At 42.1% G+C, this 71,807-nt stretch overlaps 4 protein-coding genes across 4 annotated transcripts; 1 reads left to right on the top strand and 3 right to left on the bottom strand.

Annotated features, from left to right (window-relative positions):
* Positions 1–4,198: 4,198 nt before the first annotated feature.
* Positions 4,199–12,411, bottom strand: LOC115109447 (ADP-ribosylation factor 4-like). The gene is made up of 6 exons (XM_029634344.2): positions 12,182–12,411; positions 11,527–11,607; positions 10,689–10,798; positions 10,487–10,558; positions 5,785–5,910; positions 4,199–5,697 (listed from the first exon to the last, which is right to left on the bottom strand). The coding sequence occupies exons 1-6, from the start codon at positions 12,246–12,248 to the stop codon at positions 5,611–5,613; spliced, it is 543 nt and encodes a 180-aa protein (XP_029490204.1). The 5' UTR covers positions 12,249–12,411; the 3' UTR covers positions 4,199–5,610.
* A 2,478-nt stretch (positions 12,412–14,889) lies between these two features.
* On the top strand, positions 14,890–21,995 carry si:dkey-30c15.2 (uncharacterized protein LOC558938 homolog). The gene is made up of 12 exons (XM_029634339.2): positions 14,890–15,066; positions 15,277–15,320; positions 16,495–16,558; positions 17,321–17,455; positions 18,068–18,163; positions 18,254–18,303; positions 18,422–18,541; positions 18,673–18,718; positions 18,813–18,884; positions 19,043–19,193; positions 19,464–19,537; positions 19,899–21,995. The coding sequence occupies exons 1-12, from the start codon at positions 15,031–15,033 to the stop codon at positions 20,055–20,057; spliced, it is 1,047 nt and encodes a 348-aa protein (XP_029490199.1). The 5' UTR covers positions 14,890–15,030; the 3' UTR covers positions 20,058–21,995.
* Positions 21,996–28,653: 6,658 nt separating this feature from the next.
* Positions 28,654–38,626, bottom strand: neto2b (neuropilin (NRP) and tolloid (TLL)-like 2b). The gene is made up of 12 exons (XM_029634330.2): positions 38,159–38,626; positions 37,658–37,714; positions 35,816–35,956; positions 35,409–35,657; positions 35,074–35,121; positions 34,787–34,914; positions 34,535–34,636; positions 34,141–34,267; positions 31,018–31,131; positions 30,673–30,803; positions 30,403–30,495; positions 28,654–29,798 (listed from the first exon to the last, which is right to left on the bottom strand). Exons 1-12 carry the CDS (start codon positions 38,166–38,168, stop codon positions 29,346–29,348), a joined length of 1,653 nt encoding a protein of 550 aa, XP_029490190.1. The 5' UTR covers positions 38,169–38,626; the 3' UTR covers positions 28,654–29,345.
* Positions 38,627–60,485: 21,859 nt separating this feature from the next.
* LOC115109438 (tripartite motif-containing protein 16-like) lies at positions 60,486–69,454 on the bottom strand. The gene is made up of 6 exons (XM_029634328.2): positions 68,806–69,454; positions 68,468–68,554; positions 66,424–66,657; positions 65,738–65,897; positions 62,158–62,217; positions 60,486–62,052 (listed from the first exon to the last, which is right to left on the bottom strand). Exons 1-6 carry the CDS (start codon positions 69,421–69,423, stop codon positions 61,475–61,477), a joined length of 1,737 nt encoding a protein of 578 aa, XP_029490188.2. The 5' UTR covers positions 69,424–69,454; the 3' UTR covers positions 60,486–61,474.
* Between the last annotated feature and the right edge of the window lie 2,353 nt (positions 69,455–71,807).

The raw sequence follows: 71,807 nt of genomic DNA on the forward strand, positions 1-71,807 counted from the left end.
AATTACTCAAATAATGTCAGCAATGATTTGAGGGTGGTTAAACTGGAAATTAATGATTTATTCACAGGATGTACTTTGAACAACCGACAAGGCCAACATCCCCGTCATTGGCAAGAGAAAGATCTCTGCCTCATAAGGATCCGTAGTCGGCGAGTGGGAAAGCTGCCGTTACCGTCAATATTACCTGCCAACGTGCAATCATTGGACAATAAATTAGACAAGGTACGATCACAAATATCCTACATTTACATTTAAGTCATTTAGCAGACGCTCTTATCCAGAGCGACTAACAGGACATCAGAAACTGTAACATCTTATGTTTCATGGAATCGTGGCTGAATGATGACATCGATATTCAGCTAGCGGGATACTGCACCAGCTAGATAGAACAGCACACTCCGGTAAGATGGGGGGTCTGTGGGGGGGGTTAAACAACAGCTGGTGCACGAAATCTAAGGAAGTCTAGATTTTGCTCGCCTGAAGTAGAGTAGAGATCTTATGATAAGCTGTAGACCACAATATTTGAGTTTTCATCCATACTTTCATGGCTGTTTATTTACCACCACAGACAGATGCTGGCACTAAGACCACACTCAGTCAGCTGTATAAGGAAATAAGCAAACAGGAAACCGCTCACCCAGAGGCGGCGCTCCTAGTGGCCCGGGACTTTAATGCAGGGAAACTTAAATCAGTCTTACCTCATTTCTATCAACATGTTAAATGTGCAACCAGAGGGGGAAAATCTTGATCACCTGTACTCCACACACAGAGATGCATAAAAAGCTTTCCCTCGCCCTCCATTTGGTAAATCTGACCACAATTCTATCCTCCTGATTCCTGTTTACAAGGAAAAATTAAAGCAGGAAGCACTAGTGACTTGGTCTATAAAAAAGTGGTCAGATGAAGCAGATGCTAAACTACAGGACTGTTTTGTTAGCACAGACTGGAACATGTTCCTGGATTCTTCCGATGGCATTGAGGAGTACACCACATCAGTCACTGGCTTTACTAATAAGTACATTGAGGACATCGTCCCCACAGTGACCGTACGTACCCCAACCATCAATTACAGGCAACATTCGCACTGAGCTAAAGGGTAGAGCTGCCGGGTAGAGCTTTCAAGGTGCAGGACTCTAACCTGGAAGCTTATAAGAAATCCTGCTATGCCTTCCGACGAACCATCAAACAGGTAAAGTGTCAATACAGGGCTAAGATTGAATCGTACTACACCGGCTCTGACGCTCGTCTTATGTGGCAGGGCTTGCAAACTATTACAGACTACAAAGGGAAGCACAGCCGCGAGCTGCCAGTGACACTAGCCTACCAGACGAGCTAAATCACTTCTATGCTCGCTTCGAAGCAAGCTGTTCCGGACGACTGTGTGATCACGCTCTCCGTAGCCGACGTGAGTAAGACCTTTAAACAGGTCAACATTCAACATTCACAGACCGATTACCAGGACGTGTGCTCTGGGCATGTGCTGACCAACTGGCAGGTGTCTTCACTGACATTTTTAACATGTCCCTGATTGAATCTGTAATACCAACATGTTTCAAGCAGACCACCATAGTGCCTGTGCATAGAACACTAAGGTAACCTGCCTAAATGACTACACACCCATAGCACTCACGTGGCTCACATTAACACCATTATCCCAGAAACTCTAGACCCACTCCAATTTGCCCAAACAGATCCACAGATGACAGAATCTCTATTGCACTCCACACTCCCCTCACCCACCTGGACAAAAGGAATAGCTATGTAAGAATGCTGTTCATTGACTATAGCTCAGCATTCAACACCATAGTCCCCTCAAAGCTCATCCCCAATCTCAGGACCTTGGGACTGAAAAACTCCCTCGGCAACTGGATTCATGACTGGCCACCTCCAGGCGGTGAGGGTAGGCAACAACACATCAGAAAATATCATCACCACAGGGGCCTCTCAGGGGTGTGTGCTTGTCCTTTCCTGTACTCCCTGTTCACCCATGCGCAGCTGTGCACAACCCAAACACCATCATCAAGTATGCTGACAACACGACGGTGGTAGGACTGATCACCGACGACGATGAGGCAGACTACCTACAGGGAGGTCAGAGACCTGGCAGTGTGCTGGCAGGACAGCCTCTCCCTCAAAGTCAGCAAGACAACGGATCTGATCGTGGACTACAGGAAACAGAGGCGCGAGCACACCTCCATCCAGATCGATGGGGCTGTAGTGGAGTGGGTTGAGAGTTTCAAGTTCCTCAGTGTCCACATCACTAAGGAATTAACATGGTCCACGTACACCCACACAGTTGTGAAGAAGGCACGACAGCGCCTAGTCCCCCTCAAGAGGCTGAAAAGATTTGGCATGGGCCCTCAGCTCCACAATTGAGAGCATCTTGATTAGCTGCATCACAGCAAGACACTACAGAGGGTGGTGAGTATGGTGGTGAGTACGGACCAGTACATCACTCGAGCCAAGCTCCCTGCCATCCAAGACCTCTATAACAGGCAGTGTCAAAGGAAGGCCCAAAAAAATTGTCAGACTCCGGTCACCCAAGCCACTGTTCTCTTCACTAATGCACCAAGTATGGAACCAACAGAACCCTGAACAGCTTCTACCCCCAAGCCTTTAGACTCCTAAATAACTACCTGGACTATCTGCATTGACTCTTTTTTGCACCAACTCTTGCACTGACTACATAATTACACTGACACCCCAACACATGCATACTGACATCACACACACGCTGCTGCCACTGCCTACTATCTATCCTGTTGCCTAGACAATTTACCCCTTCCTACAGTATCTCTACCTCGTACCCATGCATAGCGACTCAGTACTGGTATTCCCTGTACATACACTGTAGCCATGTTATTTGTACTCAATTGTTATTCACTGTGTATTCCGCTTGTCACTATTTCATTTCATTTATTTGAATGTCTATATTGTTGCAAAAGCATTTCACTGTTAGCCTACACCTGTCGTTTACAAAGCATGTGACAAATAACATTTGATTTGACTCAACAGGTTGGTCTTTGCTGTTACACAAATAAAAGGACCCTTGTGAATGAGGATAATTCCTACTGTATTGTTTGACCAATCCACTCTCTTTACTCCATAAATGACATCTGTAATTTGAGACAAAGATATCACATTTCATATTACTGACATGGCACAAACACAGCTTGTACCCCAGCCCTCCCAACAGAAACTACCTGGGCTGACACACACACACACACGCTACCATGCTAACTACCCCCTCTGTTGGATAACAACTGCCATCTCAAGATCTGTCTGAATGTTTCAGTCCTCTAATTACATGTTACCAAATTCGGTCCTGGGACACCCCGGGTTCACATTTACTTTTTTTCCCCCAACACTACACAGCTGATTCACATAATCAAAGCATGATGATGAGTTGGTTATTTGATTCAGCTGCGTAGCACATTAGAAAGTAAAATTTAGCAGATGATTTTATCCACAACATACAGAATCAAATAGGGTTAAGGGCACATACAGATTTCACTTAGTTGGCTCTGGGATCCAAATCAGCAACCTTTCGGTAACAACCCGCGGCTAGGCTACCTGCCGCCCAATTTCCATTAAACTAAGACAACTGGTGTGATATCATTGTACCTGAAAGTACCTGAAAAACTAAAGAGTCTTCTAGTTGATGTACAGCACTACAACCAATAGGAAGGCCGAAGAGACTTGGGCTCCAGGATGATGTTACCCTAGGTACAGATCTAGGATCAGCTGCCCCTCCCCAAATCCCTAACCATTAGCAGGGAAAATGCTAAACTGTCCCAAGATCAGTGTCTATGGGCAACTTCACCCTAAACTGAGATGTGGTAGTGTGGACTATGGTGTTTACACCCCCTCTATATTTTTGGTAAACCTTGAATGAGGCACCGTGTGACATCAAGGACATTAGACAGAAGTCATTTGCATCAGTTTGGTCCTCATTTCATCTAATTCCAGATTACCACTCAGCCAGGCAAGTGAATGTGCACAGTCACACAAAGGTTTGTCTACAGTTGGCTTTGGAACAATACCAGAAAGAAGCAAATTCACTTCCACCAGAGAGACCTAAAGCGTTTGGCTGCCAAACATGAAGCACATTCCACATTCCTTAACGCAACCTAGAGAATTACAGACGTATACTGAAATAGCCAGAACACATACAAGCAAAGTTAAATCCTCAGAAAAACACAATTTAACAGGTGAATTTATTTAGAGATCTTTTGTAAAACAATTAGTTAACACATCATTCAAAGTTGTGAGGCAGCTTCCAGAAGCAGTCAGTCAGCTGGAATGTATGCCTAGCCCAGGGAGATTGAGTAGGGGTGTGTGGAAGAGTCAGATTAAGTGTGCAAAATCAGCCAGAAGAGCACACCTAACCACAATCATGCGCAGCTGAACCAAAGCATGCCCCTGCACTATACAACACTGATATTGGCCTTGTTCCAATGCTTAGAAAACACCATTTCTGCTTCAGGTTATCAAAGATTGGTCAAGTGAGGACAAGGTTTCCACTGCATTGTTTCAAGCCAGTACTTCTTAAATCTAATCAAATTCAAGGAAGGGCAGGAGGGAAGAAAACATTTAAGTATTAGAACAGGCACAGTCTGGGTTAGGTGCTGCTTATTCTCACAAAACAGCCTTGTGTGGTTTCAACTTGCTTGAGGTAGAAGTTGTACCTAAACACAGCTCCTACATCAGATAACCCATCCTAACCTGAACCATAAGGTGGATGAAAAAGTATTCAGCCCGTTTCAATGCTTAGTGGCAGCAACTACCTAACCATTTCAGATTCCCAGTTTAGATCAAAGCACATAAGGAAATGGGTTATTGCATAAAAAAATAAAAGGACATGTGGAGAACCCAGAGCAAACCTACTCTACAATGAGATGAAGAAAATAGGAAGTAACAGGAGCCAACTGTTTCCAGTGGTTCCATTCACTAAAAGGAGTTCCATTTGGCTTCCAGGGCACAAAAACTTCCTCAAACATCTTGAGGTTTATGGCATCAGTGTCTTCATCTCATTCTAGAAGCTTCTGTCCTTACCGAGGTGACAGAATGGCAATGAGGTCACAGGGGTGAGGGGTAAGGTTGTTTCAGTGAAAATGTCCATGAAGTCTAGTGGAGCTGAACAGTTTGAGGTAGAAGTTGCCCTTAACCACAGATCTAGGATCAGATTACAACACACCCAATCCTAATCATAAGCATATAAAAAAAAAAAGATTTAAAAAAGTGACCCAGGATCAGCGTTTTGGGGCAACTTCGACCCAGCTGAACAATGTGCAGAGGAAAGAGGGGTCGTCTCCAAGGTGTCTCAGAGCAGTCATTTCTAAACATGCAACAGAGCGACAGTTTATCTGCTGCGAGACATGAGGTTGGGGAAAATGTGAAGATTAGACAAGTATCTGAAAGGATGACAATAAAGTAAAAAGAGTAGTAACATAACATGTTCCAATAGGTATTGATTGCATTGTCCACAAGTTCTGTCCACTCTAGGGGCACAGGTTCTTCAAGACCAAAGTTGATTAAAGGTTTCAGTCTCTCTCCGAGGTGTTCTCATCCTCTATCGTTCTCTGCTTCTCTCGCCTGTGATGTCCGGTATTACTGCTTGGACAGCTCGTTGGAAAGCCAGTCCAGTCCTTCATACAGTCCTGTGCCCTGCGTCGCACAGGTCGCCTGCACGTGCCACTAAGGAGGAAGAGTGAGAAAGAAAAACATTGATGAGTGTGCGTGTATGTCTATGCCGGAGTTTACACGGGCGTGAGTGAGACTCACCACTCTGCTGCGGAGGCTCTGCAGTCCCAGTTTGTCCGTGAGGTCGCTGACCGCCATAGCGTTGGGAAGGTCCTGCTTGTTAGCAAACACCAGCAATACTGCTTCTCTCAACTCGTCCTCCTGGAGCTGGGGGGGGGGGGGGGGGGGGGCAGAGTGATTAGATCGCTAGTTTGGGATACTGGGTTTCAAAGCTTATTCACCACGTGCACAGGACACAAAAGATGTAAAACAGTACAGTGTAATTATTACCTTGAGAGGGCGTTCCCAACAATGCAGTGATACAATAAACTATGACGAGTTATTCTAAAAGGAACACAAGTATATACACGTCAGTGTCAGTACCTTATTCAATGTGCAGGTACAGGAGTGGTTAAGGTGGGTTTATACATAGTGACTGGTAGTAGACTATTCAAGCAAACAGGGCTGAAAAAGTGACTGGTAGCATGAATATATAAATACTTTTGGTAATATACCAATTATACGCACAACCGTTCAAAAGTTTGGGGTCACTTAGAAATGTCCTTGTTTTTGAAAGAAAAGCACATTTTTTGGTCCATTAAAATAACATCAAATCAATCAGAAATACAGTGTAGACATTGTTAATGTTGTAAATGAAAATGCTGGAAACCGCATATTTTTAATGGAACATCTACATCGGTGTACTGAGGCCCATTATCAGCAACCATCACTCCTGTGTTCCAATGGCACATTGTGTTAGCACAGCTGATAACTGTTCTGATTAAAAGAAGCAATAAAACAGGCCTTCTTGAGACTAGTTGAGTATCTGGAGCATCAGCATTTGTGGGTTCGATTACAGGCTCAAAATGGCCAGAAACAAAGCACTTTCTTCTCAAACAGGACAATGACCAAAAGCACAGCTCCAAACTATGCAAGAACTATTTAGGAAGAAGCAGTCAGCTGGTATTCTGTCTATAATGGAGTAGCCAGCACAGTCACAGGATCTCAACCCTATTGAGCGGTTGTGGGAGATGCTTGACTGTATGGTACGTAAAGAAGTGCCCATCAAGCAAATCCATCTCTTCAGATTACCTCAACAAATTGACAACTAGAATGACAACAGTCTGCAAGGTTGTCTTTGACGAAAGTCTTTGACGAAAGCAAAGTTTGAAGGACACAATTATTTCAATTAAAAATTATTATTTATAACCTTGTCAATGTCTTGACTATATTTCCTATTCATTTTGTAACTAATTTCATGTATGTTTACATGGAAAACAAGTACATTTACAAATGATCCAAAACTTTTGAACAGTAGTGTATACACACACGTAAACAGGGGTAATAGGGACCAGTAACAGGATAAATACTAACGGTATTGGCAATCAATCTACAGCAGCTTAAGGAAGTAATACATCTAATCAATAATCATTTTAGCAGCAGTGTAAGTTGTGTCTGAGTGGGTAGAGACCTGTGGATGGGCATAGAGTCCGTTTGGATGGTCTGTGGGAGAGGAGTAGTTGTTAGCCATTTAACAGTTATGGCCAAGGGATAGAAGCTGTTTAGGAGTCTGTCTGAGCTTTGATGCACCAGTACTGCCTGCCGTACGGGAGTATGGAGAACAGCCCCCATGTCTCAGGTAGCTGGAGTTTTGGGCAATTGTTCCACCGGCTGGCATATATTTCCTGGGAGCTGGGCCATCCGCACCACCTTCTGTAGGGCCTTCCGGTCATGGGCGGTGGAGTTGCCATACTAGACGGTGGTACAACCATGCTCTCAATAGTGCAGCTGTAAAAGTTCCTGAGTATCTGAGGGGCCATGCAAAACGTTTCAGCTTCCTGAGGAGAAGAGGTGTTGCCGTGGCTTCCTCACAACCCTTCTGGTGTGAGAGGACCATGTTAAGTCCTCAGTTATGTGGACACCGAGGAATTTGATGCCCTTGTCCCTCTGCACTGCAGCCCCGTCGATGTAAATGGGAGTGTGCACCCCCACCAAGTTGCAATGTCCAGTCAATTATAAATAAACAGACCAGGCCTATATACCATACCAACACTAAATATACCTACTATTAGCTGGCTACATATCATACATAGAGTAAATATTCCTACCCAGGGCTCTAAAGTGCAACTAATTTGGTTGCACAGGAGACTAAATATTTTGCTCTGATCAGGAGTTTTATTTTGGGAGCACTGTGTGGAAAAACCTCCCAGATAATTGTTGTAATGATTAAGCTTTGATGTACCGTTGTTTCCGAGTGCCCTAGAGAAACAAATGTGTGCAGATTCATAAGAGTCATGGGTGCACCATTACTGCAGCGCAAACAGCTTCATTTCTAGACCAACTAGGTCAAAAGATCCAGCCCATATTACCAGCTCAAAATGTATCTTCCCAGAGCGCATTTCACATTGATAAATCATGTCGCGGGTCATTCTAAAACTACTCGCACGTTGACAACCATCTGCTACACTTTGTTCAGCCATGTTAACTCAATGGCTATCTAGCTACCTAGAGTAGAATACTACAAAGCAGCATCAATGAATTAGCCAGCTAACTTGCCTAAATATTCTGAAATAACGTTTTTGGGGTGGGATAAGCTTGAAATGGGCATGGTCTAATTGAATCAACCACCAAAAACAACCAACGAACCAGAAAAATCTGTAGTTATTTCTAGTTGTTTATCAAAGTTAACTGGCTAACTCATTGATCCTGCTTTGTAGTATACTCGTCTGGTAAAAAAAACTATACTGATTTAACATTTTTGCAGACTTAAGCATTCTAGTACAGTTAAATAGTTAACACACACACATGGACGCAGCGGTCTAAGGCACTGCATCTCAGTGCAAGAGACATAACTCCAGTCGCGAGTTCAAATCCAGGCTGTATCACATCCGCCCGCGATTGGGAGTCCCATAGGGCGGCGCACAATTGGCCCAGCTTCATCCGGGTTTGGCCATCATTGTAAATAAGAATTTAATCTCAACTTACTTGCCTAGTTAAATAAAGGTCACACGCACACCACACTGACCAAATAGTTATTTTGTTGGCATTTACGCATGTCCCCATTTTTTCTTTCACTTACTTGCTGTGCTGTTTCGTCACTTATTTGTTCAGTCGTTTCATTCTCAACCAGGATTGCTATGGAACGCCGTTTGGGTCTTTGCATGTCAAAAAAAGATACGTCAAATAACACTACTTGACGTGTCAAATAATCTTGTTGACCAAGGACCTGAATATGAATGCACGTCACATAATTTAACACATTTTTTACGTAGTTATTACACTATCACTCATATTTCATGTCACAACGATTCGATACGTATGCTGATAAAGTTCTCGTGCACCTACAGTGCTGGTCATAAAAAGCTAGCTAGCTCATGGATGCAAACAATGTTCTTCCCCAAAAACATAGTAAAACATTCTGTTTCAGTAGCTATATAGTTAGCTAACTATATAGCTAGGTGTCATCTAAAATAACCCTAATTTATAAGACAGTTCTTATTTGATTAATGGTGGTCGGACACATCTATGTGAAGCTAGCCACAATAAGGATTAGCCACAATAGTGGACTTTGCAGTTAGCCTTCAAAATAAAAGTATGACATAATTCTACTATTTGTATTCATTTGAGTCACTGTCAACTATATACTTTTATTTTGAAGACACACCGCAAATTCCACTATTGTACCTAATCCTTATTGTGGCTAGTTTCACAATACATAACCAAGTCTGGTCAAGCCTCACTAGCCAGATGAAGCTAGCTGGCTGCTTATAACGTTAGCTTTGGGCAACAGGGTTAAGTGGCTGGCTAGCTATTTATTTTCATGAACTGAATTTAAATTTGAATAGGCAAACAACAAGTGAGAATAATGAAAATGACTGCAGTTTCCACTGGTCATGGTTTTCAGGCTGGTTGTATTGGCACTAGCTAGGTACCAAGCTAAAGCTAGCTACCCCAGAAGTTGTGGTCGAACAAATTATGCTTTATTACCAAATAGGTATTGTAAACACGTTTCGTGGGCAGTGTTTGCTTGTTTGCACAGCTTTGACAGTGCTACTGTATCTTTTTTGAAACGCAAAGACCCAAACTGTGTTCCATAGTATGTATGACGCTATTATTGTATAACTCCGGAAGGGCAACATCTAAAAATTAGCGCACTTGATAGTGTGTACCAGTGCTCGACCAGTTGGCGAAAGCCAACATCATCCACGACACAGAACGGTTGATTGTCAAGGGCAATGAATTCCATCATCTTGGCTTTAATGGATTTTGCCTTTTGAGTCACACTGAAATTCTTACTCTTTCAAATGACTGCTCGATCCACACAGCAGACATTGTGGGCTAGGTTAGGAATGCTGTGTTGCAGGTGTACCGCAACATTTTACATGGCGTCATTACATCACGTACATACGATATATAGGTATGCACGTCAGCTTTGACATCGGCCAATACTGATGTTTGCATTTTTAGCTAATATTGTCCGATTTCGATACGTTCGTTTCAGCTCTAATTTACAATGTTACATATTCGTTTCTAGGGCACAACAGGTGTCAAGAGCAGCTAGAATTAATTTAGGCCCAATATAGGCTCTCTGAATTAAAAAACAAAACATTTAAATAACATTTTCAGGTGTTCCTAAATGTCACGTGGTGCTTCTAACTTTTTAAAGATGGGAGCACCAGTGTATTTTGTGAGCACCAGTGTGAGCACCAATATTTTTTATTTTAATCTAGAGCACTGTACCCACCATTTTAGAGAGCTCCTCTGCAGACTCCGCCACTCTCTCTCTGTCGTTGCTGTCTACTACAAAGATCAGACCCTGAGGGAGGAACACAAAGTCAGAGCAGGGCAGGGACAGTCAGGAGGATGCCCGGAGGCATTACATAAGAGGAATAAAAGAGCAGGCTGTAGTGTAGCCTCCCCGGTTTCCTTTTGGTGCGTGAGTTTACCTGTGTGTTCTGGAAGTAGTGTCTCCAGAGAGGTCTGATCTTGTCCTGACCACCCACATCCCACACTGTGAAGCAGATGTTCTTGTACTCCACCGTCTCCACGTTAAAGCCTGTCACCCACACACCATTAAGGGACTTAAACAAATAGACGTATCTAATTTCCAGTGTTCAAAAACAATTGTCGTCACATGAGCTATCACCTTGTAAACTTTGAGGGTGTGTGGTGAACTGTATGTATGCATATATTGGGTTTAAATGTCACTCCCACAATTTATGGATGTCAATATTAGGCTACATACAATGTGTACAAAACATTAGAAACAGAGATGCTGGCCCATGGTGACTCCAATGCTTCCCACAGTTGTGTCAAGTTGGCTGGATCTAATGTGGTTGGAGAACCATTCTTGATACACACAGGAAACTGTTGCGTGTGAAAAACTCAGCAGCGTTACAGTTCTTGACACTCAAACTGTAAACCTGGCACCTACTACCATACCTATTTCAAAGGCACTTAAATATTTTGTCTTGCCCATTCACCCTCTGAATGGCACACACAAACGATGTCTAAAGGGTTAAAATTCCATCTTTAACCTGTCTCCTCCATCTACACTGATTGAAGTGGATTGAACACGTGACATCAATAAGAGATCATAGCTGTAATCTGGATTCACCTGGTCAGTCGATGTCAAGGAAAGAGCAGGGGTTCCTGTTTTGTACACCCTGAATGTGATTAGTGACTCCAATATACCTAGCTATGGTGATCATCAACAAAGGTAATTTGAGTAGGAACAGTTGAGACTGGAGGGTGAAAGGTGGTGGGTGTGACAGTGTGTTTTACCAATAGTTGGAATGGTGGTCACTATTTCTCCCAGCTTCAGTTTGTACAAGATAGTGGTTTTCCCTGCAGCATCCAAGCCAACTGAGAAAACACAAACAACGTTATGATTAAAATTACGAGATCTCATTCGCACATACAACTGCAAGCATGAGCGAGCAATCACAAACATGTCTACACTGTCGCATTGACACTTATTGATTGTCCAAAACGATACAGCTGTTTGAAGATACGAAAATCCACCATTCAAATGACAGATAAGCTAAAATGGCTAGCTAACGTTAACTAGAACTAACAAACTACTCAAGAGAAACTACTCAAAGAAAACATTGCTAGAGTAGATAGGTATGTGTTAGCTAGTTGGCTATGAACTTTCTGTAAGTTAGTTGACACAATGAAACAAAAAAAAGTTTTTTTATGACCAGCACTGTAGATGCGCAAAACAACTTCACCAGCATCATAGCATGAATCGTTGTGACATATGAAATACGAGTGAGTTAACGTTAGCTAGCTACAGTTGCTAACGTTGCTTTAATGTGAACTAACGTAGCTAATTTGTTACCGTTACTATTGAATCTTCAAGCTACATCTTTTGGGTCCAACGAATCAGTTTTTCTCCATGGGCTACTTACTCAATAAAGACTCAGCTGACACTTACCCATAAGTATTCTCATCTGTTTCTTGCCGAACAGTCTGGTAAAAACTGACGAGATGAGAAGCCCCATGTTGTGAGTGAATGTCAAAATTTTAAGCAAAGCTTTTCTAAATTCTTGTCGTTGTTGAGACGAGGCGTGAATCGTTATGTTTGTGACACCCAAAGCAAGAATCGTTTATTTCTGTCCTCTGATGCTGCTGCCACGTCCGGGCCAACGTGGAACTCCCGACGTCATCTATTTGACTCAACTTTATTAGTAATAGAGTGGGTTCAATGTGGTGATGGAAATTAAACAACAGCAATAATATTAACGCACTAATGCAAGACCAGTTGTCTTGACAAACATTATCGTAAGTAAAACAACTCTGCATTTACGGGTTCGACCGATCCAACACTACTCAATTGTATCACATAAAAAAATGAGTTAAATGGTAACTTGTTCACACTGCTTTTGCCAGCCAGATGCAGTTCAATTGTGTGGCACCAGATGTCCTTACAACACGGTTACGCTGTTATTGCAATGCGAACTAATGTCACATCAGATTGACCCTCTGGTCAGTATTTCCCGAGGAATAGTCGATGTACTGCATTTATGTAGAAGTACAAAAGTATGTGCACAGTATGTGGTCAAATTAGTGTATTTGGCTATTTGAGCCACACCCGTTGCTGACTGTTGTATAAAATCGAGCACACAGCCATGTAATCTCCATAGACAAAACATTGGCAGTAGAATGGCCTTCCTGAAGAGCTCAGTGACATTCAACGTGGCACCGTCATAGGATGCCACCTTTTCAACCTGCTAGAGCTGCCCTGGTCAATTGTAAGTGCTGTTATTGTGAAGTGGAAATGTCTAGGAGCAACATTGGCTCAGCGCGAAGTGGTAGGCCACATAAACTCACAGAATTCTTCTGTCCTCGGTTGCAACACTGACTACCAAGTTTCAAACTCCCTCTGGAAGCAAAATCAGCACAATAACTGTTTGTTGGGAGCTTCATGAAATGGGTTTCCATGGCCAAGCAGCCGCACACAAGACTAAGATCACTATGCACAATGCCAAGCATCAGCTAGAGGGGTGTAAAGCTTGCCACCATTGGACTCTGGAGCAGTGGAAATGCGTTCTCTGGAGTGATGAATCACATTTCATAATCTGCCAGTCCAACGGATTAATCTGGGTTTTGCGGATGCCAGGAGAACAGGAGAACGCTACCAGCCATAATCCATAGTGCCAACTGTAAAGTTGGGTGGAGGAGGAATATTGGTCTGGGTCTGTATTTCATGGTTCGAGCTAGGCCCCTTAGTTCCAGTAAAGGGAAATCTTAACGCAACAGCATGCAATGACATTCTAGACGATTCTGTGCTTCCAACCTCGTGGAAACAGTTTGGAGAAGGCCCTTTCCTGTTTCAGTATGGAAATGCCCCCATGCACAAAGCGAGGTCCATACAGGAATGGTTTGTGGAGATCGGTGTTGAAGAACTTGACTGGCCTGCACAGAGCCCTGACCTCAACCCCATCGAATACCTTTGAGATTAATTTGAATGCAGACTCCCAACATCAGTGCCCAACCTCACTAATGCTCTTGTGACTGAATGCTGTGGGGACTTGCTTCCAATGTTCCAACATCTAGTGGAAAGCCTTCAAAGAAGAGTGGAGGCTGTTATAGCAGCAAAGGGGGGACAAACCATATTATTGTCCATGATTTTGGAACGAGATGTTCGACAAGCAGGTGTCCACATACTTTTGGTCATGTAGTGTATATAATTCATCATTGCTTTTTAAATTTTGAAGTGTGAGGGATATCATGTGTTTGTTTCTGCAATGGGCAGGGACCAATGTCACACATAATAGAGATTGTTTGAACTTGCACGCACGACGTGCACACACACGACAGCTGTAGAGCACACCAGACTAACTGAGGATATTCTGTGCAATAGTTGTGTAAAACTTGAGACTTCTGTGTTATCAGGAGTGTGCTGCCCCAATCAATCCATCACATTTATTTTATATAGCACTTTTTACATCCGCAGCTATCACAAAGTGCTTATACAGATACCCAGACTAAAACAAGATCAAGCAATCTGGAAGCACAGTGGATAGGAAAAACTCCCTAAAAAGGCTGGAACCTAGGAAGAAACCTAGAGAGGAACCAGGCTCTGAGGGGTGGCCAGTCCTTATCTGGCTGTGCTGGTGGAGATTATAGCGTACATGGCCATTAAGGCCAGATTGTTCTACAAGATGTTGAAATGTTCATAGATGGCCAGCATGGTCAAATAATAATCACAGTGGTTATAGAGCGTGTAACAGACACCTAGGGCTGCTAACCTAGTATCACAGTCTACTATCACAGTCTACTATCACAGAGAAACGTGTTAACCGGGTATTTAGAGTAAACAATGTTTTTACTGCATTTTAGTATTTCTCCTCCTTTCTCCTGTATTTGTGTGTCCCATAAAGAAATAACTTCAATGGCCCCATATTCTGGAATCTCCAGGTTATGCAAGGATGCATTTACCGCTCTGGCCTTTTCTAAAAATCTCCAAACCTGTATGAGTCATGGTTCATTGACAGGCAAAAGAAAGCCATGCACGGCATTCCCGAGGGGACATTCCTTCACCTGTCCCATGCCGTGGGGCTTTTCGTTGTGCAGGTAAGTGGACATGTGACAGACTGGTCCAAGGTGCAGATATCTTTGTGCCATGGGCGGGGCCGTCTGTTAATAACCCACTCAGATTTATGGAAAGAATCATATCTTTTGTGCTGTGGACCACATGGATAACGCATTCTTTATTTCAGGCTAAGGACAGGTGCGCTTTGAATAACTTTGCCAAGGTGGCAATTGTGCGGCTCATTCACTATGGATCCTTCGAATGGAACTTTAAGTAACGACCAGGTATGAAATATTTGTTTACTGATTAGTGCAAGTAAATTGATGTGTATCCTAAACCTATTTACATTTTAGGTATAGCTATAGGCCTAGTGGATCCATACAGAGGTCTATACAGAGCTGCATTGGTGCTATAAGCCCAGGCTCAGTCTGTTTTATATAGTAGGCTATTTTAACACACTATTGAATTGATTTTAATTTTCTTCCTTTATTTAGATCACTGGTCTCTCGACTGTGTACCTAGTATCTCTGTCTTTAAGGTAAACACATCTGACTTCAAACACCCTTAGGCTATCTGTGACACATGGATGTAAAGTGTTGCATTCATGTTGGCTAGGATTTGAGGACATTTAGGTCTAGCTGTTTCTACATTTATCTGCTCTTAAGTGTAGTGAAAATAACTTTACCTATGTGTTTTCAAATCAAACCAATTTAAAGTAGGTTAGTCTAGAACATATTTTAGTTTGTTGCTGTTGAAAATGTAGACTGGCAAGCTACACCACTGAGAAGTTGACTTCACGTGTCAAGTCATAATAACACGGTTGGCCTCCCATCTTTCCAGATTCATATTTCTTCAGTGTTGCCAGTCAGACCAGTTGAGCAACCTGACATGCATGTTAATAATGCAATGCTGAATGTATCCTAACTCGTCATAGCCTGGGCCCATAGAAAAATATAAAGCACTATGTTTCTATGTCTAACCATAGGTCGTTACACCACTACCATAGTGCAATTTAAGCCTGCATAGCAGATGAGGAGTTTGTTGCTTGGCTGCAAAGAACCGCTTGATTTGTTACGTTTATTTTGGGTCAAGTTTTATACACGTAATTTTTGAGGCTACCTTGTTCTTTTTCTTGACTTCTTATATTTGAATGTATGTAGCCTATATCTGATTGCAGAGGAATTGAGATGAGTGAGTGATTTTTGAGGTGTTAGCCTCCCATTTCAGCACCTACTCGGCTGGACAGCTCCCCCTTTTTACTAAATAACCTCAACCAAGCCCCCTCCACACTGTGTGTGTGTGTGTGTGTGTGTGTGTGTGTGTGTGTGTGTGTGTGTGTGTGTGTGTGTGTGTGTGTGTGTGTGTGTGTGTGTGTGTGTGTGTGTGTGTGTGTGTGTGTGTGTGTGTGTGTGTGTGAGTGAGAGAGAGAGAGAGAGAGTTCATGGGCAGTGTGCTCAATTAAATCCATCTACGTCAGGCATACCTGCTAGTTATTCCGATGGTTTATTGGTCATGGTGTAGGCTTACAGTACATTACATTTTATATTGGATTTTATATTTCTTTATTGTATTTCATGGGTTTCTGTTTCAATTTGATTGTAATTATTCTCCATCACAACCTTTGAACATGCTGAATGAAATGATTGAATGTTATGTAATAGTGCTATAATTTTATACAATCAGTATTGAGGTATTTTACTTTCTGCGTACAGCTTGATTGGGAGTTTTTCAGTGCTGGTGGTTTCCATCGCAAGGAGGAGGCACTTACAAGAACAGGTGGGTGGATGAGAAGAGAATGTTTGATTGTGTGTTTGTGTGTGTGTGTGTTCATGCTTGTGTGTGTGTGTGTGTGTATGTTTGTGCGTGTGTGCTTATGTGTACCTGTGTGTGAGTGTGATAATGCAACTTAGTTATTGTAAAAATGATTTCCAAGGCGGTGTCTTGGCTAAATATCTGTCTACCAGGCTCACTCAGGATGTAACTACCTGAACATTGCAGGTAGAATAGTCATGAATAGAGCTGACATGATTCCTTACTCTAAATGTCTTTTCTACAAAACATAATAATTATGTTTCCCGAAACGTTGTGGCCAGCTGAACGTGGCCCCGGCTACTCCCTCTCTGTCTGCCTGTGTCTATACTCCCTCATTGAGGCAGAACTATAGGACTGTGTGCTCTATCAACTCTAGATAAAGTCAGAGGAATATTCTAGTAGGGTCACAAAGGCTGGCTGGACAAAGGGACAATAATAGCTGAACTATAGAACAGGGAACGAACAGTACCAGTACAAACTATTTACTGAATGTCCATGGAGTCTAAACATACAATAACCCATCCAGAGCACTGTCAGAAATGTTGGTGATGGGACCAATGTGACCCTTGACACGGTCTTACAGACGCTGTAACACCACGGCTATGAATGATAGTCTATTCCCACTTACCTCAAGCACATTAGACAGGCTATATTCTGTGGCCGTTGATGTACAATGTTGTTGTCATTTTCTCTTAGTTTTGCTAACACACGCCTGTGTCTCTCTAGGTGAATCCCCTGGTCCAGCTGGCTGTAGCTGATCTGTTGGCAGCAGCCACCTTGATGTTCACCAACGCAATGAATGAGACCAACAGCTTCACCGACAGTGTGTTAATCTGTAAACACCTACTGCCTCTGTCACTGGTGAGCCAGCCTACTGTGGTTCTTATTTGCAGGGATAGTGCACGATAACAATCCTCAACTTAGAATGAACGTTCTGTAGATACAATCGAGTTCAATTTTGTACGTGGTCTCCTTAAAAAACACTCTACAGCTTTGAGACGCACTACAGATCTATGAATTACTTGAAATGTGGTTCATAAAAAGACTAGAATGCTTGTGTGCTCTCCTCTAGACTGAGGTATAGATAAGGCATAGATACTGTACATAGTCTGCCTTTGAGTGCTGCAGTGCGAGTGATCCAACTTTAAAAGCATTTTAGTTGATGTTTGTTTCGACTTCACATTCACATACCAGCAGATGAATGTGCAGGACAGACAGAACACACAGTACATCTGGGGTGGAGGAACTGTTCTAACCTGTGTTATGTCATGGAGCATGACATTATGCTCTGTCGTTTATAGAGACAGTGTGAAGAAGCAGTTCTGCAGCTTGTCCTTTTCTATTACAGACCTTTACCCGGTGCGCTTCCTGTTCTCGACACTTTACTGTGTGTTTTCTGTCTATACATTTAACTCTGTGTGTGTGTATGGTGTGTGTGTGTGTGTGTGTGTGTGTGTGTGTTCTCTGTTCCAGACATTTTACTGTGTGTCGTTTCTGCTGGTGATAGTGTATGCCTGGGAGTCAAAGCAAGCTGTCGAGAGATGGAGGGAGAGACCAAGAGAGGAAGAGGTGAGGTCCCAACCCTCCACCAAGGGCACACACACACACCTCAACTTTGTTTGATTCATTCTAAAATCAAATATCTCTCTCTCCCCCCAGTCCCAGTGTAGACGAAGGGTGGTGGTTTTGCCTGTAAATACACTTGTGTGGTGAGTCACTATTTAATTTCCAACAAAAAAACGTCCCTGGATTTAACCAAACTGATCTGCGTAGTGTCTTAAAAGCAGCATATGTCCCTAACTGTTTGTGTGTGCGATGCCCCAACAGGTTTACGCCGTTGGTGATGTACTTTGCGTACACAATGTCTTTAGTCCTGACCACAGCGGACTTGGTACCAGCCGGACACGGGACAGCAAACAACAGTGAAGTTAGCACATACTGCACCAGGTGTGTGTGTCTTTGTCAAGATTTGTCTTATGACACGAATTAGAGAAAATGTAGATACTCTTGCGAAACAAATCGTATGAATGAAATGGATTCCTTATCTCACGTCTCTCTGTGATTGTGTTTCCTCCTAGCTGTATCCTCTTCTTGCATGTCTGGAGTGACCACTGCTCAGATATTGTGAGTAAATACCTGGTTCCACACCTGGGTTGTATCTGTGTGTTTATGAAGGGACTAGAGAGCATATTGAATGAGACCTTGTTTTGTTTTTTAGGAACAGATCCATGACATGTTCATGCGATGCTTCCTCTTCTTCAGTGTGATACTAGTGTTGGTGTGCTGCACAGTAAGTACCAGACATCTTCACTAGTCTAGCATATAACACACAATACAGTTACCATATCAACATGGGTTCATTTACAGTAGTTTAAGTAGTTTACAACCAATGTAATGAAGAAGGATGATCATGAAAATGATGAGTGATGATGTACTGTACCTGTGCAGGTGGTTTACTACAAGGTGGACAGCTTGTATCGCAGGTACGAGGAGGGACTATTTCCTGTGGAGGGAGATGCACGTTCAAGGAAAAGACTGAGGGGTGTGTTCTCCACTGTTCGCTACATGATTGTGGTTATCATCTTCTGCTGGACGCCAGGTACACAAAGTCATCCCAACACACACACACACACACACACCATAGGAGGCTGGTGGGAGGAGCTATAAGAGGACGGGCTCATTGTAATGACTGGAACGGAATCAATGGAAGTGTACCAAACAAATATAACACATGGAAAAGTGTGTTTTACTCCATTCCAGCCATTACAATGAGCCTGTCCTCCGATATCTCCTTCCACCAGCCTCCTCTGATACACACACACATTGTCTGCGTGTATCTCCAACCTCCTATTTTTTTTCCTGTCCCCAGCTCTTCTTCTGGTTGTCCTGTCTGTGATGCCAGACATACCTAAAGAGAAGCTCTTCCCCCTCTATGTTATACAGGTCAGTATTTCTATACAACTATCTCACTGCTGACTGCAGACATACATAGCCCTAACAAGATGCCATCACCCAGAATGAATTGCCCTTTCCCCTAGAGAGCGTTCTTTAACTATGTCAAATTAATAATGACACTAGATAAGCACCCATAATGCTTTATCCTTACCCACTGGGCACAGATGTAAATCAAAACTAGACTTTGAACTGACTGACATTTGGTTGAGTAGTCAACTAACGTGAATTCAATGTGAAATCAACAAAAAAACGTCAATGTGTCATTGGATTTAGGCAAAAAATTGTGTGAAAATAAATACAATTTTTTTTTATTGGGTACCCACTATACTCCATCTTGGTGTCGTTGCAGGCGGTGACGGTGTCGCTGCAGGGCTGTCTGAACAGTGTAGTCTACGCCTGGAGACGACCAAACTTCAGAGACGCTGTGCTTGGAGAGAGGATGCCCCTGCTCAGCCAAGACGCCCCCCTGTCCTTCTTCGATGAATCACTGAGGGGGCCGCCAGAGTGACGGAAGAGGAAGCGAGACATTCCACTAGTTACTTTTTTCTGGTTCATATACAGTCAATAAACTAAACAGACCAAACCCAGCTACTAATGCAATGGTGCTATGGGAGAGCCACCCCCTTAAGCAGAAAGGAACTGACCATTTTTGGTCAATGGTAAACGGCCTGAGTGGGACATCTCATCTATCCACCATTTTTGGGGGCGCCCTTGAAGCCTGACCTCTAGCACTTAACCCCGACTCGAGAGATGCTGCTGGTGGAATTCTCTCTCTGGCCCAGATCTAGAAAGAGTTTTCCCTGCTCAAGTACTAACCTTCACCATTGAGGAAAGCGATTCAACACTGGCCTTAGATCTGTTTCTAGGGATAACTTCATTCCTCTGGAGCCAAGACAATGGAGTTTACAATGTACTTATTTTACTGTTATTTATTCTGAAAAGAATCTTCAATGCTTTCATATTCCTTTTTTAGTACTGTGTTCTTTCTGTAAGAAGGGTTGATAAGGTGATTATTATGATGAGTTGTAGAGCCAGTTGGGCCGGAGAATAATAGAAGTCAACAGGATATGACAATGCTTCTCATTTGATTAATTCATTGATTAATATGGTTTACAAAGCACTTCCTTAAGGGTTGGGTGATGGGCCCCTTTCCCAATTCCCAATAGATAGCTAGAGTTACTACCGCAGGAATTGTCTACAACATAGCAAACAATGTAACTAGCAAGCATAGCAAGTTATCAGTGGTACACATTCACAGGCTTTTGTATCAGGTTGTAAGTGACTCTGGATAAGAACGTCTAATAAATGACAAACATGTCAATGTAAATATAGTATCACCCTGAACAAACTGAAGAAAGACCAGGGGTATGTTTTTTATTCTATCATTTGACATCAATGATCCCTTGATTTTGGGGGGGAATTTAGCACATTTCAGGTCTGCTGAGCGCAAACTTGAATGTTGTGAAAATTCTGTGCATCTTCCAGCATGCATTTATTGTGAACACTGAGGCTGTACTCGCTTTAAGTTACAGTTTTAACAGTGGCCAAGTAGGCTACTGTTGCTATTTGATCATAATGTAGGCCTACCAGAGTGGCCCTACCATGAAAATCAATGGAGAAAATGCATCCCATAATGCATGGAAATAGCTGTTCTATCATTCAGCCTACAGTAGCAGCCAATGTGTGGTTCTCAGCGTAGGCCTACATTCCGTGAGACTTTTGAAAAAAACATGCAGGGCTTGACATTAACCTGTTTATCCACTTGTCCTTCAGACAAGGTGACTGAAAATGTTGTTGTGTTGTTTAATTCAAGAAACCAAATCAAATGCATTATTATTCTTATACCATTATTACAGAGAATCAGACAAATTGTGCTACCCTCTGCCCATTGGCTACTACGCTTATTCATGCCTGTCTCAAATTACAACACTGCCCCTTTAAGACAAAAAAGCTCTTTATTTGACTAGCTTTTCAGAGATGTCTAGAAATGTTGACATGTTGTGCTCTTGTAGGAAGGAATCACTCTCCTATTGCTGACTGCACATTATCTATAACTGGGCTAATAACTCAAATCGTCACAATTGCCACAGTAAAGGGAAACGTTGATAGTGTTAACTAACAGGGAAAACTCTAGAAGGTTGAGTGTAGTTCAATCTCCTGCTTCTCTCTGTGGGCTGATATTTCTTCTGTGCTCTGCAAGGCAGTCCTGGGGGAGCTGCGGGGCAGTGTCAAGCTACTGCGCACAGTTTAAAGGGAATACTGTTTGACATGTGTATAAAAGTTTTAAAAAATACGAATGTGAGTCATTTTGCATTTATTTGTTGACCAGTACTTTATTATATTTCGGCAAGTATACCTTCTTTTGTGGTCAGTAAAATCCCAGGAGAACTTTTCATAACATGTTGTTATGATGTTTTATTTGTACAATAAATGCATTCTTACCCAGTCCCATTCTAGTGATATTCTCCTCATCTCTTTATGGTAAGCTAAGGAAAAAATGGTTTAGTCCTATGGTGACCTTGTATCATAATGACTTCAGACATCGGAGTGCTGAGTCAAGTGGTGACCTAGATGAGATAGGATTTTGTGCTGTGTCAGGCCCAGTCTGTGTGTGACTATACATGTGAAAGTGTGTGATGAGAGACATGAGAGTTTAAAAGATTAAGGTCACGCACCTTGATTCGATTCAGCCAGAAGACCATTAGTGAGGTGAAGATGTTGGGCGGTTCCGTATTACTCGCAGTCGGCATTCCAATTCATCCCAAAGGTGTACGATGGGGTTGAGGTCAGGGCTCTGTGTAGGCCAGTCAAGTTCTTCCACACTGATCTCGACACACCATGTCTGTATGGACCTCACTTTATGCAAGAGAGCATTGTCATGCTGAAACAGGAAAGGGCCTTCCACAAACTGTTGCCACAAAGTTGGAAGGACAGAATTGTCTAGAATGTCATTGTATACTGTAGCATTAAGATTTCATTTCACTGGAACTAAGGTGCCTAGCCCTAACTGTGAAAAACAGCCCAATACCATTATCCCTCCTCCACCAAAATGTATAGTTTGCACTATGCATTGGGGCAGATAGCATTCTCCTGGCATCCTCCAAACCCAGATTTGTTTGTCGGACTGCCCGATGGTGAAGCATGATTCATCACACCAGAGAAGTCCAATTGTGGCGAGCTTTACAACACTCCAGCCGGGAGCTGGCTAGAAGCTGCGACTCAGTTCAGGGCAGGGTACTGGGCAGAGGCCGGCTAGTGGTGACTATTTAATCGTCTGATGGCATTGAGATAGAAGCTGTTTTTCAGTCTCTCGGTCCCAGCTTTGATGGACCTGTCCTAACCCCCTCATGGGTCCATGGCTCGGGTGGCTGAGGTCGTTGATGATCTTCTTGGCCTTCCTGTGACACCGGGTGCTGTAGATGTCCCGGAGGGCAGGTAGTGTGCCCCCGGTAACACATTGAGCTGACCGCACCACCCTCTGAAAAGCTCTGCGGTTGCGGACGGTGCAATTGTCGTACCAGGCGGTGATGCAGCCCGACAGGATGCTCTCAATGGTGCATCTGTAGAAGTTTGTGAGGGTCTTAAGGACCTAGCCTAACCCCCCCACCCCATTATCATAAGTACCACATACACCCCTTCCCTCACAACCTCTCTCTTCAATCACTCTGCCCCACCCTATCCCTCCTAATATAAACACCTCCCTGCAGACACAACAGTGGTTCAGGTCGAGAGGTCACTCTATATTGACACTAAACCACTGTTAATGGTTAGCCAGAGAGACCCAGGGCAGGTACTATTTGACGTCTTAGTGGTTGATCAGGACAGGGTATTATATAACACATCATTTGACTACTAGGTTACCTACACAAAGAGATATACAGACTCAGTCTGTGGAAAATGGAACGTTTCATAGTAGGTCTTTGTGTTTACCTACTTTGCCTTGGTACACACTCGCTGGAGTCAGAAGGTCAGTGTTGTCATTTTATTTGACATGGCAAGGTACACTTTATAAGGACACATTTTGTTTCCCAAATCCCTTATAGCGCTAAGATCATTGGTTGAATATTGACATTCAAAGTATTGTGAACCTTAGCTCCAAGGTCAAGCAAGCCTGACAGAAAACTCTTAGGAAGGCCCATATTATGCAATCTTGGGTGATGGAACCCAAATCCTCAATCCCGCATCTGAACTCCTGCCATTTGGAAGGCTCCTCTGCTGCCCCCATTGTAAGACTAACAGGAGGAAATGTTTTTTGCTGTAGCCATTAGACTGGTCAATGAACTAAGAAAAACATGAGCTCTGCCCTGCACCAGCTAAGCACTTAACCCAGACATAAACACATAATGTATTGTTTGAACTTCTATAAAATAAAATAGCATTCTTCAAATCAAATCAAATTTTATTTGTCACATACACATGGTTAGCAGATGTTAATGCGAGTGTAGCGAAATGCTTGTGCTGCTAGTTCCGACAATGCAGTGATAACCAACAAGTAATCTAACTAACAATTCCAAAACTACTGTCTTATACACAGTGTAAGGGGATAAGGAATATGTACATAAGGATATATGAATGAGTGATGGTACAGAGCAGCATACAGTAGATGGTATCGAGTACAGTATATACATATGAGATGAGTATGTAGACAAAGTAAACAAAGTGGCATAGTTAAAGTGGCTAGTGATACATGTATTACATAAGGATGCAGTCGATGATGTAGAGTACAGTATATACGTATGCATATGAGATGAATAATGTAGGGTAAGTAACATTATATAAGGTAGCATTGTTTAAAGTGGCTAGTGATATATTTACATCATTTCCCATCAATTCCCATTATTAAAGTGGCTGGAGTTGGGTCAGTGTCAATGACAGTGTGTTGGCAGCAGCCACTCAATGTTAGTGGTGGCTGTTTAACAGTCTGATGGCCTTGAGATAGAAGCTGTTTTTCAGTCTCTCGGTCCCAGCTTTGATGCACCTGTACTGACCTCGCCTCTTTACAGTTATTATACAATATTGAAGTATATTCTCCATGGAAATCCAGCAAAACATTTTTGCATGGAAACCAAATGTATGGAAATGGAGATTAATTTGCGTTATTGATAACGTATCATAAAGTCAACAGTCATACACATTGGAGCCCAAGACAGAAAGACCCGGACGCTCTGGGAGAGAGTCGTAGCTTTTCCTGATAACATCTCGACAGCGATAAAAACTATTTTATTGTGTTGACATTCTTCTTTTCTCTATTTTCACCTCAATGTTTAGATGCCAATTGTCCACCTCTTCTCTGTTTATTTACTGCTAAAAGTAATCCATGTAACAATTGAGCTATACTTTAGATTTCTTAGATAGCTATTTCAATTCTGCTCTCTCTCACTAACTTTAGAGCCATGGAGTAGAGACAATTTATCTACAAGTTGATTGGTAAGTCTCGTCATTATTTTATTTTCACAAACAGTGACTTGACCTCCACTATTTCGTCTGTCGGACTGCTCGATGGTGAAGCGTGATTCATCACTCCAGAGAACACATTTCCACTACTCCAGAGTCCAATGGCGGTGAGCTTTACACCACCCCAGCCGACGCTTGGCATTGCACGTTGGGATCTTAGGCTTGTGGCTGCACGGCCATGGAAACCCATTTCATGAAGCTCCCGATGAACAGTTCTTGTGCTGACATTGCTTCCAAAGGCAGTTTGGAACTTGGTAGTGAGTGTTGCAAGCGTGGACAGACAATTTTTACGCGCTGCGTGCAGTAGTCTGCTTCAGCACTCAGCGGTCCTGTTCTGTGAACTTGTGTGGCCTACCATCTCGCGGCTGAGCCGTTGTTGCTCCTAGATGTTTCCACTTCACAATAACAGCACTTACAGTTGATCAGGGCAGCCCTAGCAGGGCAGAAATTTGACGAACTGACTATGCTACGTTGAAAGTGACTGAGCTCTTCAGTAAGGCCATTGTACTGGCAGTGTTTGTCTATGGAGATTGCATGGCTATGTGCTCGATTTTATACACCTGTCAGTAATAGGTGTTGCTGAAATAGTTGAATCCACTAATTTGAAGGGGTGTCCGTATACTTTTGTAAATATAGTGTATATAGTAAAGTTGCAATAGCCTGCCGGTCCATTATGACATACAGTGGGGAGAACAAGCATTTGATACACTGACGATTTTGCAGGTTTTCCTACTTACAAAGCAGGTCTGTAATTTTTTATCATAGGTAGAAATTACAGACCTCTACATGCTTTGTAAGTAGGGAAAACCTGCAAAATCGACAGTGTATCAAATACTTGCTCTCCCCACTGTATGTTCACGCTTTTGGAGATATGAGACTTGCTATATGTTGTATGTTATAATAGGCCAGTGGACTATTGCAGCTGTGAACTTTGAATTGAGCTTTACTTAATCAAATAACCCCTCTTCCTCCTGTTTCAAATAACTCATCTCCAATACTGTTATTTCATGCTGTGTCTGAAACTGAAATCTATGAATGTTTTAACATCTGTACTTCCTGTATGTGTTTGTACTTCCTGTGTGTGTCTCTGGCCCACAGGTGCTGAGACAGGGGTGAAAAGAGTGAATTCCTACAGCACCGACAGAGACAAAAAGCCAAAAGGCCATAGTTAGGTCCTGTGCCTTTTTTTCAGCAGGCTGTACTCTGATTTGAGATCAGTGCACAGTTGCGTGCTTAACTTTTCAGCAGGCTGTACTCTGATTTGAGATCAGTGCACAGTTGCGTGCTTAACTTTTCAGCGCATGTCTGGTGTTGACATGGATAATCTATGCCAAAGTTCTAGTTGCATGTGATTATGTTATCTGTGAATCAGGTCATTAGTGAATACTGTGTATGCTTTTTAAATAAAGTGAGTTATACTATTTTAATTATTAATTACATCAATAGATTAAGCCAGTAGAAGTTAATTGTATTTTTTGTTAATGGAGAAACTCATTGTTGAGGAATGTGTTTGCTTCTTAAATTGCTTTAAAAACAATTGCTTGTAATATTGTATGTTTTTATTACATTGTATGCTTGAATTTTGTCCACTGTATCAATTGTGTTCATGCAGTGCTCCCTTGAACAAGAGACCTTGGTCTCAATGGGACTCTCTGCTAAAATAATGGTTCAATAAATGTAATAAAAAATAAAACACAATTTAGATATTTCTAAAGACTTTAGTCCCAAATGATTATTTTTGCACATTAAAGAAATCACTCAATGAATGATGTAGCAGCCCAAAGTTGACCAGTGCAATTAGCCTACTTTCATTGAACTATATGTCATAAGATAAAGAAATAAAATGCCCTGGCAATAAAACACTATGGGTCATTCTTTCATACCATATCTATGGAACGAAAGGTCAAACATAGCAAATGTTAGAGCATTAATACAATGTGAGTGACCTACATAGAGCAGTAATCAACACGTTATGACAAAGCCATCCTCTTTCATGGAGAATAAGTTGGATGTGAGCCGCCAGACCCAAGGCTTCACGTTTGTTAAATCTTCATCTACTCTGTTTACCAAACCAAGTCTGACTCAAATGGGTCACATACCATCAGTAATGACATATCTCATTGTCCTCATACCATGCAGGTACAAGTGTGTGTGTGTGTGTGTGTGTGCGTGTTTGCGACAGAGAGAGTTAGTTCACAGTCCTGCTGGCAGTGAATTATTTTGAATAAGAGCTATGTTCTGACTCATCACTGAAGTATTTTATGGTTAATGTGTCTTAATATGCTGTAACTTAGATGGGAGGACCTGTGTTTTATTCCCAGGCTTATATCAGTCCTTAGTAGTCATATATCATTGTCTTACCCAACTTAGTTGAGGTAGGTAATGCTCTTATTGTAGCTCTGCATAACTAAATAACTTGAATGTAAATACATTTTTGCTTGTATATTTCATGCATTCAATTGGGGGAGATTAAAAATGGAAGTAAATGGTATCCACATCAATATCCTAAATACAGACCATCTATTCTAAAACTCCCCCACATGATTGGAGAAGTAATCTCAGCCAACCAATCACTGCCCATAGGGTGGTTCTGACAAGCTACAGTGAGCTCCAAAAGTATTGGGACACATTTTTTGTTGTTTTGGCTTTGTACTCCAGCACTTTGGATTTGAAATGATACAATCACTATAAGAACAGAATATATTTCTAAACACTTTTACATGAATGTGCATGCTACGATGATTACGGCTAATCCTGAATGAATCGTGAATAATGATGTGAGAAAGTTACAGACACAAAAATATGATATTTGTGCATCTGTACTTTTTCACTCATCATTATTCACGATTTATTCAGGATTATCCGTAATCATTGTAGCATCTACATTAATGTTGAAGTGTTTAGAAACATATTCTATTCTTATTTACAATAAAAGTTACTCCAAAATGATACAATACATTATTTACCATTCATTTCTGTTGGGCACAAAATTATCTGAAACACAACCAAAACAAACAGCAAATGCATCCAACCAGTTTGTAGAGCTACTAGGAATATGGGACCAAATACTAAACTTTTGATTACTTTAATACACATATAAGTGAATTTGTCCCAATACCTTTGGTCCCCTAAAATGTGGGCCCTATGTTCAAAAAGTGCTGTAATTTCTAAACGGTTCACCCGATATTGATGAAAATACCCTCAAATTAATATTGACAGTCTGCACTTTAACCTTGCAGTCATTGTACCATTTCAAATCCAAAGTGCTGGAGTACAGAGCCCAAACAACAAAAAATGTGTCACTGTCCCAATACTTTTGGAGCTCACTGTATACAGTATGTATATTGTTTGTACATTTGGTTGTTTATTGGTTGTATATTGCTTGGTTGTATTAGTCAGGGTTTCAAGAGGGGCTTTCTTGCCTGCGTAGTGGTGTGACAGACCATTACAGGAAGCCTCATAAAACCATGCTGTCTCAGCAGAGAGAGGGGTGGATGTTGGAGTGTTCAACCGAAACAATGGCCAACTCACTCTGATCCTCATCTACCACAGCCACATGATTCAGTCACCAACTCACCCCAGTCACCAACTCACCCCAGTCACCAACTCACCCCAGTCACCAACTCACCCCAGTCACCAACTCACCCCAGTCACCAAGAGCCACATTCTTTAATAGATTCAATAACAAAACCAAATCAATCAAAACAAAACAACACAATGATACAAGGCATCCTTCATCATTATCATCCAGTGCTAACCGTAACACAATTCTCCATCAACTATCCTCTCTAAAACTATGAATACAAAATCAACAAATGGAGAGAAAAAACCTTTAGGGAAAAAATACACAGTGAGGTATGTCATGAAATAAATAAGAACTTTATACTATATGGCCTGTCTCCGGCCTTGGAACAGTATTTGTTAAAGGAGGCCCACTTTAAGGACACACTCCATAAATTCTCTTTTCCCTGTGGCAAAAACATGAAATACAAACATAATTAACTTAAAACAAAACATCAGTGTGTTCCTGTTCCTCTTCGTTTTTGGTTGTCATACTTGTGGTTTGCATACCAGATTGTCACCTTCAGAAAAGTGTCAGGGTGCACTTTTTAACGGTGATCGAAGTTACAGATGATGCCTTTAACTCGTAGATCCAGTGCAACAGGATAGTCGGAGTTTCAGAGATACCAGAGAGAGTGTCTAGGTTAGGGGTTGGGGTCCAATCTATTTTCCTTCATAGTAAATGTGTCAAGCGATACTGATTGTTTTTCTATCACAAATGTTCTCTCCTTCCTCCACCACATCCTCCTTTCTGTCCCCTTCCTCCTCTCCTCATTCTCTCTCAGAAGTCCATGGACATCGATCTCTGCTGAGACATCTCACAGATGGATCTCATGCTCATCCCTCTGCGTACATACACATCACACTTCCCTCCTTCCACCTCTTCTTCTTCCTCCTCTTCCATCACCCTATCCTCCCTCCCCCTTACCCGGTCCACCAGGCCCTCGCCTCCCACCAGTCCTACCTGTTTCATACTAGGCCAGCTCTTCTTCCTCAGGCTGCTGTTGACGCCTCTCAGAGAGGGTAGGGAGCCTGGCTGACCCTGGGTGAACTCGCACCGGAAGGGAGGAAGCTCCATGGATCCTATGCCCACAGAGGAAGCACGTCGGCTGGGGTTGGCGGAGGCCTGGGAGCCACAGTGGTGCTCATGGATGCAGCGGGAAGTGGTGGAGGAACGTCTCAGAGCGTTGAGAGACTGGAGTTCTTCTGGTAGGTCTATGTCCGTAGACAACTCCTTAGGATGACAAAGATAATGATAACCATCTTCATACAGTGATCATCGTCATCATCCTCCTTACCACCGTCATCATCATCATCATCACTACTTTATAAACTAAGTGAAGTAAAGCAAAGTAAAATACATTATTAAAACATCAGTAGCATAATAAACTACACTGAACAAAAATATAAACCCAACATGTAGCTGAAATAAAAAATCCAAGAAATGTTCCAAAAGTACAAAAAGCTTATTTCTCTCAAATTTTGTGCACATATTTGTTTACATTCCTCTTAGTGAGCATTTCTCCTTTGCCAATATAACCTGTCAAGAAGCTGATTAAACAGCATGATCATTGCAATTGGTATGCTGACTGCAGGAATGTCCACCAGAGCTTTTGAGGAGGAGTATTTCTGTAATTAAAGCCCTTTTGTGGGGAAAAACTAATTCTCATTGGCAGAGCCTGGCTCCCCAGTGGGTGGGCCAGTGCCCAGTCATGAAATCCATAGATTTAATTTATTTAAATTGTCTGATTTCCTTATATGAACTGTAACTCATTTTTGCATGTTGCGTTTTATATTTTGGTTTGGTATATATCATTAAGTCTTGATGTTAAACCCACCTTCTCTCTGAGTGAGAAGAGTTCGTAGTGCGGAGGTTCAAACACTTCCTTGAAGTCCGCTCGATTGAAAAGGGCACCCTTCCGCGCCACCACCTGTTAACATACAAGGGATAGGATCCCACAAGACGCCGTATTTCTCTCGACGACCCAGACCCATGCCACTAGTAGAATAGTAAAGTGCTTCATTTTACGAATTTTGTTCATTCACACACAGACGATTGACTGTCAAACATCATTTGTAATATTTGTCAACATTTGGTTGCTACACACCTTCTTGCGTGGCTGTTTGACCTGCACCAGTATGGAGATGACGAGGAGGAGGAGGACGAGTCCTGTAGACACACCTATAATTGTCCCATGGGTCTTAGTAATGTGATGGAATATACCTTTTGGCTTCTTCTCTACAGAGAGACAGAGAACGAGAGACATAGGGTTCCAAAATTCCCGTAACTTTTGCAAAATTCTTAGAAAACCTGGTGGGAGGATTCTGGATTTCCTGCTCATTCCCTACTGATTCTGGGAATCGTCCAACAAAAATGTGTTTTTCCTCTTGATGTGAAATATGAAGATGATGTTATGAAAATATAACACAGTATAACATAACATGTGTCTCACCTTTACAGTTGCTCTCATCCCAGGGAAAGACACAGTTCTGCACCCCGTTACACACTAGAGAGTTGTTGATGCACATGCTACTGTGACAGAAGAACATGTCGCCTGAACACGGGGCTGCAACACACACACACACACAGCACACACACACAAATCATTTTTTATTTATTCGATATGACGAATAAGCACAGTTATGCTACACTGCATGAACAAAAGTATGTGGACACCTGCTTGTCGAACATCTAATTCCAAAATCATGGGCATTCAAGTTCTTCCACACTTATCTCGACAAACCATTTCTGCATGGACCTCGCTTTGTGCACAGGGGCATTGTCTGTCATGCTGAAACAGGAAAGGGCTTTCCCCAAGCTGTTGCCACAAAGTTGGAAGCACAGAATCATCTAGAATGTAATTGTATGCTGTAGCGTTAAGATTTCCCTTCACTGGAACTAAGGTGCCTAGCCCGAACCATGAAAAACAGCCCCAGACCATTATTCCTCCTCCACCAAACTTTACAGTTGGCACTATGCATTGGGCCAGGTATAGTTCTCCTGTTCTCCTGCCATCCGCCAAACCCAGATGGTTGAGTGTGATTCATCACTCCAGAACGCGTTTCCACTGCTCCAGAATCCAATGGGGGGGGCAAGAGTTACACCACTTCAGACGATGCTTGGCATAGCAGATGATCTTAGGCTTGTGTGTGGCTGCTTGGCCACGGAAACCCATTTCATGAAACTTCTAATGAACTTCTTGTGCTGACGTTGCTTCCAGAGGCGGTTTGGAACTCGGTAGTGAGTGTTGCAACCGAGGACAGACTATTTTTATGCACTACGTGCTTCAGCACCCAGAAGTCCCGTTCTGTGAGCTTGTGTGGCCTACCACTTAGTGGCTGAGCAGTTGTTGCTTCTAGACATTTTCACTTCACAATAACAGCCCTTACACTTGACCGGGGCAGGTCTAGCAGGGCATACATTTTACAAACTGACTTGTTGGAAAGGTGGCATCCTATGACGGTGCCACATTGAAAGTCACTGAGCTCTTCAGTAAGGCCATTTTACTGTCAATGTTTGTCTATGGAGATTGCATGGCTTTGTTCTCGATTTTATACAAATGTCAGCAATGGGAGTGGCTGAAATAGCCGAATCCACTCATTTGCAGGGGTGTCCACATACTTTTGTATATATAGTGTATGTAAACCTATAGCGTAAGAGAAAAACAAATCTGAAACAGCTATGTGAAGTCTCAGCTACAAAGAGGATACAATTATGTTACAGTTTTTTACACTCGCTTTGGTGCTATTTTCACAAGTATGTGGTGAATTTTTAATGCCCCCTATTGCATGTTCAGAACGTTTGATTGTGCATTGGTTGGGGTTTCACACATCTTTCAACACTGAGTCATTCATGCAAAATCATTCATCTGTGATTCATGCAAATGTTTTCTGTGAAATACCATGAGAACATTTCATTCAGTCACCAATACATCAGATAATGATAGGCTCACCATTTAGTTATTTTAACTACCATTAAAGCCAATAGCAAAAAATACAAGATACACATTGCAAAAATTACAGTTTTGTCAAATTTGATTATAATTTGACATGCACCATACAGTGTACATATAGTACATAGGACAAATCATCAGAAATAGGGGTGTTGTTAAACAGTTGGCTACTTTATATTTTATATTTTGTATTTTTATTTAACCTTTATTTAACTAGGCAAGTCAGTTAAGAACAAATTCTTATTTTACAATGACGGCTACGGTAAAAACACGGTTTGTAAGCCCTTTCTGCCAGTGGAGGCTGCTGAGGGGAGGATGGCTCATAATAATGTCCAGAACGGAGCAAATGGAATGGTGTCACTATATTCCAGCCATTATTAGGGGCTGTCCTCTCTTCAGCAGCCTCCACTGATTTCTACTCAATGGAACATTGTACAAGATCACCTTTTCTACGTGACTTGTCAACTAATACAGTATCACCTGTTTCTCAGCTTACAGTGTATCAATGAAATTCAGATAATGAGTGGAATATATTGTTATCCAACCCAGGTATTTCAAGAGTGCATTTTATACTACACTATAAATCAAAATGGTAACACATAGTGGAAAAATCACTATGTGCTACCATTTGTAATTATAGTGTAGTATAAAATGCACTGCTGAAATACCTGGGTTGTATAACAATATATTCCACACATTATCTGAATTTCATTGATACACCTGAGTCACATCCATATATGATTTGGTTTAACCTTCAAACATAAATTGATGCATTTATGAGGTAGAAATATAGAATTTGACCGTGTTCAGCAGTTATCAAACTATATACGTTAACTAGGCACTACATCATTTTGGCTCAGTAGTTACCAGTTTTGAGTAGTTTGATAAAGTGATAATTCATTGTATTGTTAACAAATTACAAGATAATTATATCAAAAGTAAAGTGAATATTGAATTTTGAAAAGCAGATACTTAGATTGAATATGTATCTACATTTAAAGAGTGATTTGGTGCAGTGAACAAGTGACTTTGTGAATCTTTTTGTTGTACTCAGTCAGTTGAAAATGTCCTTAGAGTTTTGAAACATCAGCCATTTCGATGATCTGTTTTGATTTTTGTGCTTAAGAGTTGTGAAAATGTACCACATACTTGCAAAAAAATCACGAAAGTGATTTTAAAAAAAGTAAGTATGAGCAATAGAAATACAGGAGAGGTACAAAGAGGTAAAGTGAGAGAGACACACAGCAGATAAGGATGAGATGAAAGAGGTAAAGTGAGAGAGACACACAGTAGATAAGGATGAGATGAAGAAAGCGGGAACGGGGAAGCGTAAGACAGATTCAGGGAAAGAGTGAGCCTGTGAGGGACAGAGAGAGGTAGAAAGAGTGATAGAGAGGTAAAGTGAGTGGGTGATGGACTCATGGTAGGCCAAACAGGTGAAGAAAAGGGTGAAGAGAAAGACAGAAAGAGTGATAGAGAGGTAAAGTGAGTGGGTGATAGACTCATGGTAGGCCAAACAGGTGAAGAAAGGGTGAAGAGAAAGACAGAAAGAGTGATAGAGGTAAAGTGAGTGGGTGATAGAAAAGGGTGAAGAGAAAGACAGAAAGAACGTGATGGACTCACGGTCTGCGAAAGACGTGAAGAGCATCCGAAAGCGGCTGAGTCTACTGCCTTCGTCGGCCCACATCCTGACCACGCCCACCCCGTTGTCAAGCATTACGTCAGTGGCCACGGTACTGCAGAACTTGGCCTGCAGCGACCGTGATGTCACAGTAAATAAACAATTCATTAAAACGATAAAACATGATGATATGACAAACTAAAAGTATGACAACAATAAACTCACTATCACATGCATCACTGCACCAGCTTTATTCCGATAAGTAGTTCATGTTGATTAGTGCTAACTCTCCTCTAGTTTTATTATGAATGTGTACAATGTGGGAATGATATGTATTACTGCATAGTAGTGAGTGAGCGAGTGAGTCAGTGAAGGAGTTCTCATTCCAACTCCTACCTTGAGGTCCTCTATGGCACTGCTGCCGTCGTACACAGCCACAAAGTTCTTCTTACACTCGTTCGAATTCTCCAGCTGATACTCCAGAAACCGCAGGTAGATCTGACCAAGAAAAAAGGGAGAGAGAAACAGATGGATGGAGGGAGGGGAGGGAGTTGTTAAAGAGGGGAGATATAGATATTTAGATATAGATTGTTAGATATAGATATTTAGATATAGAGAGTTGAGACATGTCATAGAGGTGTAATAGACCTTGAAGTTGGGCGGAGCTCGTATGGTCCAGATACAGTCGACCGCCTGGTCAGGTTTGACTTTGTCCTCCTCCTCCACCTGACCGGACCGGATCATACCATCAGCTCCACTTAGTTCAAACTGACAGTCTGACAGATAGGGGGGGAGGGGGGAGAGGGAAAGACAGGGAGAAAGAGAGGTGATAGGGTGGGATGAAGAAACACATATGATCTTGTTAAATCAAGTTAAATAAAGTGTTGTATTATTGTTATCTAGTTGAAGAAGTGGTTAAAGTGTTGAGGAATTACCTGGAATGGGATTTAATATTCCTCCCACGTGGAGGTGAAACTCTGGGTCTGAACATAATAAAAAAGCTGAAGTCAATGTTTGCTCCTAAGATGTGTTACCTACAGTAAAGTGCTAACTGTGGTTGAGGTAAATTACTTGCAGAAAATATGTACTGGACCCTGATGCCTAGATGTGTTATGTTGGATTGAGTTAGCCACTCCTTGCAGTAAAAGTGTGTGTTGTGGTTCATTAGCTGTGGTTCAGGTAAATTACTTGCGGTAAAGGTAAGTATAGAAGTGTATTACCTGTGTAAAAGGTGTGTTGTGGTTCATTAGCTGTGGCTTAGGTAAATTACCTGCGGTAAAGGTGTACTGGACCCTGAAGCCCAGTCCCTCCAGCTCCTCATCACTGGAGAAGCGGATCCAGATGAATCGTCCGCTGGAGAGCACCAGGCCTGGGCTGGAGGAGCCACAGAAGCGGTTGATCAGAGGAGAGAAACTGAACGGACCATCTCTCACCTCGATGTGGTCGAAACGACACTCAAAGGATGGCTCAATGTAAAAGATGTCATCAAACAGAAGCTCGATCCTCTGACGGGGCAGGGCTGGGAGGGGAAGGAGAGTAGGTGTCACTATTTGGCCAAGGTAAAAAGGCGCTCTGTGTCAAAATATGTAAGCGTTTTAATCCATGTGCGTGTGTGCGTGTGTGTGTGTGTGTGTGTGTGTGCGTGCGTGCGTGCGTGTGTGTGCGTGTGTGTGTTACCTTCCAGTATGTAGAGGCACTCCTTGTTGGGAGGGTAGATTTTAGGGTAGTTTGGAGAGCTGAACTGCCCCCCGTTGATGTTTCTGATCCAGGTGCCACACTGTCGGGCATTCTGGGAAATCTTACCCACATTCTGAGAGTCTATGGTTGCCATGGAAAAAACAATCACACACCACATATTATTCAGGTGTAGAAACAGCTTGATTATGAGGTTACTTCTATATAATGGGGATGACTCCAAAAGCACTGTCTTAGTTTGATTTCCAAACTTGAAATTAACACACATGAATTAACGTATGTATTCCTTGAAAGACATCATATACTCAACCGATCACAACTGAGTTTCTGTGACATTTATAAAATGTGACAGATATAAAATATACTGAACAAAAATATAAACGCAACATGCAACAATTTCAAAGAATTTACTGAGTTACAGTTTATATACAAAATCAGTCCATTTAAATAAATTCATTAGGTCCTAATCTATGAATTTCACATGAATGGGGATACAGATATGTATTTATTGGCCACAGATAGCTTTAAAAAAATAGGCCTCGGGGTCTCGTCATGGTATTTTTGTGCATTCAAATTGACATTGATAAAAAGCAATTGTGTTCGTTGTTCGTAGCTTATGCCTACCCATACCATTACCCCACCGCAACCATGGGGCACTCTGTTCACAACGTTGACATCAGCAAACCGTTCGTCCACACACCGCTATACACGTGGTCTGCGGTTGTGAGGCTGGTTGGACGTACTGTCAAAATCTCTAAAACGACGTTGGAGGCGGCTTATGTCAAAGAAATGAACATTACATTCTTTGCAACAGCTCAGGTAGACATTCTTGTAGTCAGCAGGCTAATTGCACGCTCCCTCAAAACTTGAGACATCTGTGGAATTGTGTTATGTGACATAACTGCACATTTTAGAGTGGCCTTTCATTGTCCCTAGCACAAGGTGCACCTGTATAATGATCATGCTGTTTAAATCAGCTTCTTGATATGCCACACCTGTCAGGTGGATGGATTATGTTGGCAAAAAATGCTCACTAACAGGGATGTAAACACATTTGTGCCTGTGAGAGAAATTGCAAGATTATGTTATAATACTTCTGTTGCATCAAATGGTTGTTTTATTCGACAGAATAGAGTATTCGTATAGCTTTTGTGTGTGTGTGTTCTACTGAGGATGGGCCTCTGGGAGATAACACTGACAGAGAAGATTTACGATGTCTTTGGGTGATAAAAACTAAAGAGCATTCCAGAGCATGAGTTTCTGTTTCTGTTCTATATGGTACCAGGGAGAGATGGTTCCAGTTTGGAGTGGAGACACTGGTCTCTATACAATGACAACTGTTGACACAGCAGATACTGTCTGCTATGTATTATAGGTATCTGTCATACAAATCTTAACCTTGTGACCCATTCTATACATCTGTTCGTCATGTAGGTTGAAAGGGGTGTATCTTTCCTATGAAAGATCTCAGTAGCCTTTGTGTTGCCGCTCTCAACAGATCATTAGAAACGGTGATTCGTCGACAAGTCATTGCTATTGCAAAGCTCTCACTATTAAATATTTAGTTTAAGTATAACTCTGACTTGTGTGATAAGTTTGTCTCTCCTCCTCATTTGATAGTAAAGAAATGAACCACCACATGCCCAAAATTTGTGAGAAATAAGCTTTTTGAGCATATGGAACATTTCTGGGATCTTTTATTTCAGCTCATGAAACAAGGGACCAACACTTTACATGTTGTATTTATATTTTTGTTCAGTGAATTAAAACAAACTTCACCCTAAATAGAACACATTTCTGCCATACAAATGAGATCACACCCACCTTTGGTTTTCTGTGCCAATGCAAAGCCTTCCTCTATCAGAAAGAGAGCTACCCAGACTGGATGGGGTTGAATAGGGCATAGAGAGTAAATCAGGAGAGAGAGAGAGAAAGAGAGAGTTTGAGGGATAAAGAATAAAAAGACACACTCTGAAACGCGAGGACCATCAGCGGCACAGCTGCTACTGGTGTTGTACAGAGTGTGTGTGGAAAGAGACAGCGCGCTGAGGGAGCTGTCACTTCAGCATCACTGGGCCGCTTGTGCACTGAATCACCCGGTTTTGTACCACGAGCTGATGTGGGCATCATGCGCCTCTGACTAATGTCTGTCAACTGAGCATCCATTGCTGATGAAAATTAAATGGAAATGGATACACAAACGCATGCAGGGGCGCGCGCAAACACAACACACACGCAAACAGAGGCTGACCAGCAAAACAACCACACCACGAAAGAGGCTGACAAGATAGTTGGCACACACACCCACACCCAGTCTAAACTCACATATGTACATCTCCCCCTCCGCTCAGTTTCCTCACAGGATGGCTTGCTAGGCTACAAAGCTTTTCTTCGTTCCTTGCTTTCTTCCTTTAATACCCGCCTCCTTTACGCTTATCAGGGTAAAACGTTATAATCGACTTTTACAAACCACAACTTTCCTCGTAGAATGCAATTGACACTACATCGCCGCTGATAAGACACTGCCACGTGATTTTGTTAAAAGCTCTAAATATAGACATATACAATGTAATTGATCAACGACTCCGAATCCCAGTCATCTCAAATAATGAAAACAACTTAACGGAAATCATCATTATCCAAAACTGGCTACTTGTTCAATAAAAATCCCACGAAGTGATGAAGTCCCTGTAATATTGCTTCTTTATGTAGATGGGTATAGCCTTGTTTTGAGAAACATGAAACTAAAAGTTCTGTTTAATTTGTAGGTTCAGCCATTCAGAGAAAGAGACTCTCTCTCTCTCTCTCTCTCTCGGAACTAGCTGGCTGCGGCCCTTTTTAAAGATTGGACACTGCTGGCGCAGGCACCGCAGTCGCTCATCGCGCATGCACCCCCTCCCCCTTTCCATAAATCCCTTTACTCCTTCGTTTTTTTCGAGCGTTTGATTAATAGGGATAACCAACTTTCGTTATTTTTGATTGTTTAATTACCAAATAATCATGTTTTCAATTGTTTTTGTTTCAGCAGTGTCTATCTGTCTGTTTTTCTCTCTGACACACAAGCGCACACACACACACACACACACACAGGATGTGCCAGAAGCACATTGTTCTTTGTGGTTGATTATGCATCTATCACACTCAATTCAATTTAAGGGGCTTTATTGGCATGGGAAATATGTTTACATTGTTAAAGCAAGTGAAATAGATAATAAACAAAAGTGAAATAAACAATACAACATTTACAGTAAACATTACACTTACAAAAGTTCCAGAGGAATAGTACAGCTATGTACAGTGTTGTGACTATGTGCAAATAGTTAAAGCACAAAAGGGAAAATAAATTAACATAAACATGGTTTGTATTTACAATAACGTTTGTTCTTCACTGGTTGCCCCTTTCTTGTGGCAACAGGTCACACATCTTGCTAATGTGATGGCACACTGTGGTATTTCACACAATAGATATGAGAGTTTATCAAAATGGAAATTGTTTTCAGATTCTTTGTGGGTCTGTGTAATCTGAGGGAAATATATGTCTCTAATATGGTCATACATTTGGCAGGAGATTAGGAAGTGCTGCTCAGTTTCCACCTAATTTTGTGGGCAGTGAGCACATAGACTGTCTTCTCTTGAAGCCAGGTCTGCCTATGGTGGCCTTTCTGTTTATAGTCAAAGATTTCCTTAATTTTGGGTCAGTCACAGTGGTCAGGTATTATGCCACTGTGTACTCTCTGTTTAGGGCCAAACAACATTTTAGTTTGCTCAATTTTTTTGTAAATTCCTTCGAATGTGTGTAATGATCTTTTAGTTCTCTCATGATTTGGCTGGGTCTTATTGTGTTGCAGTCCTAGGGCTCTGTGGGTATGTTTGTGTTTTGGAATAGAGCCCCAGAACCAGCTTGCTTAGGGGACTATTTCTGAGATTCTCTCTGTAGGTGATGGCTTTGTTATGGAAGGTTTCTTTTTGGTAATTGTATAATTTAACAACTCTTTTCTGGATTTTGATAATTAGTGAGTATCAGCCTAATTCTGCTCTGCATGCATTATTTGGTGTTTTACATTGTACACAGAGGATAATTTTGCAGAATTCTGCATGCAGAGTCTCAATTTGGTGTTGTTTCCATTTTGTGAATCCTTGGTTGGTGCACTCTCTCTCACTCTATTACACTGTAATAAACATACACACCAACACCACTGTACTGTTCAAGACTACACTGACTGCCTCTTCTGAACTGCTGCTGGCATGGGAGGCAGTTCACTCTTACATCCTTCATTAGTATACAGTGGTTCCTCCTTTAAAAGTTGTGCCATACTGCGGCACATCTTGTGGGCTGCCGCAGCATTCTGTAGCACGTCAGCGTAGCCTAGTGGTTAGAGCGTTGGACTAGTAACCGGAAGGTTGCAAGTTCAAATCCCCGAGCTGACAAGATACAAATCTGTCGTTCTGCCCCTGAACAGCCACTGTTCCTAGGCCGTCATTGAAAATAAGAATTTGTTCTTAACTGACTTGCCTGGTTAAATAAAGGTTAAAAAAAATAATAATTGTCGGGCATTTTTTCTGTTACTGCAAGTTATTGCTAGTTTGACCACCAGAGGGCATCTTTGAAAAGCATTGTATTGTATTCCGTATTGGTATTACCAGAGAATTTAAAACCTTTTTTGTAATAACATAGTATATGGGATTGATTTTAAGAAATTTGGCTTAATTAATTTGATTAATATTATGTTGTTTCTATTCAGAGAATAACGAAAAACGAAACCCTCAGGGTTTACGTTAGGATGGAATGGAAAATATGGCGCTGTACAACGGGACGGTCGGGAGTAGGCTACAGGATTGGTGGATTCTAAATTGTTTGCCTTCATTAGACAACTTTGTTCCAATATTTCTGTAAATCGGTGATATTTATTCCCATAGTAATTCGTTATGGATCCATAACTAAACTAACATCTGCGTTTTGAAAGAGTATTTTTGTATCACTTTTTTATAATTGTATTAACAAAATGTGTTTATTTGTTTATTAGGCTACTGTGCAGTCTACAATACATACTGTAGTAAACATGGGAAAGTGCCTAATTCCTTACATAAGGAGAGCAGGCCATGTCTGTACTACAGAATGTGGGGCACGTGGGAGACCGGTGTTATTTCATAGTTGTGATGTCTTCACTATTATTCTACAATGTAGAAAATAGTAAAAATAAATACAAATCCTGGAATGAGTAGGTGTGTCCAAACTTTTGACTGGTACTTGCTTAATTAATTTGATTAATATTATGGTGTTTCTATTCCATGAAAAAAAAAACTCTGAGTTTCCGTTAGGATGGACAGAAAATATGGCGCTGTACGTGACGCTCTGAATTGTCAGATTGTCCGTTTGTAAATTCAGACCGTTTCGCTCTCGGAGCGCACACTGGACTTTCAGGCTGAGGAGTAGGGTTGATTTGAGTGTTCTAACCTTACACCGACAGTCAAGCACTCAAGCTAATGTCTACTAGCTTGCTAGCTACTTCCAGACACACATGAGACCACACTGACCAATTTACTTGCCCTAGCAGAGCTGGTAAGGCTGTTTTCGTGTTAACTAGAGCATTTGTGAATGAAACTGTGCTGCTGGAAACAATTTCATTGAACTTTTTTGCCAACATTTACTGACACCAGCCATATTCAACGGGTGTTGAGTTCTCGGAAATGAATTATTCTGCACTCTGGTACACTCAGATGAGAGTACTCTGAAATCGGTGTAGATAGCCAAAGCGAATTTACGAGAACTTTAAGAACGCACAACGACTATAACATTTAGCTAAGCTAAGAATGACGGGAATATTCAAGTCAACAAACGTTGGGTAGTTAGATAGCCTATAGTTAATATACTGGCAAGTTGGATGTATAACTACGAACTTTAGGTAGCTAGCTAACATACTAACATACATATTGCTGTAATGATATGCTATGTGGTTCGTAAGGAGAGCGTAGCTAACAAATTGTCAGCCAACATAACGTGTAAGGTAACTTACTTGAAAAGTCATTCCTTTATTACATTGAGCAGCAGGCCACCCCTTGATCGTTAGGGAAATATGGTCTGTGATAGGAGGGGGGTTTCACACCTAGCTCGGCTATGAGACAATTCTTTAGTAAAGGTTGAATAGTCTATTGTTCAGCTATTAGCCCCCCTCTCCAACTTGCAACAAATTGTTGTTGTTCCCATCTCGTTCCTTTCCCTCTTCCACGAGTCGTCATTCTACGCCTGACTGGCTCGCTTGTGGGCGTGCTGGCAAGATATGGCAGCATCTTTGGTTGTGCTTTGGTTGTGCATGAATAATTCTGCATACAAGTTTGTATGAAGGTGTGGTTATTCACAGGCAAATTGTTATATGCTATGGAGGTACATTTGTGTCTTTCTGTCAAGAGCAAAAACTTTAAAAAATTTTCAATCAAAAAGAATTGTTCTGAAAGCAACTTTTTTCTGACACCAAGGAAATCATAGCGGACACCTACGAAGAAGGACTGTGTGATGATGGCATCTCAGGTAAGCAGCACTGGGCCTTCTTCCCTCCAACTTTTACATAGCTAGTAGTTAGCTCCTACGATTCAGTGTCGGTTCATAACATTCTACTATATTACCTACATACATACCGTAGAATGATAAATCATGCAATTATTATTCTCAAACTAACCAAAATCCTCTCTCCCTCTCTCTCCCCCCTCCCTCTCAATCCCTCTACCTCCTTCTCTCTCTCTCTGCCTCATTTTCTCTCCATCTCTCTCACTCTCTCTCCCTCTCTCACTCTCTCTCTCTCTGTCTCTCTCTCTCTCACACACTCTTCACCTGATTGTAATGGCAGTAAATCACACAGTAAGTGTTTGTGGTTCCAGTGGAAATGACGCTAGGTGTGCTATCAATCATGGATACAAACAAACACATGCACGCACACAAACACCATCTATGGTAAGGGAATTAAAATCAGCTTTTGGGATTTTTGGGATTGATTCAAGTAAGAATGTATTTCTACAAGGGCATGAATCATTTACTTCAGTTCAATGCTGCTTGTGTTCAAGACTCTTACTCAGCACTGCAACTGCCTTTTGAATTAATAAGAGAGCGCCAGTAACTGGACAGAGCAAATCCTCTGAGAATACAAACTCTTGGCTGAATATCTCAGCTGGCAACACACATGCGCGTGCACAGGCGCGGATAGACTGAGCAGACAGTGATGGTTAAAGCTTTATCCAGATATTGCTTTCCCCTTATTACTTTTGGTTTGACCGAATAGACAGGCTGTGAGTGTCATTTGGTACTAAGATGGTGGGGAATCGATTGCTAAAACACACGCACGCAACCACAAACACAAACCTGTATGTTTTCCTCACAAACAGCCACTAGCAGCAGAGTTCAGAGAGCGATATAGCGACACAAAGAGGGATCTCTAGATGAGAGAGAGACAGACAGACAGTGAAATAATAAAACAAATTCTTCATTAGTCAGAAGAGAATTGAAATGAACAGTGTCTGTACAGGGAAAGAATGTATATGAAAAGCTTTACTCTGGTTTTAGACCTCATCATGAGACTGCACTCGTGAAGATGGTAAATGACCTGTTAATGGCGTCAGACCAAGGCTCTGCATCTGTCCTCGTGCTCCTAAACCTTAGTGTCGCTTTTGACACCATTGATCACCGCATTCTTTTGGAGAGATTGGAAACCCAAATTGGTTTACACGGACAAGTTCCTGCCTGCTTTAGACCTTATCTGTCGGAGTGATATCAGTTCATCTCTGTGGATGTTTTGTCCTCTGACAAATCAATTGTAAGTTTTGGAGTTTCTCAAGGTTCCGTTTACACTATATTGTATATTCTACCTCTTGGTGATGTCATTCGGAAACACAATGTTAACTTTCACTGCTATGAGGATGACACACAGCTGTACATTTAGAATAAACATGAAGCCCCAAAATGGCCTACCCTGGAAGTCTGTGTTTCAGACATAAGAAAGTGGATGGCGGCAAATGTTTTACTTTTAAACTCGGACAAAACAGAGATGCGAGTTCTAGGTCCCAAAAAACAAAGATATCTGCTGTTTTATCTGACAATTAATCTTGACGGTTGTCCTATCGTCTCAAATAAAACTGTGAAGGACCTCAGCGTTATTCTTGACCCTGACTTCTCTTTTGATCAACATATCAAGAATATTTCAATGGCAGCATTCCTTTATCTTCATAACAATGCAAAAATCAGAAACCTTTCGTCCAAAAATAATGCTAATCCATGCTTTTGTCACTTCTAGATTAGACTACTGCAATGCTCTACTCTCCGGCTACCTGGATAAACTTCAGTTAGTGCTAAACATGGCTGCTAGACTCCAGTGCCAGCCTCTCTACACTGGCTTCCTGTGAAAGCTAGGGCTGATTTCAAGGTTTTACTGCTCACCTAAATTACATGTACCTCCTCCTACCTATCTTTCCGATTTTGGTCCTGCCATACATACCTACACATATGCTATGGTCACAAAATTCAGGTCTTCTTTTTGTCCCTAGAATTTGTTATCAAACAGGTAGAGGCAGGGCTTTCTCCTATAGAGCTACATTTTTATGGAATGGTCTGCCTATCCATGTGACCTTTAAGTCTTTACGGAAGACTCATTTCTTCAGTAAGTCTTATGATTGAGTGTAGTCTGGCCCAGGGGTGCGAAGGTGAACGGCAAGGAACTGGAATGACGAACCACCCTTAATGTCTCTGCCTGGCCGACTCCCCTCTCTCCACTGGATTCTCTGCCTCTGACCCTATTACGGGGGCTGAGTCACTGGCTTACTAGTGCTCTTCCATACCGTCCCTAGGACGGGTGCGTCACGTTCCTCGACTTGAGTGGGTGTGGCCCACAAGCCAGATGGGGTGCAAAACCGGAGAAGAAGATCGCATCAGTGTCTCACACTGATGTGATCTTCCTGTCCGGTCTTGCACCCCATCTGGCTCGTGTAGTGGATAAGATCTTCGTGGGCAATACTCAGCCTTGTCTCAGGGTAGTAAGTTGGTGGTCTGATGATATCCCTCTAGTGGTGTGGGCTGTGCTTTGGCAAAGTGGGTGGGGTTATATCCTGCCTGGTTGGCCCTGTCCGGGGGTATCGTCGGACGGGGCCACAGTGTCTCCCGACCCCCCCTGCCTCAACCTCCAGTATCTATGCTGCAATAGTCTATGTGCTGGGGGGCTAGGGTCAGTCTGTTATATCTTGTGAAATTCTCATATCTTATCTGGTGTCCTGCGTGAACTTAAGTATGCTCCCTCTTATTCTCTCTCTCTCCCTCCCCTCCCGGAGGACCTGAAACCTTGGACCATGCCTCAGGACTACCTGGCCTGATAACTCCTGGCTGTCCCCAGTCCACTTGGTCATGCTGCTGCTCCAGTTACAACTGTTCTGCCTGCGGCTATGGAACCCTGACATGTTCACTGGGCGTGCAATTTTCATCTCTAACCATCCCCCCACTCGGCACAAACAGAGGAGGAGAGGCCACCTCTCACAGCCTGGTTCCTCTCTACAGTCGTGGCCAAATCAAATCGAGTTTATTTATATGGCGCTACGTACATCAACTGATATCAAAATAGTGTGGTACAAAAACCCAGCCTAAAACCCCAAACAGCAAGCAATGCAGGTGTAGAAGCACGGTGGCTAGGAAAAACTCCCTAGAAAGGCCAAAACCTAGGAAGAAACCTAGAGAGGAACCAGGCTATGTGGGGTGGCCAGTCCTCTTCTGGCTGTGCCGGGTGGAGATTATAACAGAACATGGCCAAGATGTTCAAAAGTTCATAAATGACCAGCATGGTCAAATAATCACAGACAGAACAGTTGAAACTGGAGCAGCAGCACAGCCAGGTAGACTGGGGACAGCAAGGAGTCATCATGCCAGGTAGTCCTGAGGCATGGTCCTAGGGCTCAGGTCCTCCGAGAGAGAGAAAGAAATAGAGAAAGAGAGAATTAGAGAGAGCATACTTAAACACAGGACACCGGATAGGACAGGAGAAGTACTCCAGATATAACAAACTGACCCTAACCCCCCGAAACATAAACTACTGCAGCATAAATACTGGAGGCTGAGACAGGAGGGGTCAGGAGACACTGTGGCCCATCCGATGATACCCCCAGACAGGGCCAAACAGGAAGGATATAACCCTACCCACTTTGCCAAAGCATAGCCCCCACACCACTAGAGGGATGTCTTCAACCACCAACTTACCATCCTGAGAAAAGGCTGAGTATAGCCCACAAAGATCTCCGCCACGGCACGACCCAAGGGGGGCGCCATTGAGAATGACACAAATATTAATTTCCACAAAGTTTGCTGCATCAGTGTCTTTAGATATTTTTGTCAGATGTTACTATGGAATACTGAAGTATAATTACAAGCATTTCATAAGTGTCAAACGCTTTTACTGATAATTACATGAAGTTGATGCAAAGAGTCAATTGGCAAGTTAATTGACATGCTGTTAATTAACATCTGGGCCACATCCTGACTGATGGCAGCCCATTCTTGCATAATCAATGCTTGGAGTTTGTCAGAATTTTTGGGTTTTTGTTTGTCCACTCTCTTCTTGAGGATTGACCACAAGTTCTCAATGGGATTAAGGTCTGGGGAGTTTCCTTGTCATGGACCCAAAATATCGATGTTTTGTTCCCCAAGCCACTTAGTTATCACTTTTGCCTTATGGCAAGGTGCTCCATCATGCTGGAAAAGGCATTGTTTGTCACCAACCTGTTCTTGGATGGTTGGGAGAAGATGCTCTCGGAGGATGTGTTGGTACCATTCTTTATTCATGTAATTGAGCCCACTCCCTTGGCTGAGAAGCAACCCCACAAATGAATGGTCTCAGGATGCTTTACTGTTGGCATGACACAGGACTGATGGTAGCGCTCACCTTGTCTTCTCCGGACAAGCTTTTTTTCCGGGTGCCCCAAACAATCGGAAAGGGGATTCATCAGAGAAAATGACTTTACCCCAGTCCTCAGCAGTCCAATCCCTGTACCTTTTGCAGAATATCAGTCTGTCCCTCATGTTTTTCCTGGAGAGAAATGGCTTCTTTGCTGCCCTTCTTGACACCAGGCCATCCTCCAAAAGTCTTTGCCTCACTGTGTGTGCAGATGCACTCACACCTGCCTGCTGCCATTTCTGAGCAAGCTCTGTACTGGTGGTGCCCCGATCCCGCAGCTGAATCAACTTTAGGAGACGGTCCTGGCATTTGCTGGACTTTCTTGGGCACCCTGAAGCCTTCTTCACAACAATTGAACAAACTCTCCTTGAAGTTCTTGATCATCCGATAAATGGTTGATTTAGGTGCAATCTTACTGGCAGCAATATCCTTGCCTGTGAAGCCCTTTTTGTGCAAAGCAATGATGACGGCATGTGTTTCCTTGCAGGTAACCATGGTTGACAGAGGAAGAACAATGATTCCAAGCACCACCCTCCTTTTGACGCTTCCAGTCTGTTATTCGAACTCAATCAGCATGACAGAGTGATCTCCAGCCTTGTCCTCGTCAACACCCACACCCGTGTTAACGACAGAATCACTGACATGATGTCAGCTGGTCCTTTTATGGCAGGGCTGAAATGCAGTGAAATGTTTTTTGGGGGGGATTCAGTTCATTTGCATGGAAGAGGGACTTTGCAATTAATTACAATTCATCTGATCACTCTTCATAACATTCTGGAGTATATTGCAAATTGCCATCACACAAACTGAGGCAGCAGACTTTGTGAAAATTAATATTTGTGTCATTCTCAAAACCTTTGGCCACGACTGTAGGTTTTTGCCTTCTCGGGAGCTTTTCCTAGCCACCGTGCTTCTGCATTGCTTGCTCTTTGTGGGTTTAGGCTGGGTTTCTCTATAAGCACTTTGTGACATCTGCTGATGTAAAAAGGGCTTCATAAACACCTTTGACTGATTTAAATGAACATTGTTAATGTGGCCAGTTGTATGGCTGAGTGGTTATGGCAATGCTTCTGAAAAAAAAAGTATTTATTCATTTTCTATTGATAAAGAAGAAGAACAAGAAGATGATCAAGAACAATAAAATTAAGGGACAGAAAAATAAAAATAGGAAAAAGATCAAGTTGTCAACCAATGTACCGAGCACTAAAGAGCTGGATGCAAGGATAGGATTGGATAGGGTGGGTATGCTGGCGTGGGGGAGACGATTTATTTTAATCCTAAAGTGACTGATTCCACATACTGTATTTCATAATAGTTTTCAACAGGGATTTATCAGATGGCTTAGAGCTTGTTGTTCTGTGTTTATAATGAGGTACTGCTCCTCCATCGCTTCTCCCTCAATCTGTCATTGTACAGACAGGAAATAAGAATGGAACTTTGTTTCCTCTCTTTAAGGTCTGTCACATATGGTCAGAAATAGGTCGTTTATACTGAATTACTGTGGTAAAGGACTGTTTTTGAACATTTGGTAGTAAATAAACAATGTCGGGTGGGCACCTCAAATGAAAAGTCACCATCATGTCATGGCACATCCATGGCACACTACTTACGCTAGTCAGTTTTCCTTCCACTGTAGCTGACTTCATTGGAGAAAATAACTTAACCTGTTGCCTCTACTTGGGACGCTTGCGTCCCAACTAGAGCTCTGGAAATGCAAATGCGCTACGCTAAATGCTAATAGTATTAGTTAAAACTCAAAAGTTCATTAAAATACACATGCAGGGTATCAAATTAAAGCTACACTCGTTGTGAATCCAGGCAACAAGTCCGATTTTTAAAATGCTTTTCGGCGACAGCATGAGAAGCTATTATCTGATAGCATGCACCAATACACTACAACAGAAAAGCACAGCAGGGGACGTAAACAAAATAATTAGCATTTCGGCGTTACACAAACCGCACAATAAAATAGAAAACAGTCATTACCTTTCACCATCTTCTTTGTTGGCACTCCTAGATGTCCCATAAACACTATTGGGTCTTTATTTCGATTAAATCGGGCCATATAAAGCCAAGATATCGTTATATGTAGACTGTGTGATAAACGAAAAAAAACAGCGATTTCACAACGTAACGTCATTTTTTAAAATTCAAAAAGTAGACGATAAACTTTCACAAAACACTTCGAAATACGTTTGTAATGCTACTTTAGGTATTAGTAAACGTTAATAAGCGATAAAAATCATCCGTAGGCGATGTAAATATCATTAGCTGTCGTCTTGGAAAAAATTTCAGGAGAGAGCTCTTCCGGAATGATCTGGGCGGAGACCGGAGGTAAGCGGTGCCCCTCTTTCGGTTCAACCAAGAATCAAAGATGATGATACTCGACAACATGGGGATGCTGTGGGAGTTGAATGCTCGGTCTTATCTAATTCGGCTCACTGTTAACAATTGCTGGAAGTGGCGCAAGGATATTTATTTCCATTTTCTGTGATCAGGTTTTCCTGCGCTTTCCGATGTAACGCACGTTATGTAATAGCCACAGTCGTGATTTAACCAGTTTTAAAAACGTCCGAGGGTTTCCTATCCACACATTCTAACCATATGAACGTACTATATTCCTGGCATGAGTAGCAGGGCGCTGAAATGTTGCGCGATTTTTAACAAAATGTTCAAAAAAGTAGAGGGTCGACTGAAGAGGTTAAACACTGTTAAGGAGAAGTACAAGCAAGGAACATTTCAGATTTCTCTGTGTTGGTTGTGGATAAGGGTTAGCTGCTACTTCATGTCAAAGTTAAAAAGTTAAAGTTACATCTAGAATTGGCTTCCTATTTCGCAACAAAGCATCCTTCACTCATGCTGCCAAACATACCCTCGTAAAACGGACCATCCTACCGATCCTCGACTTCGGCGATGTCATTTACAAAATAGCCTCCCATACCCTACTCAATAAATTGGATGCAGTCTATCACAGTGCCATCCGTTTTGACACCAAAGCCCCATATACTACCCACCACTGCGAACTGTACGCTCTCGTTGGCTGGCCCTCGCTTCATCCTCGTCGCCAAACCCACTGGCTCCAGGTCATCTACAAGACCCTGCTAGGTAAAGTCCCCCCTTATCTCAGCTCGCTGGTCACCATAGCAGCACCCACCTGTAGCACGCGCTCCAGCAGGTATATCTCTCTGGTCACCCCCAAAACCAATTCCTCCTTTGACCGCCTCTCCTTCCAGTTCTCTACTGCCAATGACTGGAATGAACTACAAAAATCTCTGAAGCTGGAAACACCTATCTCCCTCAATAGGATAAAGCACCAGCTGTCAGAGCATCTCACAGATTACTGCACCTGTACATAGCCCATTTATAATTTAGCCCAAACAACTACCTCTTCCCCAACTGTATTTATTTATTTATTTATTTTGCTCCTTTGCACCCCATTATTTATATCTCTACTTTGCACATTCTTCCACTGCAAATCTACCATTTCAGTGTTTTACATGCTATATTGTAATTACTTCGCCACCATGGCCTTTTTTGCCTTTACCTCCCTTATCTCACCTCATTTGCTCACATTGTATATAAACTTATTTTTCTACTGTATTATTGACTGTATGTTTGTTTTACTCCATGTGTAACTCTGTGTTGTTGTATGTGTCGAACTGCTTTGCTTTATCTTGGCCAGGTCGCATTTGTAAATGAGAACTTGTTCTCAACTTGCCTACCTGGTTAAATAAAGGTGAAATAAAAAATAAATGTCAATTACTGGTCAGTGCCATCCTAATGACTGTTCAAACAGGAAGGTCAAAGTATTTAAGTATTTTCTGGGAATCAGAGTGACAGCTAGTCATGGTATAAGCAGAGTAAAACCTCTCTCCGTTGTAGCTCATGTAGAAACAAACCAGCTGGATCACATGGGCTTACAGTCATGGTTCATTATCATAGTATGACACAGCCTGTTAATTACAGTGGTGGTTTATTCCCATCTGTCTTAACCCCCAGGAGGTAATCCCTGACCCTGACTGTGACCCACACTCAGACTGTTGAAGATGAAATGGTCATATGCACGCACACGCACACACACACACACACACACACACACACACACACACACACACACACACACACACACACACACACACACACACACACACAAGATCTCAGCAGTAGCTCTGTGCCACCTAAGAATTCCAAAAAATCAGAGCAACAGCCACACCAAGTTCCTGCCCTTATTTGGTATTCTACTGTATATCTCTCTCCTTCAGACATAAGCATACACGAAACACAAACAAACCTGACATACACACATTTGTGTGTATTTTTCTCCTCTTAGAATGCTAGCTTGATGGTTTTTAGGATTTCATTTTCATTTTCGTTTCTAATCTGCCCGGCACAACCTTATAGTGAGTGACATGGCACAAAACGCACAATTTATTTCTTAACTCTCTCTCTGAATTCCTTAATTCATATCTTTCCTCCTCTCAGAACAATCTCATACTGTAGCCTACACTACTGTAAACACCACAGTGTGGCTTTGATTGAATTGATAGGTTTGGTTTCTGACTTTTAACTATTATTAATCATTAGTTATAAAAGAGACATGAGCGGTGCCATAATGAAGCTCGGGAGGGGCTGAGTGCAGGGGAAATGGTCACATGTGGCAATACTGATAAGAGGAGGAACCATTTAAGGGCCATATCACTCAGCTCCCTGCCTGGCAAAAAATATGCAATGTTTAGCTACATAGAGGAGACTCCACCCAAAGTGGGGTATGTATACTACCACGGGAGAAACCATGTCTTTGTCTAATGCAGCTGTACTGACCCTCTGGGAAGAATAAACTTGGTTTAGGCTTTCACAGTGTCCGTCGATTTCTTACTCTAATAATATAACCTAACAGAATGAATCTCTAGGCAAATGGATGTCCTTCTGCTCATCCTTTCATGATGGCACAGTCACAGTAGAGGAACAAAGAAGTAGCAGCATGTTGTTCTGCATATTGTTTGTCAGGCAAATCTAGCAGGAAAAATACATTTTGAGTCGAGTTCCTCTTCTCCTTGTGTTTGGAGGAGAGAAAAATGTGTGTGTGCAGGTGTGTGTGCATATGTGCATATGAGAGGCGGATAGAGAGAAACAGAGGAGTCTGATAATTGGGGAGTGAGAGATTTCAAGTTTTACCTTTATAATTCAAAGGTGTTATATACCATTTTTTTATTTACTTACCACACACACAGATTGTACACCACATAATTTATTTGAGGAGACTGGGTACCAACTCTGCACAGATGTACATTAATCTCTGCTCTAGACAGAACAAAAGCTCCCAATGGAAGATTTCCAACTTACTGCAAAGAAAATAGATTAAAAGCCTAGAAGGTAAACACACACACACACACACACACACACACACACACACACACACACACACACACACACACACACATACACACTTGTGGTGTACTATGGGATCTGGCATCGGACCATCTGTGTGACTCAAAATAAATAAATCCTCCTTCACTTCATCACCAGAACCACTCCTCCTCCCAAATCCACTCACTGATGTTGGTCCTTTGAGCGTATGGCTGTCTGTGTTCGTGCATATGTCTTGCTCTGTGTGATCTCTTTACTCAAGTAGTCCCCCCCGTGTGTCTGCCATTTGATCTCAATGGCCAATCACAATCATTCTCTAATAAGAGGGTGGCCCTTACTCAAACTAGGGTTAACCTTCCAAATGATTTAATTAGAAATAAGGAAATGAGAGGGATTCACAGAGGAACAGGAATACAGGAGGAATTGAGGAGGGGAAAAAGAAAGGAAGAGAGGAAAGAAAAATAGGATATTAGCAGAGATTGACATATTAGCAGAGATCTCCATCCTTGAGACATTGGTTTTGTTGACTTGCTAGGTTCCAACAAGGTTCCAACAAGGATTTGTTTTTGTATTTTATTAGGATCCCATTAGCTACTTCTAAAGAGGCAGCTACAGTTCCTGGTGTCCACACAAAACAGGACATACTACTAAAGATTGTTCAAATCAAATCAAAGTTTGTCACGTGCACTGAATACAACAGGTGTAAACTTTACAGTGAAATGCTTACTTACAGGCTCTAACCAATGGTGCGAAAAAAAGGTGTGTGTGTGTGTAGGTAAGTAAAGAAATAAAACAACAGTAAAAAGACATTTGAAAAAAAGAGTAGCAAAGCTAAACACAGACACCTAGTCAGGCTTATTGAGGTAGTATGTACATGTAGGTATCGTTAAAGTGACTATGTATATATGATGAACAGAGAGTAGCAGAAGCGTAAAAGAGGGGTTGGCGGGTGGTGGGACACAATGCAGATAGCCCGGTTAGCCAATGTGCGGGAGCACTGGTTGGTCGGGCCATTTAGGTAGGTATGTACATGAATGTATAGTTAAAGTGACTATACATATAAGATAAACAGAGAGTAGCAACAGCGTAAGAGAGGGGTTGGGGGGAGGCACACAATGCAAATAGTCCGGGTAACCATTTGGTTAGATGTTCAGGAGTCTTATGGCTTGGGGGAAAAAATTGTTGAGAAGCCTTTTTGTCCTAAACTTGGCACTCCGGTTCCGCTTGCCATGCGGTAGTAGAGAGAACAGTCTATGACTGGGGTGGCTGGGGTCTTTGACAATTTTTAGGGCCTTCCTCTGACACCGCCTGGTGTAGAGGTCCTGGATGGCAGGCAGCTTAGCCCCAGTGATGTACTGGGCCGTACGTACTACCCTCTGAAGTGCCTTGCGGTCGGAGGCCGAGCAATTGCCGTACCAGGCAGTGATGCAACCGGTCCAGGATGCTCTCGATGTTGCAGCTGTAGAACCTTTTGAGGATCTCAGGACCCATGCCAAATCTTTTTAGTTTCCTGAGGGGGAATAGGCTTTGTCGTGCCCTCTTCACGACTATCTTGGTGTGTTTGGACCAATCTAGTTTGTTGTTGATGTGGACACCAAGGAATTTGAAGCTCTCAACCTGCTCCACCTCCTTAGTCTTGGTTACGTTGAGGGATTGGTTCTTATTCTGGCAGCACCCGGCCAGATCTTTGACCTCCTCCCTATAGGCTGTCTCATCGTTGTCGGTGATCAGGCCTACCACTGTTGTGTCGTCAGCAAACTTAATGATGGTGTTAGAGTCGTGCCTGGCCATGCAGTCGTGGGTGAACAGGGAGTACAGGAGGGAACTGAGCATGCACCCCTGGGGAGCTCCAGTGTTGAGGATCAGTGTGGCAGATGTGTTGCTACCTACCCTCACCACCTGGTGGCGGCCTGTCAGGAGGTCCAGGATCCAGTTGCAGAGGGAGGTGTATAGTCCCAGGATCCTTAACTTGGTGATTAGCTTTGAGGGTACTATGGTGTTGAATGCTGAGCTTTAGTCAATGAACAGCATTCTCACATAGGTGTTCCTTTTGTCCAGGTGGGAAAGGGCAGTGTGGAGTGCAATAGAGATTGCATCACCTGTGGATCTGTTTGGGCGGTATGCAATTGGAGTGGGTCTAGGGTTTCTGGGATAATGGTGTTGATGTGAGCCATTACCAGCCTTTCAAAGCACTTCATGGCTACGGACGTGAGTGCTACGGGTCTGTAGTCATTTAAGCAGGTTGCCTTCGTGTTCTTGGAAACAGGGACTATGGTGGTCTGTTTGAAACATGTTGGTATTACAGACTCAATCAGGGACATGTTGAAAATGTCAGTAAAGACACCTGCCAGTTGGTCAGCACATGCCCGGAGCACACATCCTGGTAATCCGTCTGGCCCCGCAGCCTTGTGTATGTTGACCTGTTTAAAGTTCTTACTCACGTCGGCTACGGAGAGCGTGATCACACAGTCGTCCGGAACAGCTGATGCTCTCATGCATGCCTCAGTGTTGCTTGCCTCGAAGCGAGCATAGAAGTGATTTAGCTCGTCTGGTAGGCTCATGTCACTGGGCAGCTCGCGGCTGTGCTTCCCTTTGTAGTCTGTAATAGTTTGCAAGCCCTGCCACATCCGACAAGCGTCGGAGCCGGTGTAGTATGATTCAATCTTAGCCCTGTATTGACGCTTTGCCTTTTTGATGGTTCGTCGCAGGGCATAGCGGGATTTCTTGTAAGCTTCCGGGTTAGAGTCCCGCACCTTGAAAGCGGCAGCTCTACCCTTTTGCTCAGTGCGAATGTTGCCTGTAAATCGATGGCTTCTGGTTGGGGTATGTACGTACAGTCACTGTGGGGACGACGTCCTCTATGCACTTATTGATAAAGGCAGTGACTGATGTGGTGTACTCCTCAATATTATCGGAAGAATCCCGGAACATGTTCCAGTCTGTGAGAGCAAAGCAGTCCTGTAGTTTAGCATCTGCTTCATCTGACCATTTCTTTATAGACCGAGTCACTGGTGCTTCCTGCTTTCATTTTTGCCTGTAAGCAGGAATCAGGAGGATAGAGTTTTGGTCGGATTTACCAAATGGAGCGCGAGGGAGAGCTTTGTACGCATCTCTGTGTGTGGAGTATAGGTGATCTAGAATTTTTTTCCCTCTGGTTGCACATTTAACATGTTGATAGAGATTTGGTAGAACTGATATAAGTTTCCCTGCATTAAAGTCTCCGGCCACTAGGAGCGCCGCCTCTGGGTGAGTGGTTTCCTGTTTGCTTATTTCCTTATACAGCTGACTGAGTATGGTCTTAGTGCCAGCATCTGTCTGTGGTGGTAAATAAACAGCCACGAAAAGTATACCTGAGAACTCTCTTGGCAGTGTGGCCTGCAGTTTATCACAATATACTCTACTTCAGGCGAGCAAAATCTAGATACTTCCTTAGATTTCGTGCACCAGCTGTTGTTTACAAATATGCACAGACCTCCCCCCCCCATCTTACTGGAGTGTGCTGTTCTATCTTGCCCGTGCAGCGTGTATCCCGCTAGCTGAATATCCATGTCGTCATTCAGCCACAATTCCATGAAGCATAGGATATTACAGTTTTTGATATCCCGTTGGTAGGATATTCGTGATCGTACCTCGTCTAGTTTATTGTCCAATGATTGCGTGTTGGCGAGTAATATTGACGGTAACGGCAGTGTTCCTAGTTTTCTTCTGCGGGTCCGGACGAGGCATCTGGCTCTTCGTCCTCTGCGTCGCTTCCTTTTGCGAATAATTGGGATGTCTGCCCTGTGGGGTGTTTGGAGAATATCGTGTGAGTCCTGCTTGTTGTTGTTGAAGAAATCTTTGTCTAATCCGAGGTGAGTGATCGCTCTCCTGATATCCAGAAGCTCTTTTCTTCCGTAAGATACGGTTGCAGAAACATTATGTACAAAATAATTGACAAATATTGTGAAAACCCCCCACATAATAACACAATTGGTTAGGAGACCGTAAAACGGCGGCCATCTCCTCCGGTGCCATTTTCATTCTTGTCTGTCATTTCCAATGGGAGCAAATGAATCATAGTGAGCAGAATAAGCAAGGAGATGGGCAGAGCCAAGCACGCCCTAGCGAGATCCTATTGGCGCGTTCTAGCATGTATTTGCATATTTCCGTTAAGGAACACCTACTCTCTGAAATGCAAGTGTGAAATAACTGAATTCGCCCTTGCACTCCTAAACAATGCACCTTTTAGAAACTTTGGCAAAGGTTAAAGTCAACCAAACTTAGTCCACTCTTTTAGTTTTGGGAACAGAAAGCGGTATTAAGATCAAATGTTCCATGGATGACAAAATGTGCAGAATGTCAGCCACTGGGATTCCTCTCATCACCATATTCGTGATGAGTGGAAATGCCAACCAGATTCTTCAAATTTATACATCTGGTGAAACATCTGGCTCATTGTTCTATTTGTGATAATACATAACATTAATAGACAAGTACAGCACAAGGAAAGAAATACAGTGGCAAGAGAAAGTATGTGAACCCTTTGGAATTACCTGGATTTCTGCATAAATTGGTCATCAAATTTGATCTGATCTTCATCTAAGTCACAACAATAGACAAACAGTGTGTGTTAGTTGGTTTGGTAGTCTCATTTACACATTTTTCTAACCCTGGCAGTTATTCTGAATGCTGATTGTGGGTCAATGAAAGTTCAAATTGTTGGATATCCTCACTCAGCGGCTGGATTCCAAAAAGCATTAGACATCGGTATGCAAGCCAGCAAATGTGATATGGTGCTGGTTTTGTGGGCGACCAGCATTTGCTGGTGACCAGTGTTCAAAACACAGCGAAGACTGGTCACCAGTAAAAACACAAAGGCTGGTACACAGCAAAAACAAAGCGAAGGCTGGTCACAAGTACAAACACAACAAATTCTGGTCACCAGCAAAAACACAACGAAGGCTGTTACCCAGCAAAAACAAAGCAAAGGCTGGTCACCAGTAAAAACACAACGAAGGCTAGTCACCAGTAAAAATACAACGAAGGCTGGTCTATGCTGTTTTTTTCAGCAGGATAAGCAGGTCTTGATATCCTGATATTCTAATCTCACAGCACCAGTTGTTCTGTAAACAGCTGAGAGAATCTCACAACATCAGGAATCATCCCACAACATCAGGAATCATCCGTGTCCTTTGTTCTTCCACTTGACATTAGCTACAATGTTTCACTAAATTCCCCTGACGTGAATATAGCTACCTTGTTTCACTAAATTCCCCTGACATGAATATAGCTACCTTGTTTCACTAAATTCCCCTGACGTGAATATAGCTACCTTGTTTCACTAAATTCCCCTGACATGAATATAGCTACCTTGTTTCACTAAATTCCCCTGACGTGAATATAGCTACCATGTCATCTACAGTTCCTGCCTGACATGGGTATCCTGGGGTAACATGTAATCTCTTGCATATGGAGTTGCACCGAAGTATCACTCCCGCTATTTCCCCCTAATGTGAGCTCAGCAACCTTGAATCGTGTAGTTTCCTCCCGCTAAGGTTTCAACCTAATAGTTTCCAGACAAGCAAAAAGGTGTAAAGGGTTCCCACTCAAAACGTAATGGTTTCCACCTCAACAATTTACATTTTATTTTTCCTACACCACATTCATACAGCAGTACATATGCTTAGGTTTACAAGTTATTTAGGTCAATAAGTGGAGAGGCGTTGTGTTGTGAGGGGCTGTTTAAAAAAAAAGTTAATTTAGCTGTTTGCTTTAATGATTTGAGATGGCAGGGATCTCCATTTGACCATGGCTCTATAAATCCTGTGCGTTGCTTTAACTTCATTTGAATTTTGGGACTGTGAATAGACCCCTGGTAGCATGCCTGGAGGGATAAGTACAGTTGAAGTCGGAAGATTACATACACTTATGTTGGAATCATTGAAACTTGTTTTTGAACCACTTCACACATTTCTTGTTAACAAACTATAGTTTCGGCAAGTCGGTTAGGACATCTACTTTGTGCATGACACAAGTAATTTTTCCAACAATTGTTTACAGACAGATTATTTCACTTATAATTCATTGTATCACAATTCCAGTGGGTCAGAAGTTTACATACACTAAGTTGACTGTGACTTTAAACAGCTTGGAAAATTCATGGCTTTAGAAGCTTTAGCGGGAGGAAATTCACATAATTTGAGTCAATTGGAAGTGTACCTGTGGATGTATTTCAAGACCTACCTTCAAACTCAGTGCCTCTTTGCTTGACATCATGGGAAAATCAAAAGAAATCAGCCAAGACCTCAAATTGTTTTTGTAGACCTCCGCAAGTCTGGTTCATGCTTGGGAGCAATTTCCAAATGCCTGAAGGTACCACATTCATCTGTACAAACAATAGTACGCAAGTATAAACACCAGGGACCACACAGCCGTCATACCTCTCAGGAAGGAGACGCGTTCTGTCTCCTAGAGATGAATGTACTTTGGTGCGAAAAGTGCAAATCAAAACAGCAAAGGACCTTGTGAAGATGCTGGAGGAAACAGGTACAAAAGTATCTATATCCACAGTAAAACGAGTCCTATATCGACATAACCTGAAAGGCCGCTTAGCAAGGAAGAAGCCACTGCTCCAAAACTGCCATAAAAAAAGCCAGACTACGGTTTGCAACTGCACATGGGAACAAAGATTGTACTTTCTGGAGAAAAGTCCTCTGGTCTGATAAAACAAAAATAGAACTGTTTGGCCATAATGACCATCGCTATGTTTGGAGGAAAAAGGGGGAGGCTTGAAGCCGAAGAACACCATCACAACCGTGAGGCACGGGGGTGACAGCATCATGTTGTGGAGGGGCTTTGATGCAGGAGGGACTGGCGCACTTCACAAAATAGATAGCATCATGAGGCAGGAAATGTATGTGTATATATTGAAGCAACATCTCAAGACATCAGTCAGGAAATTAAAGCTTGGTCGCAAATGTGTCTTCCAAATGGACAATGACCCCAAGCATACTTCCAAAGTTGTGGCAAAATGGCTTAAGGACAACAAAGTCAAGGTATTGGAGTGGCCATCAAAAAGCCCTGACCTAAATCCCATATAAACTTTGTGGGCAGAACTGAAAAAGCGTGTGAGAGCAAGGAGGCCTACAAACCTGACTCAGTTGCACCAGCTCTGTCAGAAGGAATGGGACAAAATTCACCCAACTTATTGTAGGAAGCTTGTGGAAGGCTACCCGAAAGGTTTAACCCAAGTGAAACAATTTAAAGGCAATGCTACCAAATACTAATTGAGTGCATGTAAACTTCTGACCCACTTGGAATGTGAATAAATAAATAAAAGCTGAAATAAATCATTCTCTCTACTATTATTCTGACATTTCACATTCTAAAAATAAAGTGGTGATCCTAACTGACCTAAGACAGGGAATTTTTACAATAATTAAATGTCAGGAATTGTGAAAAACTGAGTTTAAATGTATTTGGCTAAGGGGTATGTAAACTTACGACTTCAACTGTATGTCTGTCAGCTGAATGAATAGACCGTATGGAATTTTTAACACATTAATATTTACAAAAACGAGAAGTGTTTTAACTTAGTCAATCTCTTCTATACTTCGAGCCAAGAGAGTTTGAAAGGCATATTGTTGCCATTAGCCCTCTGATTACAGTGAAGGGCAAGACACAGCTCTGTTCTGGACCAGCTGCAGCTTTCCAAGGTTTTTCATTGCAAGACCTGACCATATATTCGGGCAGAAGTCAAAATAAAACGGGAGCCTGCAGTACTTGTTTGGTCGAGTGTGGTGTTAAGAATGCTGAGCATCTCTTTATCACAGACAGACCTCTCAGCATCTTTACAACAATTTAATGAATATGCCTTGACTATGACAATTTACAGTCCAACATGTTAAGTCTGCTCAACTTGCTCAACAGCCACCATTCATTACCAGATTCAGCTGAGATTTAACATTTATGGAGTGATTTGTACCAAATACTCTTAGTCTTCAACATATTCAGGACTAGTTCATTTACTAGCCACCCATTTTGAAACTGACTGCAACTCTTTGTTTAGTGATTTCACTAGCTGTGGCTGCTGACGTGTATATAGATATAATACATATATTAACTGTATGAGTTAATCTCATACATAGACACACATACATAGACACACAGGCCTGGTGTAAGGCTAGTGGTAGATCATTAGTAAAAATAGAAAACACTAATAGGGATAGTTCAATCAAAAAAGTTTTTCTGATGTCAAAAGTGGTGTAATATTGAGATGAGTCAATGTGCCACTCTGCTGTGTTGCTATCCTGCTCTCCTGGTGAAGAACTACAGCATCAGAACATTAAACTGAAAATCAGCAACGGTTTGGAACCAGAAGGAAAAACAGACAAGATTGAGGATTTTTTATTTGCTGTGCAGTTCAATCTCCTGGTGGTGATTGCTCAATGAGAGCTTTACACACACGGTATTCTGCGTGTTTCTACTTAAAATACACTCTTGCCTAGACAGTGTTTCCCCCACTTTTTTTTTAATTTAGTCAAATATAAAGCTTTGCAATCAAAGCCTAAGCACTGGTGGGGGTTTAGTTCAAATAATTAAAAAGCCCGAGAGCACTGAGCGAAAGACAGGAATAGGCAGCTTTCAGAAAGAGAGAGCGATCCAGCAAAACAAATCCAGCATGATTTGCCTCGTAAAATCAAGTTTGTTTGCTGCTTGAAAAATAAAGAGATTAGATGCAATGGATGTGTCTGAAAATATTACTAGCTGTCATACCCTTGCTTCCTCTATCCTGGTTTTCTAAATTCCTCTCAAAGCACATTGGAAGAGAGGATCCAGGAGGTTATTCTCTCTGACCTTCTCCTCCAATGACATTTGAGACAGCTAGTAACATTTTTAGAGACAGCCAATAAATTCAGCTTTCTGACTCCCTGCTGTCCTCTCCTGGTTTGATAAAGCAATTTGTTCTTCTCTAAAGGTGACAACTACCTTTTCTGTCCACTAACCAGCCCTCAAAGGTTACAAGGGAGTTTACCAAAAAGTCATAACATTTCAAACCGTTAATAATCCACAAAATTCAACAACACAATACATAATTTAATTCCATGCATTGTTGACTTTACTTTAGGCCTGCATAAATGATCTCCACCATCTCATCTCAAGTGGAGATACATCATGCTGTTACTGTAAGTAACACAGTTGCTTTTTGCATTTCAGATCAGAAAATGTTACTCATTGTCATTTTCCTTTTAAAGTTTTACATTTACGTAAAAATGAGTTATCAAATATGATTATTGTTGATAACACTAATTTCTGTAATCAGATTTACAGTAAATTATGATGATTTTTTTTGGTATGTGAAGATTGGACACATGTAGTGTTAAGGCAAAGGAATTATCTTCACGGATGAATCACAATTACAATAGAAACCAGGATAAAGGGGTTCAGTAAATGTGGTCTGGACTCTGTGGAGGAGGGTCATTGTGTCAGAGACGCTGTAGAAGGACAGAGTTCCTGCACTGTGGTCCAGGTACACTCCTACTCTGGAGGAGGGCGCGACAGGGATTTTAATCTCTTTTGTAAAGTCCTTATCAAAGTCCCTTTTAAATCCCAAACGTGACTCAAATGGTGCCATATTGTGCCTGATAGAGCAGCCATCTGAATAACATACCAAACACCAGGACTTATCATTGTTCCCAAACCAACACTCTGTTCCACCGTGCCTCTTGATCCCTTTATATGAGACCGCTATAGTAACCATCCCACTCCACTCTACCTCCCAGTAGCAGGCCCCAGACAGACCCTCTATACACAGCACCTGGTGCCACATCTGAAATCTTTCTGGATTGTGAGGACGTATGATCTGGCGCTCACGACTGTATGCCACCTTTGTGTTCTCTTCAGACAGATACAAACGTTGAGTTGGTGTGTTGGGATCCAAAGTCAGCTGGCAATAATCTGTGAATATATGAGAGAAAAGCTGTGGTGAAGATGAACTCAAGATGTCAGTGGGTATTGTTGAATAAAAAAAAGTATGTTTTTGTGTGTGTGTGTTGAACTTACATTTCAAGAACTCTTCTCTGGTCCTGGGCACAGGAGGTGGGACAATGTGAAGTCCTGACACTATGAAAACAGAGAGAATCAAACATGACTGGTCCTTCCAGACTGATCACGCCTAGGGTTGCACATTGAGGAATATTCAGAGGTGGAAACTTTCCGTGGGAATTAACGGGAATATATGGGAATTAGCAAAAATATATGCTAATTATACAGATGTTTTGCCCGGATGGCCACCAATTTTCAACCCTTGTATTGGTCAACCTGTTGCGTGCTTTGATGTGTGTGTTCCCAAACAAGGACCAGTTGCACTCTGAGGTGGCTGATGTTGGTGGGATTTGGAGGATGATGGAGGCAACAGGGGGAAGATCCTCAGATCCACAAAGTCCCTTCCACCAAGTGGCTGATGAGATATGTTGGCACGACTGTCATATTGCATCTCCATCCCAAAGCCCTTGCTTGGAAGTGTACTTTGCCAGACTGCCAAAAATCTTGCCCTCATCCAGGCCAAGGTGGCGAGACACGGTAGTGATGACATCATAGGCCTTGTTGATCTCTGCACCAGACAGGATGCTCTTGCCAGCATTCTTGGGGTCTAAGATGTACGCTGCGGCGTGTATGGGCTTCAGGCAGAAGTCTTCATGCTTTTTGATGTATTTCAGAACTGTAGTTTCCTCTGCTTGGAGCAACAGTGAAGTGTGCAGGGCAGTACGGATTTATTCTCTTATATCTGCAAACAGAGTCTGAACATCAGACAGGATGGCATTGTCTCCCTCAATCCGTGCAATGGCTACTGCTACAGGTTTCAGGAGTTTCAGGCTGCTTACCATTCTCTCCCAAAATACATCATCCAGGAGGATCCTCTTGATGGGGCTGTCCATATCGGCAGACTGTGATATGGCCATTTCTTGGAGAGACCCCTTCCCCTCCAGGAGAATGTCAAACATGATGACAACACCACCCCAACGGGTGTTGCTGGGCAGCTCCATTGTGGTGCTCTTATTTTTCTCACTTTGCTTGGTGAGGTAGATTGCTGCTATAACTTGATGAACCTTCACATACCTAACCATTTCATTGGCTCTCTTGTAGAGTGAATCCATTATTTTCAGTGCCATGATGTCCTTGAGGAGCAGATTCAATGCATGAGCAGTACAGCCAATGGGTGAGATGTGAGGGTAGGACTCCTCCACTTTAGACCAAGCAGCCTTCATGTTTGCAGCATTGTCTGTCACCAGTACAAATACCTTCTGTGGTCCAAGGTCATTAATGACTGCCTTCAGCTCATCTGCAATGTAGAGGCCGGTGTGTCTGTTGTCCCTTGTGTCTGAGCTCTTGTAGAATACTGGTTGAGGGGTGGAGATGATGTAGTTAATTATTCCTTGCCCACGAACATTCGACCAACCATCAGAGATGATTGCAATACAGCATGTTTTCTCTATGATTTGCTTGAAATCTTTTCCAAAATCTCTTCCAATACACATTGCCTGTGAGCATCAAAGGTGAATCAGTTCCATACACAGCTCGAGCAAGACATTCATCAGCATTTCTCTGACTACGTTCTTCCATTGAGTAAAAAAAAACTTCTGATTCCAGGAGGACCATGAGTTGTTGCTATCGATAAGGTTTCTGATTCATCATTTTCACCTCTACTTCTATTCGAGGAACTTTTGTCAGAGGTTGCTTGTTGTGAGCGCTGAGGTGACTTTATGCACTTGGCCAGATTATTCTGCATCTTTGTTTCATTCTTCACATATGATTTGGCACAGTATCTGCAAATGTATACAGCTTTTCATTCTACATTAATTTCAGTGAAATGTCATCAGATAGTGCCCATGGCATTTTCCTGGAGAGATTAGAAAAGAAATTGTAAAAAAAATTCAAATACAATTCGATGTACAGATAAATAGTTAACCTGTTAGTACTCTAGGGGCAGTATTTCATTTTTGGATAAAAAGACGTGCCCGTTTTAAGCGCAATATTTTGTCACGAAAAGATGCTCGAATATGCTTGGAATTGATAGTTTTGGAAAGAAGAGACTTTTACGTTTCCAGAACTGCAAAGATTTTCACTGTGAGTCCCTTAGAACAAATGCTTCGGGCAAAACCAAGATGTATGACCGACCAGGAAATGAACAGGATTTTTGAGGCTACGTTTTCCATGATCGCCTTATATGGCTGTGAATGCGACAGGAATAAACGGACACTTTATCTTGTTTCCCCAAGGTCTCTGCAGCATTGTGACGTATTTGTAGGCATATCATTGGAAGATTGACCATAAGAGACTACAATTGCCAAGTGTCCCGCTTGGTGTCTGCGTGGCATTTGGTGCGCAAAAGTCAGCTCCCAGTATTTTTCCATTTGAATCAGACAACAAAGCAGGCTTCAAGGATGGTGCTTTCAATGGAGAGATATATGCCAAACCACCTTCAGGATTGATTCAAACAACGTTTTCCATGTTTCAGTCGATATTATGGAGTTAATTCGGAAAAAAGTTTGACGTGTAGGTGACTGAATTTTCGGTTAGTTTCGGTAGCCAAATGCATAGTAACAAAAGGGAACGATGTGTCCTACACAAGAATCTTTCAGGAAAAACTGGACATCTGCTATGTAACTGAGAGTCTCCTCATTGAAACATCTGAAGTTCTTCAAAGGTAAATTATTTTATTTGATTCCTTGGCTGGTTTTTGTGAATATGTTGCGGGCTAAATGCTAACGCTAAATGCTAAGCTAGCTATCACCACTCTTACACAAATTATTGATTTTCTCTGGTTCTAAAGCATATTTTGAAAATCTGAGACGACAGGATTGTTAAGAAAAGGATAAGCTTGAGAGCAGGCATATTTATTTCATTTCATTTGCGATTTTTAGAAATCGCTAACGTTGCGTTATGGTAATGAGCTTGAGGCTGTAGTAACGATACCGCATGCGGGATGGGGCGGACTATGAGGTTAAGCAGTTAGATTAAACAACTCCTTTGTAAGATACATCTTTTAAAATGAAACATGTATGGAAACAGGTGAATTAACACTCCTCAGTTAAAAGGCTCAAGCAAGCTAAAACCCACATGGTAGAAAAAAACTAACTAGCAGAAATTGTTATCAAGTTAGAAATGATTTAAACCCACTTTGCTGTAGGCTACTATTGACTAATTAACAAAAAATAATGTACGTCATATAAAATATATTCACCCCACCCAGTATTGTAATCAAAACTTACCTCAACAGCATCTCATTAGTGTGCAAGATCTTGAGAATCAGCTGTACATGTGATGGAAGAGTGCATACAGAGGGTTGCAATTGAATTGGGGATAGTTTAACCAAAATATGCCCTAGAAAGACCTAGAATTGCCTTGTGTATCCCACAAAAAAGGTTCACTGTTATAAGCTAACTTTTTAAAATGAATTTAAGCAAAATTCCCCAAATTCCAGGGCTTAATTTCCAATGGCACTACCAGATTCTAAATTAAGAGTCAACTCCATCCATTTAGGACACACTGCAGTGTAAATCAAATGCCCTATCAGGAACGTAACCATCGGCAATTGATTGAATCCCATATTTTAATGTGGTCTAAGAAGATGTGTCCTTACTTTGTACAGACAACATAATTATCTCTCCAGCGCAGATATCTTCAAGTCGGTTTCTCAGCTCAGAGACAGAGTTCATAACATCCTCAAAGGAGACGTGATGGTTGATAGTGATGCTGGGTAAGGCCTCAGACCCAGGAGGGACACAGAGAGACTGGAAACTCTAGATTCAAAGACAAGGAAAAAAGTAAAATATGATTATTGAGAAACACAAATTAGTTTAAAGTTTTATTTTATTTAGTCGTATGGGATACACATGGTATACACCATCCAACAAAATGCTTACTTGCAGGTAGACCAGAGGCTTAGCGCAGTATCCCCACCTCCAATAAACTGCTGTTTTAGAACTAATTTCCTGCTATTCTACACATTTTTCCATGAGGCTGAGAACTTTGTTTTGCAGTTTTAAAGCCAATTTCCTGTCATAAATAAATAAATGCTTATGACATGTTCATATGCTATCTGGTGCTATGTTTTTTGTTGTGTATGCCCCCTGCCTTGTGGGGTCTGCGAGTGTTCTAAGAAATAAGAAAATATAAGAATACGAACATAAAATTAATGGCTCAGTAGAACAGAATAAACATTTTAGCATAAGTATAACACAGGAAGGCACAATTTATAGATTCAAATAATTTAATTAAAGATTTCCCTTTAGTAGAGACACCTGCTGCAATGGACAGTGACGTCACCTGGAGGAAATGGATGTGATCCTCTGTGTGTGAAAGCTGCTCCAGCTCAGCCTCTCTCCTCTTCAGCTCAGCCACCTCCTGCTCCAGCTGCTTCAGGAGTCCTTCAGCCCAACTCACATTAGCCTTCTCCTGGGCTCTGATAAGCTCCTTCACCTCAGTGCGCCTTCCCTCAATGGAGCGGATCAGTTCATTAAAGATCTTCTCACTACTCTCAACTGCTGCCTGTGTAGAGTGCTGTTAGGACACACAAAGAGGAGAGGTGGGGGCATTTTAATCACCCCATTCACTCAGCTCTCCCCAGAACTCCAGACAGCCTGTTCCCCACAGTGAGGTTCAGTGGGATGGGAATGTGGCCCTCCATGGGTTCCTAACTGGCTCTAGTTTTGCTGGACTTTAGTTTAAGAATAGTAAGTCACTTAGAAAGGACAATCTGCTAAGTGAAAGCATGTAAATGTGACTTGTTTCAGGAAACTAGGAGCATGTCGCACATCACTACTTCACAGGAGTGGCATTCGAACATAAACATTTATTTTTTATCAAAATGTGTTTTTTGGCAGAAATGCCTTCTGGAACATGTGAACTTTCATTTGCCTTAATAACAAACTTGTATTCCATCCAAAAATACGAATACAATTGTTAAATTACGAGCCTAGTTCGTTTTGCCACAGAAAAAGACAAGAGCCTACCCGCTGGCCATGATTGGCTGAGATAATGGGTGGGCTGGAAATGCCGGGAGATGAGTTTGGATTGGTCTGCCATGTAGCGCGCATCTGTTTATACGTGAGCTGCTCAATATGTGTTGACAGTCCTTTCTACCGTGCTGTTTTTAAAACATATAACATAAGCCATTGAGAAGTACTTTTCTCAACAACATTTGATGCCCTGAATTTAACAGGCACTATCGACAGATCAGTTGTAAAAAGTGATGGGTTCATTTCTGCACAGGCCACGGTCAGTGTGAACCGGAGTGACTAGACACAACGCTGTCCAGACAAGATGTAACGCCAGCTACAAACAAACGGCGTTAAATGGTTCCACTCTGCCGTGAAGCGATCATTCATGTATATGGGTAAGAGTCTTGCTACATTTTCAGATATGTTTCTAATTTAGTCAGAAAATAATTTGTATTGCAAGTTAAAGCATACTGTTAGTTAGCAAATGTTGCTAATGTTAAATGTATGATCTGTGAGGTAATATTATTTGAATCAGAAAATTAATTTGCATTGCTAGTTATAGCTAATGTTAGCTAGCTAACGCTGAACCTAGTTTGTTAGCTTTAGCTACCTGCAGATTCATACTACATCTATGACAATGTTTGTATTGCTAGTAGTATGAGTTGGGATTATGCTAGTTCATTGTTTAGCTAGCTAGCTACATGTCTAAACAAAGGACCCTGATTATTACATGACCCATCAAATTAGCCAGGTGTGTCTGGGGATGAATACGGCCAACCACTATCTTTCATGAATATGTGTACATGTCTAGACAATAGTGGCCCGTGGGAGGGTTATAGCATTTCCTTCACATGACCAATCAATTTAGACACGTGTGTCAGGTAAGCATCATCTACTAATGATAAAATATTTCATCAGGATATTTTCTGTTTTTGATATTGCTACTATGCAACTAACCACTTCACTATACTGTTTACACCTGTATCCTATGCATGTGACAAATATACTTAGATTTTAGCGTGAGTTTACCACATGGCCTCACATGTGAATCCTTAAAGAGATGGGTGGGGCTAATGCTTAAGAGGGTGTGAACGATGCTGAATGGGTGTAGACAAAGAAGAGCTCTCCAGTAGGTACCAAAACATTCATAAGGACATTTTCTCAAAAGTGGGGTTACAAGTTAATCAAATTTCAAAGCAGAATTACTTTCCCATTGTCTGTTAACTGCAGTGTATGCTATACCATTTTCTAGCTCTGTGTCTCTACTTTTATCTAATGTAAAAAACACCATTTCAAATGTTGGTACAAAAATGTTTTGCTACTACATAAGACCGAATCGAAGCGCTTGGTCACAAATGATCAAAACTCACCTTGAATGACTTCACAGCCTGTTTCACCTCCAGCATCTCCTTCTCTCTCTCCTTGATTCTCTGCTTAGATTTCTCCCCCAACTGCCTCTGTAGAGAAACAAATGTCATTTCATTCATTATTTTTCTATTCTAATGAATGATAGTCAGACTTTATGGCATGTCAATGTCCATGTCTTATCGAAGGAAAAGGGTTATGTAGTGTTCTGTGTATTTTTTCCTGTTTTGCAAGTTCCTAAATGGAATTCGTCCTTGTTCAGATGCAAATAAGGTACATAGGGACCATCCGTTGTTTTATTTTGTAATTCTTAATATTTAAGCAAGTGAATTAAGGTTCTTACATGTTTTTCAGCTATTTCGGCTGCAGCAGAGACTGTATCATGGCCTTTATGTTGATCCAACATACACAGATGACAGATACATTGCTGATCTGTCCGGCAGTAAACCTCCAGTAGTTTGTCATGATGAGAGCAGATATTCTCCTGGAGTTGTGTGGAGGCCTTGACCATCTTGTGCTTCTTAAAGGCAGGAGATTCATAGTGAGGCTGGAGGTGTGTCTCACAGTAAGAGGCCAGACATACCAGACAGAACTTGACAGCTTTTAATTTTGTCCCAGTGCAGACGTCACACTCAACATCTCCAGGTCCAGCATAACAGTGAGCAGGAGGAGCAGGTTGGAGTTTTTTCTTCTTCTTCTTCTTCTTTTTAGTATTTTTTTCTGTCAGTGTCTTCACCATTTCAGCCATAACTGTGTTTCTGTTCAGAAAAGGCCTTGGGTTGAAGGTCTGTCTACACTGGGGGCAGCTGCAGACAAGCTTCTGATCTTCCTGATCCCAGTAGCCTTTAATACAGCCAATACAGTAGCTGTGTCCACAGGGAATAGTCACTGGATCTTTTAGTATCTCCAAACAGATCGAACAACTGACCGTGTCTATGGCTTCTGCCATTTTGAAACACATAAAAAGACTGAGCGTCAGAGATACGTTTAGTTTCTTGTTTGCAGAGTAGGTGTGGCTTTCACGGACCTATAACATTTCACTTCCTGGATCTGTGAACTCACATCTCAGATACCAGTTATGGCCAGCACATACAGTTGAAGTCTGAAGTTTACATACACCTTAGACAAATACATTTAAACGCAGTTTTTCACAATTCCTGACATTTAATCCTAGTAAACATTCCCTGTTTTAGGTCAGTTAGGATCACAACTTTATTTTAAGAATGTGAAATGGCAGAATAATTGTTATGTTCTGTTAATTACTGATGTCCCCTTTAAGGATGGAGCACCCTTGGTCATGCGCAGTATTGTTCTATGTTATTCTGGCACTAACTAGTTTGAGTAAATGTGAAGCTCCAGTTCAATTGCTTGTATTCCGAGTCTTTCTTATTACATAAATAAGTACTAAGTGTTAAGACACTACAATGGCGACGAGGATGATTACCTGCAGTGTGCATCACGAATACAGATGGAGTTCGTAGGAAGAGAGGAAGATTTTGACCCTGTAGCACAACAGCTAGCAAGCAGTGAAGACGAGGGGAGAGCTGACGAGAACGGGGCGGCAGATCAAAGACCCGTGGAGCCGGAGGTAAAGAGAATGGCTAGCATTGGGAAAATAGATGTGTTTGATGACACGCAAGAAAACTGGGCAACTTACATTGAACGACTGGAACAGTACTTCATTGCAAACGACATTGCTGATAACAAGAGAGTACCAGCGTTGTTGAGTTTAATTGGCCCAAAAACATACAGTTTGGTGGTGGTGAGGGTAGGCAACAACATCTCCTCCCCGCTGATCCTCAACACGGGGGCCCCACAAGGGTGCGTTCTGAGCCCTCTCCTGTACTCCCTGTTCACCCACGACTGCATGGCCACGCACGCCTCCAACTCAATCATCAAGTTTGCGGACGACACAACAGTGGTAGGCTTGATTACCAACAACGACGAGACGGCCTACAGGGAGGAGGTGAGGGCCCTCGGAGTGTGGTGTCAGGAAAATAACCTCACACTCAACGTCAACAAAACTAAGGAGATGATTGTGGACTTCAGGAAACAGCAGAGGGAACACCCCCCTATCCACATCGATGGAACAGTAGTGGAGAGGGTAGCAAGTTTTAAGTTCCTCGGCATACACATCACAGACAAACTGAATTGGTCCACTCACACAGACAGCGTCGTGAAGAAGGCGCAGCAGCGCCTCTTCAACCTCAGGAGGCTGAAGAAATTCGGCTTGTCACCAAAAGCACTCACAAACTTCTACAGATGCACAATCGAGAGCATCCTGGCGGGCTGTATCACCGCCTGGTACGGCAACTGCTCCGCCCTCAACCGTAAGGCTCTCCAGAGGGTAGTGAGGTCTGCACAACGCATCACCGGGGGCAAACTACCTGCCCTCCAGGACACCTACACCACCCGATGTTACAGGAAGGCCATAAAGATCATTAAGGACATCAACCACCGAGCCACTGCCTGTTCACCCCGCTATCATCCAGAAGGCGAGGTCAGTACAGGTGCATCAAAGCTGGGACCGAGAGACTGAAAAACAGCTTCTATCTCAAGGCCATCAGACTGTTAAACAGCCACCACTAACATTGAGTGGCTGCTGCCAACACACTGACATTGACACTGACCCAACTCCAGCCACTTTAATAATGGGAATTGATGGGAAATGATGTAAATATATCACTAGCCACTTTAAACAATGCTACCTTATATAATGTTACTTACCCTACATTATTCATCTCATATGCATACGTATATACTGTACTCTATATCATCGACTGCATCCTTATGTAATACATGTATCACTAGCCACTTTAACTATGCCACTTTGTTTACTTTGTCTACATACTCATCTCATATGTATATACTGTACTCGATACCATCTACTGTATGCTGCCCTGTACCATCACTCATTCATATATCCTTATGTACATATTCTTTATCCCCTTACACTGTGTATAAGACAGTAGTTTTGGAATTGTTAGTTAGATTACTTGTTGGTTATTACTGCATTGTCGGAACTAGAAGCACAAGCATTTCGCTACACTCGCACTAACATCTGCTAACCATGTGTATGTGACAAATAAAATTTGATTTGATTTGAGATCTGACTGCCCCTCTGAAGCCCTCAAATAAAACATTCACAGAGATTGTGGAGATATTGCAAAATCACCTATCACCTAAACCACTCCTCATCGTGGAACGTTTTCGTTTCCACAAGAGAGATCAGAATGAGGGGGAGGGGGTTAGTACATATGTAGCAGTGTTGAAGAAACTGTCGGAACATTGCCAGTTGGGAGAGAACCTAAATGACACATTAAGGGATAGATTTGTTTGTGGACT

Source organism: Oncorhynchus nerka, linkage group LG25 (genome assembly GCF_034236695.1).
Source record: "Oncorhynchus nerka isolate Pitt River linkage group LG25, Oner_Uvic_2.0, whole genome shotgun sequence".
Taxonomy (NCBI): domain Eukaryota; kingdom Metazoa; phylum Chordata; class Actinopteri; order Salmoniformes; family Salmonidae; genus Oncorhynchus; species Oncorhynchus nerka.

What these genes read in the sequence shown, in the direction of transcription:
- LOC115109447 (XM_029634344.2), bottom strand. Translation starts at nt 12,248, where the DNA reads ATGGGGCTTCTCATCTCGTCAGTTTTTACCAGACTGTTCGGCAAGAAA. An exon ending in CAGAGGAGCTCTCTAAAATG is followed by an intron (nt 5,911 to 10,486) that starts GTGGGTACAGTG and finishes CCCCCCCCCCAG; the next exon opens with CTCCAGGAGGACGAGTTGAG. An exon ending in AGAGCCTCCGCAGCAGAGTG is followed by an intron (nt 5,698 to 5,784) that starts GTGAGTCTCACT and finishes CTTCCTCCTTAG; the next exon opens with TGGCACGTGCAGGCGACCTG.
- si:dkey-30c15.2 (XM_029634339.2), top strand. Translation starts at nt 15,031, where the DNA reads ATGGATCCTTCGAATGGAACTTTAAGTAACGACCAG. An exon ending in AGAGACCAAGAGAGGAAGAG is followed by an intron (nt 18,164 to 18,253) that starts GTGAGGTCCCAA and finishes CTCTCCCCCCAG; the next exon opens with TCCCAGTGTAGACGAAGGGT. An exon ending in CATCTTCTGCTGGACGCCAG is followed by an intron (nt 19,194 to 19,463) that starts GTACACAAAGTC and finishes TCCTGTCCCCAG; the next exon opens with CTCTTCTTCTGGTTGTCCTG.
- neto2b (XM_029634330.2), bottom strand. An exon ending in AATATTAAATCCCATTCCAG is followed by an intron (nt 34,915 to 35,073) that starts GTAATTCCTCAA and finishes CCTATCTGTCAG; the next exon opens with ACTGTCAGTTTGAACTAAGT. An exon ending in CTTCACGTCTTTCGCAGACC is followed by an intron (nt 31,132 to 34,140) that starts GTGAGTCCATCA and finishes TGTGTGTTGCAG; the next exon opens with CCCCGTGTTCAGGCGACATG.
- LOC115109438 (XM_029634328.2), bottom strand. Translation starts at nt 69,423, where the DNA reads ATGTGTTTCAAAATGGCAGAAGCCATAGACACGGTCAGTTGTTCGATC. An exon ending in AATTATGTTGTCTGTACAAA is followed by an intron (nt 62,218 to 65,737) that starts GTAAGGACACAT and finishes CTGTTTTCATAG; the next exon opens with TGTCAGGACTTCACATTGTC. An exon ending in CAGAGAAGAGTTCTTGAAAT is followed by an intron (nt 62,053 to 62,157) that starts GTAAGTTCAACA and finishes ATATATTCACAG; the next exon opens with ATTATTGCCAGCTGACTTTG.